The sequence below is a fragment of the Talpa europaea genome, assembly GCF_964194135.1.
Source record: "Talpa europaea genome assembly, chromosome: 7".
NCBI classification, from domain to species: domain Eukaryota; kingdom Metazoa; phylum Chordata; class Mammalia; order Eulipotyphla; family Talpidae; genus Talpa; species Talpa europaea.
In genome coordinates this window covers 33425011-33491061 of record NC_140074.1, presented here as the reverse complement: position 1 = coordinate 33491061, position 66051 = coordinate 33425011, and the positions used below count along the sequence as shown (strand labels likewise).

General features: G+C 38.2%; 2 protein-coding genes and 1 pseudogene across 5 annotated transcripts; 2 read left to right on the top strand and 1 right to left on the bottom strand.

The window, feature by feature from the left end:
• Positions 1 to 7416: 7416 nt before the first annotated feature.
• CDC37L1 (cell division cycle 37 like 1, HSP90 cochaperone) lies at positions 7417 to 29266 on the top strand (the record flags this gene model as incomplete). The annotated part of the gene is made up of 7 exons (XM_084238284.1): positions 7417 to 7548; positions 11199 to 11480; positions 14016 to 14109; positions 22712 to 22827; positions 23170 to 23292; positions 24663 to 24827; positions 28694 to 29266. 7 exons carry the CDS (start codon positions 7417 to 7419, stop codon positions 28793 to 28795), a joined length of 1014 nt encoding a protein of 337 aa, XP_084094410.1. The 3' UTR covers positions 28796 to 29266.
• On the top strand, positions 20110 to 20402 carry LOC311173151 (mitochondrial import inner membrane translocase subunit Tim8 A-like; annotated as a pseudogene). Its single transcript has one exon. The product of its transcript is annotated as a mitochondrial import inner membrane translocase subunit Tim8 A-like (transcript).
• A 5769-nt stretch (positions 29267 to 35035) lies between the features above and the next one.
• AK3 (adenylate kinase 3) lies at positions 35036 to 55755 on the bottom strand (the record flags this gene model as incomplete). 3 transcript variants are annotated; one of them, XM_084237624.1, is made up of 5 exons in its annotated part: positions 35036 to 35156; positions 39190 to 39308; positions 39561 to 39733; positions 40609 to 40728; positions 55605 to 55755. In XM_084237624.1, 5 exons carry the CDS (start codon positions 55753 to 55755, stop codon positions 35036 to 35038), a joined length of 684 nt encoding a protein of 227 aa, XP_084093750.1. The 3 variants fall into 3 exon arrangements, with proteins under 3 accessions (XP_084093750.1, XP_084093751.1, XP_084093752.1); XM_084237625.1 differs by having other exon boundaries at positions 39564 to 39733; XM_084237626.1 differs by lacking the exon at positions 40609 to 40728.
• Positions 55756 to 66051: the final 10296 nt, after the last annotated feature.

The window sequence follows — 66051 nt, the reverse complement described above, 5'->3', positions numbered from 1 at the left end:
GTGGCCAGATAGGTAATAGAAGGGAAAAAATCTTTGTTGAGCACCTGCAAAGTGCTAGGCACATTGCATGGCTAATTCATTTCATCCCAAAATAACCCTTCAAGGGAGATATTATTATTCCTATTTTACAGATGCAGAATCTGAGGCTAGAATGCCTTTTGCCCAAGGTCATTCAACTAAAGGGTAGCAACCACATTTGCATCAAGGTGTGCCCTACCCCATTACTGCCCTTTCAGCATAGACATTGAATTGATCCCCAAAGACACCATGTCCCATCCTGTGTTCTTTTGGCCTTAACTGGACTGTCTCTGCTGAACTAAATTCTCATTGATTAAAATGGATTCTCAGGCCTCCCCAGTGGCGCAGAGGGTTGAGTGCCATGCTGTGAAGCTGTCTACAGCCTCTGCAGTATAGGTTCGATTCCCGGCCGGCCAGGGAGACCCACATGGCGCAGCAGAAATTCTCCTACCTCGCCCGCTGCTCCTCTCAGCAGTGTCTTTGGTCCATCTGCCTGTTCTGCTCCCCGCTCTGTCTCTGGTGAATTCTCTCACCCTCCCGTGCCTCTGACCTGTACCCCAGTTTTTGTATAAATAAATAAATCTCTAAAAAATATATCAAAAAAAGAAAAAGAAAATGGATTCTCCTTGCTTGGTTCCTAGGGTACCCTGGAACAAACCTTTTCCTGTTTCCCTCCTACTCTCTGGTCATTCTTTCTCTGTAGATGTTTATCCTTTACCAGGCTAAGTATAATGTTTCTAGGCCCTTTCCTTTCCTTACTCTATACCCTTTATCTAGGGTGCCATCCAATGTAAGTGTGGATTAACACATGTACACAGATTTACATATTCCACCATGGTGTCTTTTCTGCTCTAACATAGTGGAATATATTACAAATATATTTATCTCTTCTTTGTAGCAACTGCCACAGTAACAGTTTTACTTTCCTTCCTGTGACTGTTGATTACTATGTTTCTCCAAAGTTGTAAACTCTGCATAGCTAAGAGTTTATCCTAAATACCTAGCATAGCAGATGCTCAATAAATATCTTTGAATAGATGTTAAATGCAGACATGGTCAAGCCACTTCTAGAGGATTTACTGTGCATAGGTAAGGGGAGTCCTACACATAATGACAGACTAAATAAGCAGAGTGAGAAAGGACCAGGCACAGCTATTTCTGCTAGTCTGCCATGGAGGTATTGAATGAGTTGACAGGAAATATTTACACTCTGTTAATTTCCCCCACCAGGGTCACCTGAGGTTCTCTGATGCCTTGAAGATGTGAAAGTTGCTACACAAAACCTCTGCCCCACTTTGCAAAGTAGTTCATCACTGAGGTGGCTGTCTCCTTGGTAGGCCAGTCAAAGTCATTCAAGGATTTGATGGATTGTCATTACTTCCGAAAATTGGCTCTATTGGCTGTGTAGGTGGCAGAAAAAAACATCCCGCTGAGCTACTTCTGATTCCAAAGTGTTCCTGCAGTGCAGCAGGCTCAGTAGTGATATTAGCATTGCAGAAATAACACATCAGCACATCCTGTTCAAATCTTGGCCACTGTTAAGAAAATGGCACATGCCCCAAATGGGAATTTTCCAAAAAGTTAATGAGCAAAGAACCAAAGTATGACAGATAATTATGACTGAGATTTTTCCCTTTAACTAAAAAAATTAATTATAGGACCTTAAGTTGCAAACTTTTCAAATGATGTAGGGAGAAATAACCATGTGAGGGAAGGAAACTATAAGAAAAAGGAGGAAGGGTTGTGGGAAAGCACAATCACACATTGTTGGTAGGAGTGTAAATATACCTAATGTATTGATTTTCTGTGGCTACTTAGCAAATTGCTACAAACTTAATGACTTAAGACAAATTTATTATGTTATAGAGTTTTATGGATCAGTTCTCACTGGGCTAAAAGCAAAGTATCAGCAGAGTTACTTTCCTTGCCTTTCCTTTTCTTTGTTTTTCCAGTTTCTGGGCACCGCCTGCATTGCTTGGTACATTGCTCCCTTCCTCCATCTTCAAAACCAGCAACAGTGAAGTAAGCCTTATGCAGCCATCTCTCTGATTCTCATTTCAATTTTCAAGGACGTTTGTGATTACATTGAACCCACACAGATAATCCAGGATAATTGTCCCTACTCTAATGTCAGCTGGCTAATAACTTTAATTCCATCTGCAATGTTACCTCCCCTTTGCCACAGAAGATAACATCTTCATAGGTTCCAGAGATTATGATGTAGGTAACTTGGAGGCCATTATTCTGCCCAACACAGGTAACTTCTCTGAGGAGCAATTTGTTAATGTCTTAAAAATTTTCATTTGACTCGGCAATTCCACTGCTAGAAATAGATGTATATATGGGTATACTTTAAGATGTACATCAAAACACACATTGCAGCACAACTTGTACTTAAAATAAATACTGGAAACCACCCCTAATTAATTAATTAGAGTCAGACTAAGTCAATTATAGTTAAACCTCAAGGTGGAATACTATGTGGCATGGAAAAGGAAAAAACTGGAGCTTTAAGTACTACCAGTAAATACTCTGTAAAATATAAGACTAAAGGGTGGGGAGAGGATGAAAGGGAGGAAGTAAGTATGGAACAAAAACAATGTAAAATATGCTGCCATTCACAAGAGATAGGAATATAAGTACATATGTGCTTAAAATACTCCTGAAAGGATACACTGATAACTGTGTAGTTGATGGCCCTGGGAAGGAAACCTGGGATAAAGAGATAGAAAAGAAACTTACTTTTCATTGATTATCCTTAGGTACTTTTGAATATTTTTGCCAAGTATTTGCAATATCTAGTCCAAAAGGAAAACAAGACAAGTAGAAATCATAAAACAATAGAAAGGAATCATCTGGAAAGATAGGAAGGATCAGGAGCTGGCTTTTTGATCTTTTGTGACTGCATCCTAGATACTGCATGCCAGGAAAATATCCATGCCAGTATGTTTGCTACTTATGTCTCCAGTGCAGGGTTTCTTTTCTTATGGTCTCCAGTTGTCCCAGAAGTCCTGAAGTCCCTGAAATGACAAGCAACCTTTCCTGTACATGCACATATGCACTTCTCTGAAAAGAGTGAGCCTCTAGCTTTCATTAGTCTGGAAGGAGTAGAGTTAGTCAAACCAGGTTTTCATGTATTTAAAATATAAAAATAATTTAAAAATATTTAACATATAGTTAAATAAGAAAAGTAATCATATCAGATGGAACTCCTTCTGTACTAAAATAGCCCATAAAGAAGATTCTTAGCGGCATCACTATAAAATTTCCTTCAGTAGAAGTCATACATACACTGAAAGAGAAAATATGATGGGTGTGTTCGCCTCGAATACAGATAGGAAAATTATTGTGTGTTGTGATATGTAATATTTTACAAGTAATTCAGTGGGAAACCCACTTAAGGAAAAAAGAAAACCATATTTTACAAATAGTGGCCTCTGCATAAATGTACATAACAGGAGCTGACAATTTGAGTATTTCTTTAAGAATACATACTTCTGGAGTGATTTCTCCAAATATCAGAATGCTTTCAGGGAAAGAATTAAATTGCAATTGAACAGTTTTTAACAATCTTAAAGTCATCCGTGATCTGGAGACACATATGGAAGCTATTTCACAGACTTTATTAGAATTCATGAGTCAGGGGGCCTCCCTGGTGGCGCAAGGGGTTAACTTGCAGCCTATGAAGCTATCCTCAGCCACTGCAGCAAGAGTTCGATATCTAGCCAGGGAGCTACCCACATAGTGCAGCAGATCTCTCCTGACTCGCCTGCTGCTTCCCTCAGCAGTGTATTTCAGTCAGTCTGCCTGTTCTGCTCCCCACTCTGTCTCTGGTGAATCCTTTCACCCTCCATACCTCTGGCCTTTACCCCAGTTCTTATATACATAAATAAATAAATTTTAAAAAATTCATGAGTCAGGCTCACATAAAACTTTTTGGCTTCACTTCATTGACACTTGTAGACTCAATGCTTACTTTATGATACCACACAAACCCTTCCATAAGGAGTGGCCTTGGGTATTCTGGACTATACAGTCCATATCCTTCCATTTTAAAGTAATTTCTACTCAGGGAAAACTAATTTGCTCCTTTCTTTGCTTTTCAGCTGGCCAATTCTATGAACATGACAGTAGTAAATTATGACCATAGAATAATTATTACCAAAGCAATTTCTAAGAAATTATGTTTATTACCCAGTATAAGTAGAAAAGAGTATGATTTAGTTCCAAGACTTATTTTAAAAAAAAGTACCCACTGTACCTGGGCAGCAGTATTTAGGCTCCAGAGTCAGCAATAGCTAAAATGAGGCTACTTCAGATATCATTATGTCCACCCTCCTACCAAAATAAACCGCCTTCCATTTCCTTTCACCCTCTCTCCTATCTTTATTTAATCCAACACTATTCTTTTTCTCTCTACTAAACCATTCAATACATATTTACTGAGTACTTACTATGTGCTATTCTGTACCCATGAGGTATAAAAGATGTACCTTATGAACCTTACATTCTAGTGAAGGAAGAAATACTATAAGTATGTGAATAAATTAGATAATATGAAAAGTGTTAGGAAGGAAATGCCCAGGAAATTGAGATCGAAGATTATAGGTTGGACAGGGAAATAAGAATCTAATTTAGACCTAGTAAACAACAGATCAGCCTGTCTAAGGGTATGTACATTTGAGCTAAGATCTAAAAGGAAATGCATGACTGCTATCAAGACATTTAAAGATTGCCTACCTATTGGCCATAAACTCTTTTTCCTTACTATTGAAAACCCAGTTTTACTGGGGTGGCAATGCATATAGCTCCCGTGAATGAATCATAATTTATTTAAGCCAGTTCTGATTCATGAAATATAAGGGAAGTCACTAAGGATCATATTTATGTCTGATATGAGACCTAAAAGTGAACAAAGCTGTCTTTAATTCCTCTCCCTTTTGCTTCAGCTATTGTCATGTTTTGATATGATACCCAGATCTAAGGTAGTCACCATGCAACTATGAAAAGCCTGAAAAGCAAAGTCAGCAAACTTAGGATGATGGAAAGGATAGAAATAACTTGATGACATTGCCAAACTGCTAAACCAAACTTGGGACCATCTAGCTTCATCTTTTTGTTAAATAGTAAATAACTCTCCTTATGGCTTCAGTCTTTGTTAGCTGGAGTTTTGGTTATTTGTCTTGAAAGCATATGATTGACTTAACAGGGATGTTACATGAGCATATATAGGTGTACATACATATGTATATATATGTGTGTATATGTATATATATTTGGCAACTGTGTGAAAAGATTCTAAGGAGCAAAAATGGAACAGAGATGTGAAGACTACTGCAGTAGTCCCAGAGAAGGATTATGGTGTTTGGGGAGAGAGGAAGCAGTAAAGCAGGAAAGAAACAGACATATTTAAGACATATTTGCAGGTAAAAAATAAGACTTATTGGTTCAGATACAGGAGGTGAAAGACAGAGATGAGTGAAGGCTGACCTTTTTTGGACTTGATAATGGTGCCATTTATTGACATGGAAAGATATGAGTAAGTTTAATGGAGGGATGAAATCAAGAGTTCCTTTGTGTGCATTTAAAATTTATAATATGTGTGAGTCACTCAAAGAGAGATGTCAAGTCAACAGGTAGACATATGAGTCTGACGTTCTGGAGTTAGGTCAGAGCTTGGATTTCATTTTGGGAGTTATCAATACACAGATGTTATTTAGAGTCAGGGGAACAGACAAGATAAGGTCCTCCCCACTGGCCAAAATTTGTGGAACTCTAAAATTATAGAGTCTGTTAGAAGGGGAGGAGTCTGCGAAAGAGACTAAGGGGAAGAGTGAGAGAGGTAGGAAAACCATTAACAGCAACAATACTTAACATTTATGTAGAGCTTACTTTATGCCAAGCACTGTTCAAAGCCCTTTGTACCATTTTCTCCTGTGGTTTTCATCCCTAAACTCAAAATGTTTAGGCACAGTGCTTCTCTAGTTCTATTAGTTATTGAGGCATTATATACACGTGTGTGCACATGCACACAGACTTGTTTTCACACAAATTGGATCATTCTTTCTCCAGATACAGATGATAGACAAACAGATATATCCAATTCTGGAACTGGCTTTTTTTTTTTACTCCACACATTTTGGAGATATTTCTATGTCTGCACATTTATATCTACTTTTTTGGTAAGATTTAAATAATATTCCATTGTATTAAAATGTAATTTAAGTACCTCTATGTATGTGCAATTAGATTTTTTTTGTTATCACACACAAGTCTGGAATAAACATCATTATAGGTAAATCATTTGCAATTGGTGCAAAAAAAAAACCCTGTGGGATAATTTCCTAAAAGTGAAATTGCTGAATCAAAACCCTAAACCTTTGGAATTGTCAAATCCCCCCCCCATCCCCCAAAGGTTGCTCAAATGACATTCTATCAGCATTTAACAGCATCTTGTCAGCACACGGCATTGGCAAATTCAAAAGTTTGCCAATCTACTAAACTGAACAAATAGCGTCTGCTTATATGAATATCTTTAATGATAAATAGGGCAATGAGACATGATGTTAAATATGCACATTTTGAAGTCAGGCTCCGTGAGCTGATCTCATATCTTCCCCTCTAAATGTATGACAGGGGTTATTACGGGTATATTTTTTCTTCTAAGAGGGGGATAAATGAGAGTACAAATCTTCAGGATTAAAGAAACGTAAGAAATACAGAAAAACCTCCCTGTATGTTAGCTACTAGCGCTACTCATCTCATTTTTTTTTTTTTTTAAGTCATACTCGTTCCAGTACTTCATCTGGGGCGTACTCTTCCCGGTTAAGTTTCGCAGAACTCTCGCTGCTTGTAACTCTAAACGAGAGGAAAATCAGCTCTCCTCTTCGAAATTCTCCCTGTTCTCCCCTCACCCCCACTTCAGAACTATTGGCTCACATATCCAGGTGCGAGAATGAGTTGCAGTTTTTGAGCAATGTACAAAGTGGACGACACTTAGTCGGCGCAACTTGGGTGTCTAGAGACTTCAGAAAACAAGTATTTAACGCTGCATAATCAGCGGCGCCACTACGGGTAAGCACCGAGCGCTGAAGGGATCCGATGACAGAGCTTTTAGAACCAGCAAGAACCCTAGGGCCACCCACTACCCGCCAGCCCCGGCGCGCCTGTCCCACGTCCCCGCCCCATGGCGGAAGTGACGTCATAAGCAGGGTCCGTCTCCCTCCGCCGTCTGCGGGTGGCGCGGCCCAGGCTAGCGGGGCGTACGTCGACGTCGCGGCCAGTAGAGGGATTCTGGGTAACGGCCCCGGCCGGCTGGGACGGCTGGCTTCGCGCTGCAGGTTCCACTCACGCCTGGTCGGTTGGCGGTGGCGGTTGTGGGGCGGGGGGCAGCTGGACATGGAGCAGCCGTGGCCGCCGCCTGGACCTTGGAGCCTCCCTCGGGCCGAGGGTGAGGCTGAGGAAGAGAATGACTTGGATGTGTCCCCGGGTTCTCCCCGCTGCCCGCAGCTGCCGGATGGCGGCACCCAGGTGAGGGGGGACGGGGTTCTGCTGGGGGAATGGGAAGGAGCCGTCGCCGGGCCCCTTGAGTCCCCAGTCTCTGTGAATTTCCGCTGTGTTCTATTATGAGCTCCCTCCTCCCTCTTGGGGACGGGTGCCTGATGCCATCGTACGGCTTTTGTAGCATCTTCTGAGGGCTCGAAGAGGAAATGATCATTTATTCCCACCCCCTACCTCCACGCACACTTTTTTTTTTTTTTCACCTTGTCTGCATACCTCCTCACCCTTGGAAGACGGTCCTACCCGTCTCCTGACAACACCCAGGTTTTGGGGCGACTCATGCTCTAACATTGACCCTTTGTCCTCCTTGTGCATGCTTTCCTCCGAGCACTTTATTCTGTTGAAGGTTCTAATACTTGTGCACTCTTCGTAGGAACAGTGAATGGCTGTGTTTCAATAATTCACTGAGCTCCTGACAGAGAATTTTCAGATCCAATTTCACTGGCTTCACATCTGAGTAAATTCAGTAAACCTCGCTTTTGATGCTGGCCTAAATCTCCCTTTCGCGTGACCATTCCCCCTTATGATTTTTGATAAGAACATATAGACACACCTTCTCTTTTCCTTCTGACTTTCCCTCAGATTCTTGATGCTGCTTGTGGTTTTCAACCCAGTATACCTTCCTCTGAAACTTATCCAAATGTGATGTATCACTTATTTTTCTGGGTCCTTTTCTTAGGGAGCAGTTACATACTCATATTGTGCCCTCGTTGTTTTTCTCCCAACCTGAGTGTGTTTTGGAAGTGTATTTCAGGATCATAGACCAAAACCTGAAATGTTCAATGAAATGGATTATAGGTGTCTGCGTTTTAGGCTTCTTGAAAAACGGGGTCCCTAAGAGCTTAACTAAATAATATAGTTTTTTTTTTAGACTCTTCTACCAGCTGTTAATGAAGATGAGTGATTTAAATCATTTGGCGATAAGTGTAGGATCATCCATACTATTCCAAACTCCTGGATTAGTTGACTTCACACAGAGAAAAGTGCTGTTTCATAACCACAGACTGTACTTCGGCCAGCCAGTCACTGGGAAATTTTTAGGAGGACAGAATGAGAGTTGATAGGTCAGTAGTCACTCACTAATTATGGATCACTAGTGTCATCTTTATATAAAAAATGCTATATAAGCACATAATGAATGTGTTACAGAGCTGAAGACAAAAGAATGAACACCACCTGCCATTGTCAATTTTGAAGGCATATAGGGGGAATAGAAAGGTTTCATGAATTTCAGTGCATTCTTGTTGACTCACAAAGGAAACATAAGGGGAAATGCTGGATTTAAAATATATCTGTAGATTAACTTTTCACTTGTGCATTTGGAATTATTAGCTTTTTTAACTGAAAGGGATTTTAGAAGTGAATAGACTTTTCTCCTTCGTGAAAAGTGAGTTCCTAGACCATATAGCTTAGTTAGTATCAGAATTAAAGATAAAACCCTTTTCTACTATGGTGTTTTTCCCCCACCAACTGCACTGCCCATCCTATGATATAATAAAAATTTTATTGGGCTGAAATTATCCTTGAATGGTATTAAAATTTGCAAATGGTTACTAATCTTAAATTAGTTCATGTGTTGTTTATAACAAATCTGCTTATTTGTCTTGCTGACTTTAAGACTTGGGAGTTTTGGGATTGAAATATTTTTGGAAAGAATAAAATTTAATTCAATTTATAAGTTCTTTATAATCTTAAAAATAATCTTTAGTTTAATATACCTGATATGGTAAATCTAAACATCTTAATGGCATATGTGAGGTATAGGTCCAAGATCCATTTAAAGAAAAGGCAGGCTTGGAATTTAGAGATCATGTTTAAGAATTTTTTAATGTAAAGTTATATTAGTCAATCTTAATGCTAAAAGTTCCATTTTCAAATTTATGTTCATTGAAATACAATTATGTTTAATATCTCACTAAAACTTAAATTTTGTTCACAGATAAAATGACTTTTTATCGAATCATCTCTGTGTTAGTTTGCTCAAATGTTATCTCTGTCATCTGTGAAGAATTTCAGCATAAATCATTTTATGTTTGACTTGAGAAATGAGTATTTCCTCATTATAATATGAAAATGGAAGGCATTTCTGCCTTCTTGAGTATATCTTTTTTTCTTACAAAATAAATTTTACAGCTTTTTTTTTTAAGTTTAGTTAGTCTACAGTAATTCATGATCCTAAGATAGCAAAAAATAAGGATAAATATTTTACTTGTTTGATTCAACTGCATGGCTCATGTGCTCCAAACTTGCTGAATGAGTAATAAAACATCTGAATAGCAACACTGTCTACATTTGCCTCAATAGAAATCCAGGTTTTCCTGAAAACTCAACTAGGAGGTAGGAGCCTTGCCTGGTACTTCTTTCAGAGTTCTTTGTCACCACTAGTTTATTCTAAGAAGTAGTCATTTATTCATCTAAGATTTACTTAATTGTAGCTCCCAAAGAAACTGATAGTTGAGTAAATAATTAACCACAATATTGTATGAAAACACCACTGTTGAAATATGGGTAACATGGAAGGAGGGTAGGTATAAGAGAAAGGTTGGGGACATGGTGTCAGAATCTGAAATGGAAAGAGAAGGGTGGGTGTTTTGTTGTTTTTTTTTTCCTGGGTGGGGGATTGCTACATTGAAGGGAGCATAGGCAGTGGGAAAATCACAACTGAGCCTAAAGAGGTAATAGAAAGATTATGAAGGATTATTCCATGCACAGAGTTTGTTCTTTATCCCAAGATTTTAAGGAGAGTAAAGTTATCAGATTTGTTTTTTGGAAAGATCAGTTTAATAAGTTGAAGAATAACTTTATATAATTAAGGTGTGAAATTATAAGGCCCTGAATAGTGATGCAGATAAGGGAACAGTTTCTAATAGTTATTCTGGACACATAGTTTGAAATTGTTCTTTATTTTGATGAAGAAATCATAAAGACTGCCTTCAGCTTTTGTTTTATAGAGCTGAGGAATATAAGGAATTAAGCATCTACCACAGTGCCTTAGTGGTTCAGTAAATATTAAAACTAATTTTTATTGCTTCTGAATGAAACAGAGTTTCAAGGTGGACCAGGTGACTTTTTTCTAAGTAACTTTGTTTATTTTATTAGGACTGAGTTACAGAATGTCAGATAATAGTTGATTGGAAATTTTCAAGAAAAACTCAGATCCTAAAAGATTGTGATAATACAGAAGACAAAAATGAAAAATGATTAGTTCTAATCAAATGTTCTTTGTGGTGAAGAATTTACAAAACAAAATTTAAAGGTCTAGTTTCCAACATCTTGAGTGGTAAAATGAACTAAATTTACACCGTCATACTCATTATTCTGCTGTTTCAGGTTTATGAAAACAATTAAGTGTTAGTTGGAACAACAGCAACATACAAAACACTATGCTAGTTGCCAGGCTTTTTGTTGCTGTTGTTGGGGAGGAGCACCGACTAACAAAGCAGCTTAGGAACTAGTTGATGAAACAAGGACGATAATAAAAAACTGTAGCTAATACTTAGAAAGCAGGATGCCTGTGTAGCAGAAACATTGTACGGAAATCCTTGACTAAAAATTGAACTGTATTGTGCAAACATAACCATTGCCTTCTTCATTTCTTACAAATACTGTTTTTCATCTAGATATATAGCCATGGAATTGAACTGGCTTGCCAAAAGCAAAAAGAGTTTGTGAAGAGTTCTGTGGCGTGCAAATGGAATCTCGCTGAAGCTCAGCAGAAACTTGGTAGCTTAGCACTGCATAACTCTGAGTCCTTGGATCAGGAACATGCCAAAGCACAAATAGCAGTATCAGAACTGAGGCAACGGGAAGAAGAATGGCGGCAGAAAGAAGAAGCTCTAGTACAGAGAGAGAGAATGTGTCTGTGGAACATGGATGCCATTAGCAAGGATGTTTTTAATAAGGTATTACCTTTTATTGGACCATACTGAGAGAAGAAATAACAGAAGTGTTTGTACAAAACAGTTGTGCATATTTAGTAACAAAGCAATAGAATCCTGTAAATAGTATTCAGTTTTGACAGTTCATTAAACTCTGCTCTATCCTCAGTAGTGTCTAATGCAGATAGTCTTTAATACAACTGTATGGTGGCAGCATAGCACAGTGGATGTATGTGTGGGCTCTGGAATCAGACTGCCTCATATCTTGGCTTTATTGCATGCTGACTTTGTGAACTTGAGCAAATCACTTCACATCTCTTAAGTCTCAGCTTCCTCAACAATATAGAGTAGGTCTGAGGACTTTAAATAAGATAATGTCTTAAAAAGTATGTAGCGCTTTGGGCTATGTTAGGCTGATGTTAGGCTGATATTATGCTGTTAGCTGCCTATTAGTTTTGTAACACTGATGTATAGTTACTGCATTTGTCTTTAAGTCTTTTACTATTATTTACCAGTATATGTTTATTACACTTCAGGTAGTAATCTGAAAGGTCTGATATCTAGCATAGTACTTAAGCCTTGTTAGTAGTTTATTAAGAGCAGTGGTGTGTTTCTCACTGGATAATAGAAACCTTGTTCTCTGACTTTTGTATCTTAAGAAGAAATGGGCAGTGAAATAGTCATATTCTACTAATACATAAAGTTGTACCTTTTGCTGTTTGTACTATGATTAATTTTCAAGCTTCAGAAATAGACTGCTTGCTCTATTCTAAGTCCACATTTACTTTAGCTTTAACCATCATTATTTTCTAGACCTCTTAGTCTATAACACTACTTGTTTCTGTTCTTTAGCCACTTTTAATTCACCCTCTTGAGCACTCTTAATTTCCTTCCCCTAGACCAACTCTTGTTTTACTACAGCCATAAGTAATATACATAGGTAAATGTACACCACCACTAGATTTATCAGAGTTTTATTCTTCAATCATGAAAAACAATGAATATAATATGCTTATTGTGAAAAAATGCTTAAATATATAAAATAGAATTGAAAGACTTGCTTCACTTCCTGTTCCTTTTCCCAGAGATAATCACTGTTATCAGTCCTCTTTCTAGGCTTTTTTTATGCTTGTACCTATTTGTTTTTCCTCCCCTAAAACAGTAGCATTCTTTATCTGAATGATTTGTTATTATCTGTACATATTCTAAAGTGTGTGTCTTATTTATTTCACTCCAGAGTTATTTAAAATAATTTCTTATGTCAGAGAGAATGGTTGGAGCAGTGTTTCTTTATTTTATAAAGTTAATGTCTCAGCTGGTCACAAAAATTTTTTTCATTATTTCTGCTTTTAATTGTTTGTTTTTTTAAAATTAGGTTCTAACATAGCCTACATTTATACCACAAATTAATTAGGACTATCTTTATGTTCCAGTCATTTGCTCAAAATCGTACATTGATTTTGTCTGGGAGCTTGAGACTTGAGAGGACTGTTCTAGATCTGCGCTGTCCAACTCGATAGCCACTAGCCACATGTGCTATTGAGCGCTTGAAATGTGGCTAGTCCGAATTGAGATGTGCTGTAAGTGTAAAATACACACCAGATTCCAATAATTTAGTACCAAGAAAGTAAAATATTTCATTAATAATCCTTTATATTGCTTATATGTTGAAATGATAATAATATGTTGGATATGTTGGGTTACTATGTTCTTAATTTCATCTCTCTTTTTGTTTTATAATGTGGCTAATAGAAAACTTTAAATTACATTTGTGACTTGGATTATATTTCTATTGGACAGTGCTGGTCTAGATAACAGAACATACAAAGTAAAACATGCTTCTATTTTGAAATATATAAACTTTTGTGTACTTCTGGATTGTAAACTGGCAGAGAGCTAGTTTGTGATTTTCATTTTTGGCAGTGATGACCTCAAATGTGATCACAGAATATTTTGAAAAACTGCCAATTTTTCTGGCTAGATGAAAACTTAATCTTGATCTGTTTTATGACTTATTTAACTGAAAATAAGCACTTCCTTAATAGAAATTTGCACTTGATTTCAGAATCAAATTCTTTGGGCTCTCAAAGAAAAGTTTGGGTTTATGTCTTATCAAAGAATTTATAGTAAATATACTTCATTCTTTCTATGCTTTGAATTTCTGAGTTTATTTTCAGCAAGACCTTCAAAGATTAGGCTAAATAAAGTTCAAATGTTTCATGGAAATGAATAATGAAAAATATGCATTTAAGGATATTTCTGTATCTACCTTTGAAAGGGAAGGGTTAACAGAAAAGATTAATTCATTTGTTTCTCTGTGTAATTTCTAAAGTAATTCTGTGATTTTTCACACCTGTATTACTTTAAACAAAACCAGTCAAAACTCCAGTATAAGAAAACTTAATTTTTTAAATAGTTTGACATATAAATTTAATAAAATCATATCAATACTACTATACCACTTTTTTATTGTGTCTATTGGAAGGATTGCTAGACATTCAGTATCTGAAGATTTCATTAGCATATGAAATCTGATCTTAACTTAAATTTTTTTCTTAGAGTTTTATTAATCAAGATAAAAGAAAAGATACAGAAGATGAAGATAAATCAAAATCATTCATGCAGAAATATGAGCAAAAAATCAGACATTTTGGTAAGTCTAATAGTTGAGTTTCCTTTCTTTGTAATATTTGGTATCATACACATGTGTACAAAAAGTTGGTTTATAAAATGGGGACCAAAAAGAAGGTAAGTGGCGAGTTCTGGTTGTGTATAGTAAGTTCTGGCACAGTTGTATGGTTCTTTTTTTAGATGTTTTTGGTTTTGCTTTTTTTTTGGTCATAGAGTGACAAGAGTAAATCAAGAATGAAAAGAAGCAAAATCTAATCTGTTATACTACTACTCTTTAAGACTCAGTTTTTATTTATTCTGTAGCCTCTTTCTATTTGTTTTTCTTTTTTCCTCTTTGCTGATTATCTAATTATCTTATGGGAGTAAGATTAGCAATCATTTTTTTTCAGGTTTCAGATATATTGCCATACAAGTCCATAACAGATCATTGATCTATTTTACAGAAAAGTCTGGTAATAGAAATATGTCTATAAAAGAACTAAAAAATAGTTTTCTCATTGGCGAAAAAGCAGTGGAATTGGAGTTAATGTGGTGAAAGGTTCCCAAAATTGGTAACATTTGAACTAGATTGTGAGGAACACTTAAAAGAGTTTTCCATGTTGACAAGGGAAGCAAGGCAACAGAAGGTAGAGTTGGGCAACAGCATGTTATGTTCTAAGGATTTTTAAAAGCATTGTAATACTGCTGGGGTGCAAATGCTACTGAGACTTATTGGGAGATAAGGTTCAAGGCATATGTATTTTTTAATCCCAAGTAGTATGTTAATTTAGTAAACTTTGTGTTACATTAATAGGCTTTTTAAATGGAATTTTTAAAATCTTTTTCCAATAGTTTTTCCTCTCCAGAGTATTTGTAATTTCATTCATTTTCAGTTATTTCAAGATAGTGGATACTAACTTTAGATTTTTTCACCTTTTATGCAACTGATTCATAAAATACTCATTTTTCCTCATACTTGTTATTTTAAAATAAGAAAATAAGCTGTCTTCTATTTTATTCAAAAATGGCTGAAGAAAAAAATAAGCAGTTATTTTTCACTTATTCAGTATTGCTTATAATAGGAAAAAAATGGATAAGCTGTCTTCCCTTGGATAGACTTAAAAATCTTTAAACAAACACACTCCTGAGTCATAAGGATAAAAAATGAAAATTTTGTAAATGAGTCTTTGGGATGATAATGTGAGTTGTTACTTCCACCTCGGCCTGTATTCTGCTGCTATAGGGAAAAGAGTCCCATAATACTGGTTGCTCTTTTAAAACCTGATTCTGTCTGATATAGTAGTATTCTTAAGGTGTTGTCACCCAGCTGGCATTTCTGTGTGCTGGTCGCTTTGGAGCCATGGAGAAAATACTGGGTTTAAAACAGTTCCCTCACTTTTGCTGTGAGCTGAATGCCCTGGTCAGAAGTGATTTTGTGTGGGAAAGTATCCCAGCTTCACAAGGTTTTACAACCTACCTGAGTCTATGTATATGAGTCTTCAACAAAACATTTCACTGTTTTATAAAACCTACTTTTTGGTTAGTGATACTCATAAGACTCACAAAACCATTGTGTTCATTTTTGCTGTAAAATGAGTTTCTGGGTTAAGAAATAAGGGGTCTAGCTTAATAAGACCACAGATGTGTACTACTGGTGGAATCTTTCAAGGAAGGAGGTCAATACCAGACCTAAAATGGGCTAGTATGAGTAAGGAACTGCTGAATTGGGACCAAGATAATCAACTTGTTACTTGATTGATAGCTGGTCTTCAATATATGGTACCAAATTGAAGTTTGTGCTGGAGTTTCTGCCAATGATAAATTACATATTCAATGTCTATACTGGAAAATCCTTGATGGGGAAATCTCATTTATTGAATCTCTGCATAAAGCCATGCTGTTGAATCTCTGCATAATCTCAAGTTTCTACCATTACCCCTTGTTTTATAAGTTAAGGATTGTGCAAGCAATGAGAGAGCTGAGGAAAAAAGACTGGCTTTACTTCCACAAATGATAAGTGATTGTTTTGCCATTGTATGTTGAGGACTTCCAGTGTCTCATCCTATAATACTAACCAGAGCCTTACTGTCTTCAAAGCCAACCAGACCTGATAGCCACTCCCAGATTCACATTGTACCTGTTTCTTAGTGGAAATGCACAATGACTTTTCACTTTGGAGGAGATATCCTACTTGCTGCAACCCATTGGATCCCCAGAAATGTTACTAAGGTAGTAGGTTCCCAAATTTTTCGTATTTTATTCCCACTTTCTGACATACGTGTATCTTATCAGGACATCTGAGATAACTGCTATTTCCTGCTCACAAAGTTCCATTAGTGTGAAATCAGTCAACTTGCAGTAATGTGGGATGATGAGATCAGGTCCGTGTGGACTAAAATATGGTCCAGTGAGTTGATAGAGATCTTAGGCAACACAGTGAAAGTTTAGCACTGTCCCTGCTAAGTGGAGCAGACATTTCTGGTGTTATATGCTTATTATAGTAAAGGGGGAAAAGCATGTGCCAGAATAATGACTACATCGATACACTTCTTTGAAGTTAACACATTTAGTATATCACCTGTAATTAAATCATCCATCAAGAGGCATTCCAAAATTGGATTGCTTTCCACACTCTTGGGAAACATGGGCTTGGTATAGGGGAGTAATTTGGAGGGCTTCATATTAGTACTTCTCTGTGATCTCCTGTACTTAATATTCTTCATAGTTCTTTCTAACTTTCCCTTATGGTATTTGTTAACTTTCTTATATTGCTCTAACTTTATAATTAAGTGGAATTTACCATCTAATGATAAATGGTACATATGGATTATTATGAAGCATTGAAATCTCAGTTTTTTCCCTAATTTGTATGTATTAATTTAGCTAATTTGTGTTTTATAAATATAAAATACTAATTTAGGAAAAAGTTTTAAATGTCACAAAAGTTTTATTCAATCATGCATAATTATTTTATTAAATTTTTTATTTTTTACATCATTGTTCATTTTTTTAAAAGATTTATTTATTTATTTATACACACATTGGGTACAGTCAGAAGCATGGAAGGGTGAGAGAATTCACCAGAGCCAGAGCGGGGAGCAGAACAGGCAGACCGATGAAGTACACTGCTGAGGGGAGCAGCGGGTGTGGCAGGAGAGGTCTGCACGCCATGTGGAACCCTCGCCGGTGGCCACAGCCCAGCGCTCAACTGTTGCACCACCGGGGAGGTGGTGGTTCATTTTTAAACAATATTTGTTTCCCCACACCCCCTCTGGTGTAGTCCCAATAGTTTCCTTCACCAATACACCCTACACCCGTGCACCATTACCTCAGTCCCCTGTGTTCCTCTCCCTTCTCCTCCCCTGCAGTATGTCTCTGATTTATAATTGTCCGTTTTTGCTTTGTTGTGTTTTGCACTATTATGTTTTTACACTGATCTCTTAGTTGGTTCCCCTATAGTCCTGTTATAAGTGAAACCATCCGATATTTTTCTTTTTCCTTCTGCCTTATTTCACTGAGCATAATTCCTTCTAGTTCCATCCACATTGCTGCGAATGGCATGAGTTTATCTTTTTTGATTACTGACTAATATTCCATTGTGTATATATACCACATCTTCTTGATCCAGTCATCTATTTTTGGGCATTTAGGTTGTTTCCAGTTTTTACCTATTGTAAATAGTGCTGCAGTAAACATGGACATACAGGTATTCTTTGGAATCAATGTTTTTGTGTCTTTTGGATAGATCCCTAGTAGTGGAATTGCCGGGTCATATCAATCATATGCATCTTTGACATAACTGTCTCTTAAACATCAGAACTACCTTTTTGATGGTCTTACATTATACATCATCTGTTCTGTTCCAGCCAAAGTTAGCCATGATTTAGCATTTTTTGAATCTATATAGGATGTTGTTATTAGATTTTATGAAAAAATGTGAAGATCTGCATAAATGCTAAGATAGAATCTTTTTCGATTGTAGTGAATGAATATGGATTTTCATTTGCCTCAGTATAATCTCTTATTTATTGCTTTTCAAATACTTCAGTATCCTATTTTTGAAAAGCATTTAATATAAATACTTTAGAATATGAAGTGAAATGGATAGAAATTAATATGTGATATAACTCGTTTTGTACTTTAAAAATTGTTTAAAAATAAGCCCAGAAAGAGTCAAAATGCTAACTTTAATTATCTCTTATAGAATTGCAGCTGATTTTTATTTTCTGGATTTTTTGAGTTTTTCTCAGTGAATATATTTTTAATAATCTATAAAAGAAATGTTTTAAAGGGTTTATCCTTAGAACTGAAGGATGCCTTTTAGAAAAGTCATTGATGTGATTCGCCGTATTAGCAGTTGGTTGTAGCATAGCCACAGGACTTTATTATCAGTTTTATGTGGGAGGAATGAAAATGTCAGGAATTTTTGGAATGCTTGATTCGGTTACATGTCGTCTAGAAAGCACCATAATCCATAGGGAGAAAAGAATGGATTTGGTTTCAAATAAGATGAGTTTATGTGCAGGGAGGAATAGTTTTTTGGTGGTAGGTGATTGGGAATGCAGAGGGGGAGGGAGTTTAGGAAATACAGAAAAAAGAGGTTTCATGTCTTTCGTTAAGAAATTTGCAGCCTAGTTGGGAGACTTTTAGCACATAGAGAAACTAAAATCACTATATATATTTAAAGGATTAAATTATTATTTGGAAAAGGAAATAATAAGGATGTGTATATTTGGGAACATTTTAGGAACCAGGTGGAATATTGAAGGCTGATAGATACATAATCAAAATATTTTAATTTTCTGAAGTATGGTTTTCAAGCATTCAGAGAAATTGGTTGCATAGTTTAAATGACTAGATTATTCTTAACCAAATAATTGACTTAATATTTGATGAATGAATAACTTGTTTACTAGTATGTTAGTAATACCTAACATTTAGCAGGTGTTTACTTTCTGTCAGACACTATTCTAAGTGCTTTATTTGCATTAACTCATTTAATCCTCAAGAAATCTTGTGAGTTAGCTGATGTTTTAGCTGTATTTTATAGATGAGTAAATGGAAGCATAAAGGTATAAAGGAACTTGTCCAAGGTTTAGTAAGTGGTAAGAACAATATTGAACCTAGACAGTTTCTCTCTGGTCTCTTTCCTTAGCCATCATGCTAGATTATGCTGCTACTCTTTTCTTTTGTTTTTAAGATTATATTTATTTATTTATACAAGCGCTGGGTATAGTCAGAAGTGCTGGAGGGTGAGAGAATTCACCAGAGCCAGAGTAGGGAACAGAACAGGCAGACTGATGAAATAAACTGCTGAGGGGAGCAGCGGGCGCAGGAGAGGTCTGTGCACCATGCGGGACCCTCGCTGGGTGGTCAGGGATCGAACCGGCACTGCAGAGGCTGCGGGCAACTTCGCAGCCCAGCACTCAACTGTTGCACCACCAGGGGAGGCCTTGCTACTCTTTTATTTAGAAATTCCAGAATAACAATCATTTCAGGTATGTTCTATACCACTAAACTATTGTCTTTAAGTATTTTGTTCAGAAAATTCCACTCAGTAAAAAGTTTGTGTGAACTATTTGTAACCTTATTTCTCAATTTCATAAAAATTCAACGTAGTTTTTAAAATCAAGTAATGACAGCTATTTCTCAGATCAGGAAATGTTTAACCTTAAGTGTTAATTTTGTCTCAGGTATTAGATAGTTTAAAAAGTATAACATTTCGGGGCCTCTCTGGTGGCGCAAGGAGTTAAGCGTCAGCGCTATGAAGCATTCTGCAGCCACTGCAGCATGAGTTCAATCCCCAGCCAGGGAGCTGACCCACAGGCGCAGCAGACCTCTTCTGACTCACCCGCTGTATTTGAGTAGATCTGCCTGTTCCGCTCCCCACTCTGTCTCTGGTGAATCCCCATACACACACTTCTGGCCCGTGCCCCAGTTCTTGCATGCATAAATAAATAAATCTTTAAAAAAATATATAACATTTCATGAAGGTCAGTGAGTTGGTGCAGAGTGTACCTCTGTGGGTGTGGTCGTACTGGGGATGGATTCCTTCTCAGCTTCCTCCGCCACAGGTTTGGACTAACTGGACCCGCAGCTGCAGCCTTTCATCGAGATGGATACACAGAAGCAGCGCTTCCAGCAGCAGGTGCACCAGATAACTGAACTTTGTTGGGAGGAGTGCATGGACAAGCCTGGCCCAAAATTGGACAGTCAGGCTGAGGCCTGTTGGTGAATTGTATTGAGCACTTCAGTGATACCAGCTAATTCATCCTGAATTGACTGGAACAGACCCAAAAATCCAAACCAGTCTTCTCAGACAGCCTTTCTGACTGATCTCAGCATTACTTCTTTGGAAAAGGAAGGTAGTTCAAAAAAAGAAGAGCTGTGGATGGGGCAGCTGAAGAAAAGGATATGGGAGGATTGGCTCCCACCTTTGTTACTCTTGGGACATTCGTTCATCTAAGAATGAACAAGGACCAGTTTTGGGGGGTTGGGGACAGATGTGTATTTGGTTATATTTTTTATTGTTAATCTTTTGAAAAAATTGACAGATAAATGGAAAATTTTTGGATATGTATTATTGTATGTGGGACTCTGCTTTTCTCAAAGTCGCACTACTTTCTGTAATTGTGATAGTGGAACTGCTTTCTATAATTTAATAGTGGGACCACATAGGTAAAAATTTGTCATTTATGTGTATTCATTTCATATTTCTGGGGCGATTGATCAACACCTTTGTTTCTCTCAGAAATGATGGCAGTGAGGAAAAAGTAATTTACTACTTAACTGTAGACCTTCATCTACTAATAGTTTTTGACTGTCTCTGCTGGGGGGAAAAATCTGAAATGTTCGTATAGTACACATCAACTTTCTGTTTATCTCCCTTATTCTGTGAATTATTTCAAATTCTATAGAAAGTATGCTCTTAAAGCAGTACAGACAGCCTGAGAATCTAGAAACCTTTAGTTATAAAGGACTCTAGCCAGTGAACATGATTCTCATTACTAAATTGCCATAGGAAGACGCCAGCTTACAACCTTGTATATCAGGGTCCAAAAAATTCAAAAATGCCTATAGCAGTTGTAAAGATTTACACCAATCAAAAACTGGCAGCAATTTCAGGAAGAAATGTATGCCTGATGTTAATCAGCCTAATGTTAAGCAGTAACTGCTTACTGCATTCTTTTGATCACTGAAATAAAGGCTTCTACAAAATTAAAAAAAAAAACTTCAACATTTAATGACACCTATCTCATTGCCCCTACAAGTGTCAGTAACCCTTTCATATTATCTTTCCTGCAAAAGAAACCAAAATACATAGGATTTTGGTGCCTCAGAGAGAAACAGTGCTGCCATGAAAAAGTAAACAGATGCAGCAATGGTCTCTATAATTGGTAGATAGAATTAAAAATGTTACACTTCTGAAGTGTAACAAAGCTAATGCAGAACTGTTTCATAGGATATATGTCTTTAAATATCAGAAATAAGATTTATCCTTTTTTAAATCTGACCCCCAGAATGTACTCGATTCTTTAGCTATAGTTTGAGAAGTAGTTTTAAGTAACTTCCGTAACGTTTCTGTTCTCAGAATTTAAAATGACTTAATTACTGTATCCAAAGTATTGAGGAAATAACTATAAAATTAGTGTAACTCTTCATGAGACAATGTTAAAATGCTTCCTCCTACCCTCTCTTTTTTAAAAGGAAAAAGTAATTTATTAATGTGGAACTTTAATATATAAAGGAAAGATTTGCTGCCAAAGTATTGAGACAGCCTCATAAGATTTTTATGATGACCCAGACTTCCCTGAATGAGTCTTTTTTTTTTTTTTTTCCCTGAATGAGTCTTAAACTTCTAAAGTTAAAAGCTGAACTCTACTGGTTTCATGATTTTTTGGGTGGTAGTCACTTTTTTGATCAAATTTTTTACTAATTTGGATAAAAATGAAGATAAACTAAGTAGTCTTTGCATTAGTTTGATATTTCAGAGCAAAAATGGCAGCCATTTTCAAATACGCTTAACTGATTTTTAAGGTTTTTGTTTACTAAATTGTATAAACATGAGAAAATGGTTAACATGATTAAAATTGTTAAAGCATATTTACTATTACAACACTGAATTGATTTCTCATGCCGTCGACATTTTACCATATATTAAGACATATATTAAGACATTTTACTATATATTAAGTTTTTAATAAATTAGAGATAATAAACTTTTTATGAATATTGTCTTTGCTTAGTATAGTTTCTCAAGGTTTTGCTTTCTTTTCTAATAGAAAAATTTGTATTCTGTGAATAAATTATACTGAGTTTCTTGAAATCATCTCTACTCATTTTAACCTAGGATGTCCAACCATCTCAATTTACCTAGAGCTTTGAGCATTCCCCAAATGAAGGGGTTTTGGCTTTTAACTAGTCACCCTACTTCAGTCTGACGGATTATCTGAAATAAAAGTTCCCATGACTTTTGGAAGCTATTCCCAATATACTGGGTATTACTTTAAAAGAGAAAGCCTCTTCATTTGCTTTTATCTTAGCATGTTGCTGTGATAATATGAATTCTCTAAAACATTTTAAAATGCCATTTCTTCACTTACAAGAAGAAAGTACTTGACATTCACTGTTTATTTTTTTTACAGGTATGTTGAGTCGATGGGATGATAGTCAGAGATTTCTGTCTGACCACCCCTACCTTGTATGTGAAGAAACTGCTAAATATCTTATTTTATGGTGTTTTCATCTAGAAGCGGAACAGGTATCATGTGAACCTTGAATTTCTAGGAACCTGAGTGAGATTTTGATGTACTCTTTTGTTCTGTTTTTCACATTACTTTAAATGAAAGCAATAAGAAATGTAAATGGAATTTCAATTTTTTTTCTTTTCAGATTTTTTCAGTTTATTGTGGGAATTTTTTTAGTGGTTTCAAGTAGCATTTTTTCCATATGCTTTCCCTTCACCTCCCTTCTTTTGTCCCCATATACTATAAGTCATTTTTTTTTTACCTATTAGGAATCATGTTTTAAAAATCTAAATAGTGACTGTAATTTTAAATACATTTCCAGATGTGTTTCTTATAATTTTAATGTTTCTTTTCAGAAAGGGGCTCTAATGGAACAAATAGCACATCAAGCTGTTGTAATGCAGTTTATTATGGAAATGGCCAAAAACTGTAATGTGGATCCAAGAGGGTGTTTTCGTTTATTTTTCCAGAAAGCCAAAGTAAGTAACATTTTGGTATTGTTAATGGTAATCTTAGGGGCCTCCCTGGTGGCGCAGTGGTTGAGCGCTGGGTTGCGAAGCTGCCCGTGACCTCTGCGGCGCCGGTTCGATCCCCGGCTGCTCCCAGGCCACCGGAGGAGGGTCCCACATGGCGCGCAGACCTCTCCTGCCGCCCGCTGCTCCCCTCAGCAGTATACTTCGGTCCTTCTGCCTGCTCTGCTCCCCGCTGTGGCTCTGGTGAATTCTCTCACCCTCCCGCGCTTCTGACTGTACCCAGTGCATGTATAAAAAAAACAAATGAACAAGTAAATAAATAAAAAAATAAAATAAAAACATGCCTCTAAAAAAAAAAATTAAAAAAAAAAAATGGTAATCTTAGCTGAGATCTCTTTGGTCCATACACATTGAAATAAGCCATGCAGCCAAATTCTAAATTCTATAGCTTTTATAATGGAAAGAAAAATTATGTGTCTGATTTCACGCTAATTTAAACTTAAGGGAGCTATATAAGATGCTATACCATAGTATGTATGTGAAATTGAGACCCTTTCAAGTGAATGAATGTATGTATTCAGGAAAATTGGGGGATTCAGTCCTTCAATATATATTAAGTTTGAATGCAAACGCACAGCTATTTAAGATACTGAGAATACAATGTTGAACAATATAGTCCTCTATTTATAGAACTCATAGTTTAATGAGAAATCAAACTTTTGTAATTAAAAAAATTTTAAATTCTGTGTTATATTAGTATTGGACATGCACTGTGTCATTATTAATCTGCAAAGGAAACATTTATAAATGGATCTTCTGCCAATAAGTCTTTTGTATCATTGGAGGGAGTTCAGAACTTTTTTCTTTCCATATTAAAGGGAGTACTTGCTTAAACTAAGATATTTCCATAATCAGGCTGAATGTTGTTTCATTCAGTTTTCATGTTTTTACAAATAGAAAGTATAGACTCAGAGTCCTGGAAACAGGTAACAGTTTCACCTCATTACGAATATCCCTTGGTTGTTGCTTTGTAATGAAAGAGGATTGCGTGAATGTGAGTGGTTAAATAAGGAATATTTTTAATCTTGTCAAGAATCCAGATAAATCAAGAAAGAAAGAAAAAGGTGTGTAAATGTATGGAAAGGTTGTTTCTTGTGTTTTATTTTGCTGAAGCAGAGGAAATGGAACAAACTAACCATTAATATTTATAGAAAATGGGCAGTTTTTGTAAATTTAACAGGCATCTTGGTGGTATCTACATTTAAACTGTTCACCTCGTCATTACTTCTTCCTCTTCAAACATAATGTATTTTTTATAATTTATTGTGTGGTGTGGAAGTCTGGAAAAAGAGTCTTTGTTTTTTTATGTTTTCTAGGCAGAGGAAGAAGGTTATTTTGAAGCATTCAAAAATGAACTCGAAGCTTTCAAGTCAAGAGTCAGACTTTATTCTCAGTCACCTAGTTTTCACCCGTTGGCAGTTCAGAATCATGTTCCCCATTCAGCTGTTGGATCTATAGGTTTATTAGAATCCTTGCCACAGGTAAGTTATAAAAGTAAATACTTATAAGTGAATAGTTAATATAATTTTGGTCCTTTTTACTATGATATGTAATTATGTGAGGCCCTTTTAAATATTCTTGCCTTAGAAGATTACTCTTGAGTTTTATTTCACACTGTGTTTTGGCACTGAATCCCTCCCATCTTTTAGGTAGAGACACAACAAATTTTGCTCCTTTAAAGACAAAAGAGATGGGGCCTCCCCGGTGGCGCAGCGGTTGAGCGCTGGGTTGCGAAGCTGCCCGCGGCCTCTGCGGCGCCGGTTCGATCCCCGGCTGCTCCCAGGCCACTGGAGGAGGGTCCCACATGGCACGCAGACCTCTCCTGCCGCCCGCTGCTCCCCTCAGCAGTGTACTTCGGTCCTTCTGTCTGCTCTGCTCCCCGCTCTGGCTCTGGTGAATTCTCTCACCTTCCCGCCCTTCTGACTGTACCCAGTGCATGTGTAAACAAAACAAACAAACCAGCAAACAAATAAAAGAAAGCATGCCTCTATTAAAAAAAAAAAAAAAAAAAAAATTAAAAAAAAAAAAAAGACAAAAGAGATGAATTACACTTTAGCATTCTTAATGACAAGTGTTATTATAGGTCATCGTTCATAAACTTCTCGAGATGGCTCCTGAGAAACATCTCTCTTTCTGAATAGAACTATACTCTTAGGAAGTTACTCGGATGATTAGCTCCAGAGCATGCATCTAAGTGGCAATCAAGATGATCTGCTGAATGAGTTTATTTGATAGTATTTTGTTAAATGTTGGTGTTGTCAACTAGATTTTAAAACATTAATGTTGAATACTAAGCTGTTCTTTTGGTAATATGGACCAATTGTTTGAACTTTCTTTGGAGTCTATTAGATCAAGAAAAAACATATCGCTAGCATTAAAGAGTTTATGTCAAACAGAGGACCAGGTTAGACTACTCCACTAGTCTACCTGATACTACTTAGGATTACAATTTTAAGTTTTTATTAGAAAGTTGCTGCCCGTTTTGATTTTAGAAGCATTTTAATAGAACCCAGTAATTTCTCCTTTTCAAACCCCACAATTTTAAAATTAGCCTGTTCAGTCTGTTGCCTACACAGTGAAAAGGGAAGTCATATTCAGAAGACAATATGAGAAACATCAGAATATTTACTTTTAAATCATATTAAGTGGTAGGAATTGACATTTTTAACATCTTTACCTTATGTCTATAATATTGCCATTCTAGTTACACCTGTGATAAGCTAAAGGGACAGTTTAAGGGAAGTAATTGATCATATTCAACACAACCAAAAATATTATTCTAAAAGGCAGAAATAATCAAGACTGATTTATTAAAATAATTAGTATTGATATCCATTAGACATGTAAGCAATATTTCCCTTAATTGTGTCCTACAGATTATCTCTTAATGTTGTGTAAATACTGATCATTTTTTTTTTCTTCAGTTCCTTGAGAAACAGCCCATAGTGAGATATTCTTTCCAATATGTAAACTTCCTAAAATTAAGCTGTCACATAGTAAATACAAAGAAAAAAGAGACATTTGAAGGATGCTATTGACACTACACACAAGAGGGAAAAGGTATTAAAGTAGCATAAGAGGCATGTATTATTAAAAAATTCCTAGTTTGGGGGTCTCCCCGGTGGCGCAGCGGTTGAGCGCTGGGTTGCGAAGCTGCCCGCAGCCTCCGCAGCACCGGTTCAATCCCCGGCTGCTCCCCGGCCACCGGAGGAGGGTCCCACATGGCGCGCAGACCTCTCCTGCCGCCCACTGCTCCCCTCAGCAGTGTACTTCGGTCCTTCTGCCTGCTCTGCTCCCCGCTCTGGCTCTGGTGAATTCTCTCACCCTCCCGCGCTTCTGACTGTACCCAGTGCATGTATAAACAAAACAAACAAATAAATAAAACATGCCTCTAAAAAAAAAAAAATTCCTAGTTTGGGCCTCCCTGGTGGCGCAGCGGTTGAGGGCTGGGTTGTGAAGCTGCCTGCAGCCTCTGCTGCGCCGGTTCCATCCCCGGCCACCTGCGAGGGTCCCACATGGTGCTCAGACCTCTCCTGCCACGCCCACTGCTCCCCTCAGCAGTGTATGTCGTCAGTCTGCCTGTTCTATTCCCTGCTCTGGCTCTGGTGAATTCTCTCACCCTCTCGCGCTTCTGACTGTACCCAGTGCTTGTATAAATAAATAAATCTTAAAAAAAAAAAAATTCCTGGTTTAAGAAAAGTAAATTCTTGTTAACTACGTAATAGATATCAACTAAGATCTGCTGCTAAGACACCCCTGTGCCTGGGAATTATACAACTTTGATACTTATGAACTGCTGGTATTACCAGGCTTTTGTTCAAACTTAATTCATCTAGTCTTGATAGATCGGTTTATTGTGGTAGGAGAAGGTGAAGATCCTTGTCTAGCCACCTGGGATCTGGGAGAGATTTTCTAGTTGAGGGAAACTGAAGGGATTCATTTGTCAATTGAGAGGAGATTTGGGGGAAAGCAGCTTACCGTACTATCTTATTTTTATTAGTTTATGGATTGCAAAACATTTTCACATGTTGATAATCTTCTCAAAACCCCTTTGGTTCATTTTCATTCATTTTATGGATGAAAAACTAAAAATCATGGAGGTTAAATAATTTGACTAACATCAGTATGTAATGGAGCTATTTTACCCTGGATTTCTATCCTACTTCACTGTTCATCAAGCTATACTAGACTATTATTGAATCATACATTAGAAATAGAACAAGACATTAGTCATGTGCTCTGGAAAAGAACTGGTCATAGACAAGAAATGTGTTTAGAATTTAACTAAATTTGAATATGGGGTAATAAGTGAAATTTATAAGTTAGGTTGGTATATTGATTACTTTTTGTTTAAGTCTCTTCATGATATCTTACAATTCCTAGGATAAATAAGTTCTGAAGAATCTCCTTACCCAACTTTAATACTGAGAACTTTCGAGGAAAACTGGAGCTCAGTCTTAGTAAAGTAATTATAAATTTTGTCCTGAAGGTCTTTGGAATTGGGCCTGAATTGTCAGAAAAGTTCTTCAAGTTGTATTTTTGGGGAATGGGGTAACAGAACACAAGCATTATTAATAATGTTTTAAAACTAAATTTGGATTAATGCTTTAGCTTTAACTTTTTTTTAATTAACAGCAATCTTGTGAAGTACCATTATCCCTAATTTTGAAAGAACTAACCCAAGTCCTCTTGGATGGAGATCTAAGTAACAGTTACCCACATTTATCCTATTGGCTAACTTTAAATTTTATTAAATTATGAATTATCTTCTTTTTGAAGACTGCACTATACTTTGTGGTAGAGGCAGGATTAAAGTATCAGAAATAGGGACTTAAGACCCAGGGCTTTAGGAAATCCTTCCCCAAGAATTCAGTTTTGGTAGAGGCAGGATTAAAGTATCAGAAATAGGGACTTAAGACTCAGGGCTTTAGGAAATCCTTCCCCAAGAATTCAGTTTTGTCTGTTTATCTGTTCTGAGTATCTTTAGTTATTAGAAATTACTGCTGCAGTACCACCTAGTTTTATTTCCTTATTTTATTTAATAAAACATCAATGAGGAAAATAGTGGTAGGGGATAGATGTCTTAAACCTCCCCATCCCCTAAGGAAAAGGGTTTTCGAAAGATGCTCTTCATAAAGCCCAATATTTTGTGATTCCTTTATTGTAAAAATCAGAGCTAGGTAGAAATCAAATTATTTACATTCAGTTCTTTATGAAGGAAATGGCACAAATAATGGGCTGAGGTTTGGAAAAGTAAAATGACACTTAAATGTAGTTGCCTATACTGGCATAAACTGGTTATTGTACATGGTTTCTTCTCAATACTTTTTTTTTTTTTCATTTCCAGAATCCAGATTATCTTCAGTATTCTATTAATACAGCTCTCTGCAGTTTAAACTCAGTGGTACATAAAGAAGATGATGAACCCAAAATGATGGACACTGTATAATTTGGTTAAGACTGCTGAAGCCAAGTGCTATTTTGTTACAAGAAAGGAAGAACTTGGCTATTTTCTCGACACTTTTATGGGTGCTGCACTTTATTTTTTGTTTGGTTTTTGATGGGAGGGGAAAAAAAGAGTACTGAAACGTTTTATAAACTTTTTTTTATGTGCTGCTAGGTTTTTTTTGTTGTTTTTTTTTTTTTTCCCTGAAGAAAAGAGTGGTACCATATGTTGTGGGGAAGTGAAACTGGACTCTTTTTTTTTTTTCTTTTTTTTTTTTTGGCTACTAAATTTGCCTTTAATCTTAACTGTTCTCAATTTTGGAATCAAAGTATGAAAATCTGCACAAATGCAATGTTTACAAGAACTGGTTGATTCTAGGAGGCATCTGCTACAGTCTCTTTTTATATGGATATGTACATGTCCTACTCTACGAAAATGATTAAAGATAAAAATGTACTTGTATCCTACTGCTAATTTAGCTGTCACATCTGGTGTTTCATCATATTAAAAGCAATAAATCGGTAGTTGATAATCTACTAAATAAGCTGGGTGTTACAAATTAAAACAAAGTCTTTTCCCTTAAATAATACTACATTCGTATTTTCGACACCATCAGTTAAATCATTGACTCTAATATCAAATTGTATAGATGCCAAGTTTACCCCCTAATATTCTCAAAACTCTATTCCTTAGAAAGTGATTTTACCCTGTTGACGTTAATATTAAGGGTTATAGTGATAGAAAAAGTGATAAGGCTAATATAGATTTAAAAAAAAAAATGAAAACACAAGATCAACTTCAAGCTCACGCTTAATTTCTTTGCTTGACATAGTCTGGGATTTCTCAGGGAGTAAGTTTTAAAAGAATACTAGTGATTTACAAGAATAAACAGGAATAATCTGATTTTTAAAATTATGTTTATTTGTTTTAATATAGCCCAAGGACTTCTTTTAAAAGGTGAAGAATCTGTAGAGCTAATTGCCTCAAACTGCCAGCTACCTATTTCTAAGAATTTCATGATCCTTATTGGTAATGATGACTTTTACTACATTTCTCATTTTTCTCTAGCTCAGTTATCTTATGAATACTCTGAGCTTTTATTACTTCCTATATAATTCACTTCAGATATACCAGGATTTTTGATGACTCTTTATTTGGAATTAGATGACATTGCTAACTGTTATCCTTATTATTTGAGGATTAATCTAACTTACAGGAACACAAACTTTGCTTTGTACTGGGTGTAGTCTGTGACTCAGTCCCATTAACACTAGTAGCAAACATTTGGAAAATGGCTAACTAGGACTGGGAATACCTGTCTCAACTTGAGAAACCATATAATGTTAAGGTACCTATATGGTGATCAGATCTGTGGCCTTGGCCTTATTTGCACCTTTTTAAAACTGAGGTGATAAAGCACTTAGTACCCAAATCTCAATTGACATCTGGAATTACTGAATCAAACTTCTGTAACACCACAGTCCTCCTGATTGCCAGAATAAAGTTTTTTTGTGCTTTTGATATAAATATATACTCTATAATAAAATGTTTGATGAATTTATATGGTAGTATTCATCAGCCTGTAATTTTTTTTAATCCAGTGACCGAATTATAGAAGTGTTTTTTTGGTGGTCGTTTTTTTTTTTCTATTCTGAAGCAATCTCTTGCTTTTCCTTTTCTATGAATTAGAGAATGGACACAGAAGAAAAATCCTCAGTTTCACAGAAATTGAACCATCACAGTTACTTGAACCATTGCTCAACTTTTCCCCAGGACTTACCTGTAAGCACCCAAATTGTTTTTATTTCATTTTGCCTACTTTAGAGGTATTAATGACTAAAGATAGGGAGGAAAGAAATTACCAGCAAACTGAGTGAATAATTCTGAAGGGTTTCTTTTGGTTTTGTGTCTTAAAATAGGAATTATTGAAGAACAGTTTAAAATTTGGCTATATATATGTCTTCACTTAACAAAGGGAAGTGTTCCATATATTGAACGTGAAAGTATGGCTAGATTTATTTTGGGATCCACTGACGCCATAATTTGCACTATATTTTTAGCAGTACTTCAGTATTGAACAGTAAATTGACATTCTTATTTTTCTTTATCTTGCTTCAGCAATAAGAACTCTTACAAGAATTATCTCTTAAATAAGAAGGGTATACTAAGCAAGTGCATAATTCATAGTTCAGATTGGATGATTTAATCTAAATAAACTATGCAAACTGGAGAGTCGAAACAAGTTATCTTTGACATCAAATAGCTATACCTCCATTTAATCCCTGTTAATTCAATGTTACTTATCTATGGTAGTGGAGATTAATACTGATTGTAAATTTTTCTTTAGGATAAATGGTAACATTCTCATCCAGTTATATTATTAGTGTACTCTGAAATTTTGTCTAATCAGTCCGTCATCTTAAAACTTTTTTTAGGAAAATGGGTCTCCTTTCAGCCTTTCTGTTACCTTTCTAAAATGAGTTGACATGCTGCCCAAGGATCATAAATCTAGTTAACTATATTTTCTTATAGGGTGAAGAAACTGCTTGTGGGTTTAGACAAAACAAACGTGAAGTTAACCTTGGTATATTTTCAGAGAAAAATAAAAAAATGTCAATTTACTGTTTTCAAAGTCAGCCTTGTATTTGATGTGAAACAAATGTACTTGTCTGGATTGAGGTCAGGCTTTTTATTTCAACTTTGCCACTATATTATTTATAATGCATCTTTTGCATCCATTTCCCATCTTTATTGGACATGTATGTACTATTTCACAGGTCTTTTGAGAAGCTGATTCATCTAATATTTGCTTGCTTACCGTGTAAGCTAATGCACAGGAGAGGGTACAAAGAATAAAATTTGATAATGAATTGCTTACCATCAATAGTAAAGTCAAAACCATTCTCAAAGCCTTGAAGAATTAGACTTGAAGTTTGATCCTTTCTAAATTTGAAAATGATAAAAATTCCCTTAATCTTTCACTTGGTTTCTCTAAATAGCATGATGACTCATGCTATTTACTCTTCAAACACTTAGAGTCCTTTGGTAAAATATGGCACATTGCCAGATTAATTTATACTATGGTAAAATCCTTCTACAATGTAATTAGATATAATTTAACTTTACTCATATATATACATATATGTTCATTAGTGAGCTAAAAATAAAAAGGCAGAAGGAGGTGTGAATGGTACAAACTATATTGACTGTTACTATTGATAGAGACTAAGTACAGGTAGGCTATGTTTAGCATTTTAACATTTTTACACTCTTAATTTCCAAAATCAAAATCTTGAATTGCAAACATAGAAGAAAGCTGTTTCTGCAGTTTACCAGTATCTGGGAATACTTTCTGTCAATGAGAAGTCACAACTTATTAAACATGTTAGAAAATACAAATTTATTCTTGCTGTTGGTTGTAAATATTACAGTAACTTACTATAACCTGAGGTCTGTAATTGCCATGATTGTTCTTAACATAGGTAAGTTCTGCCACAAATTCTTGAGTGTCCAAGATATTTTATTTTGCTATAATTGATTGTTAAAAGCTGAGGAAGGTAGGCTGTGAGCTAGGGTTTAAAATTTTGAGTCAGTATTTAACCTATTTCAAATGGGATAGAAAATTTCTTGATGGTACTGCCAATTTGCATTTCCCACAGCATACTCTGCTTATGAAAGGTGTTCCAAAATAACTGTAATACTCTAGAAAATAGGGCAGTGGGTTGAGGTGCTGTTCTCATTAGCCTTTCAAATATGGTAGCCTCTCCTAGCCATAACAGTTAGTTCCAGAAATAATCCCATGTGGCATGTAAATCATGGCAGCATTTTTTATATTTTTGTTTTTTTAAGCAGGATGCCTTCAGCAATGACATTCTTAACTCATTAAGCACGAAACACGTTCTATTTTTGTTTGTTTTAATAAAGTATTGTATCTGTAAAACTTGGGTTAAGTGTTTTGGGGGTGGGAAGGTGTAATGGCAGGAAGACCACAGGGCAGGATCTCTATGATCCGAGCAGAACAGGAAAGGAAGGAGTCCTGGAGCCCTCGCTGGCTTTTTCACGCTTTTATTGGCATTTACCAGGTACACAGCAGGTCGGAGTGCTGGGGGGCCAGGAGGTTGGCAGGCCTCTTCGCCCCCCGTGAATCTTCACTCTTTCTGGGCTCTCCAGCATTCTCTCGTGGTTCATTCTCTCTCTTCCGCCAGTACTCTCCTTGTCATGGTTCTGTTCTTCTGGTGTCCCCGTGAAGCTGCCCTTTTTTTTAAGCCCATTCTCAGCCCAGGTGTACCCACCTTCTTATGCCCACACCCTACTCCAGGTATCCGCCATCAGGCACAGACTCAGGACCGCAGGGATCCATCATCAATCCTAATGGTGGGAGGGCAGAAAAGCCTGATACTTTACTTACCCTACAGAAGAGAATAGTCACATGAAAAAGGAATCTTAATTTTCATAGCTATGTGCGTAATTTCCAAATCCCCTAAGAATGTCAAGAAGGCCAGTAGTGCTACAATACTACAGCAGGAGATAAAAGATAAAAAGCATAAAATGAAACCAGCTTGTATACTATTTTAAGGTAATTATTAGAAAGCAGTCACTAATTCAGAAGCCAGTGAGACATCAGGGCTGCAGAACAGAATGTGGGGTGGAGTGAGCCCTGTGAAATACCAAAAACCCAGTAATATCCACAGTTCTGAAATTTAGTTTTATTTTAATATACTAAATATAGTGATAATATTTTTAGAAAGTATATACTATTAACATACAAATAAGGCATCATAGAAAGTTTTGTAATGAATGAAATGTTTTAATTCTCTTTTAAAGAAAACCTTGGTCCATTTGGAAAAGGTCAACATTGTATTTTTAAAAATCAAAAGAAAAGAAAAGGTACCCCCTTCCCCCCAACACACACACACACATACATAAGAACCACTCACTGGCATTTGTATTTTAAGTGCCTGGATTAAAATGTAGCTGTACAAGAATTTGCTTGATTTAGCACCAAGTAAGTATAAGTATATGCCTTTGTCAATACAGTGGGGTTTCTCTAGTTCTCACATTGTCCCACTCTGTCAGGTCTCAGCACAGAAGCATGCTACTTTGTTGTCCCACTAAAGAATCAAGGCATTTTAATTTTAAAATGGCTGCTCTAATTACACTCAGCAGCAAAGTTCCCTCTTAAAATAGAATGGCATCAAATGCTAGCAAGTGTCAACTTTTTGATTAGGAATAAAAAAACTCCTTCAAAACAAACTCAATCTGGTCCTGTTTGACCTATCATGTTCTTTTAACTGCTACATCTTGTGAACACTGTTTAAATCAATGGCATCTTCCCCAGGCACTTCTATTTTTAATGACAAAGTATGCTTGCTTTGTAGTGCTATGGATTTTCTTTAATTCTTTTTTTTTTTCCTTACACTTCAATTTGTTACTCATCAAATTAGATCACACATCTTGGTCAGAAAGAACTGGCAAGTCAATTCTAAAGTACACATTTCTTAACCTGAGTAAACATGGCAAAATAATGAATTTTAAATAACATTTTCCATTGAAGATTCACTTTGGTGTTTTTGCAAGAATTTAAAATGACAGTTTCTAACATGTCACCCCTCAAGTTATAGAATACTTTCCTATATGCTAAATGATAAGTTGTTATAGCAAACTGAAAATTCTGAGTAAAAGTATGTTTAGTAACAAAATAAGTACAGGATATATGACTAGCTTATATGTTTCTTTATGTAAAGGCAGCAGTGAATTTGCATCTTGCAACATCTGTAGATCCAGTAGCCTCTTCTTTTTTGGAATTTTATAGACAGTATCTCACAAGATTATGTACCACAGTGCTAAAAATACCTTTATTGGCATCAGTCCATGTAAAAGCCTCTTATGTTACACTTTCCACAAATGGAACTTTTTTCTTTACTTTTCTAGAAAAGTAAGGAAGCCTATCAACCACTCTTCTTACTTAACAAAGTTAGAGTACTCCTAATTGCTCTTTTAATTATACTCCAAAAGACTTTTCAAAGTTTAGACATCTCTGACGTTTTTGAACTGTATACCCACAGAAGATAACTGTATATAAAACACACTAGACAGTTTTAAAAGATAAATCTCAGGATCTGAATCATTTGGCACATCCTTAATTTCCATAATAAAATCAGTTGAAATAAAACTAATATAATTTTCATAGAATTCATACATGTATGAGGAGCTTCTCATCTTAATAATTACATACACTTTTCTTCATGGAGTAACTGATGCTTTCTGGTTTATTTGTGGAACTTTCGTTTGTAGGAAAGCATATACATGAGGCCAGATCTTGTTGGTTTCTGTTCCGGAGAATGTTTCCAACACCCCTTTTTTCCTAAAGATGACAAAACAAACAACAAACACTGAGTCTTCCTAATGAGTTTTTTTCAGTCATTCTTAAAGGATGATAAATGTGGATTTAAGAATCTCAGTAGGGCCTCCCCTGGTGGCACAGCGGTGGAGCACTGCAAGGCTGCCCGCAGCCTCTGCAGCACCGGTTCGTTCCCGGGCCACCGACAAGGGTCCCACCAAAAAAAAAAAAAAAAGAATCTCAGTAGTTATAGGTCTATATGATGAAGAGAGAGCCACCTGACTGGGCACTGGAAAAACCAGAGTTCAGTTGCAGTGGGATCCTCTGGCTTACAGAAGTGGTCACTTAAAAAATAACACCTACCATTTATTGGACATGTATTCTGTTCTAAGTGTTTTACATATAATAGTTCATTGAATGATTTCCAAAGTTCAGATTTCCTTATTTTACTGATAAAACTGTATCAGAGATGTAAATGTGCCCAAATCACAAAGCTGGTAATAGGTTTCCAAACTTAGAGCCTGCCAGACACTAGAACACAACATTGGCTTTGTCAGCTTACCCACTTGCAAAACAGCTTTCTAATACTTGATTATACTTCCTTCTTTTTGCCTAGATTTATTTTTCCCTAGGCTATCCTGAATTTCAGAGGTAAGGGGAATAAAAAGGGCTGTCTTTATTGTTCCCTATTATTTTTCTTCATTTCTGTCCCCAAGCAGATTTGTCTTGTCACCAAATCAGGAACCAAAGTCTATTTTCTTCAGTTTCTTAGGGGCAGTATGGTGAGGAGAATCAGAATGTCGGGGGTGCCTTTCAAAACACACATATTCCTTCCAGATAGTCTGGCATTCCTTTTGCTTATCATCCTCCAACCCACTCACTAATATTCCGGCTTAAGGCTACATGTGAGCAACTCAAGAACTCTTATTACCTTCTAAAAAGAATCCGTTGGCAGAGATTTCACTGGGGACAACAGCCCTCCTTTTTTCCACACCTCATAAATTTGCCACAGTTTAACTTTAATTCCCACTGAGTTCATGCTAAATACAGTATCCTTTAGATGTTAGAAGCCCCCTTCCTTCTAAATATACAGGCATCTCAAAGCTTTCAAGAGAACAAGCTTGTTGTGTAAGCCTCTTGCAGAACCACTTTAAAATGAAGCCAGTGTCACAAGTGGGTTAATTACAGAGGCACCTATTCAATCCTATAGCTATACCTTGGATGAACATTGTCACTTTAAATTATATGTAATGGAATTAATTTCAATTATTGGTCCTCTTAAGGGCATCATGTTGTTTGTAAATACAATTATTCTTTCAGTGTCCCAAAAGTGAGAAGAATTTCTAAAACAACTGTGAGTATTTTTTATTTTTTTTAAAGATTTATTTATTTATGCATACAAAAGCTGGAGTACAGGCCAGAGGTGGGGGGCAGGGGGCGGTGAGAGAATTCACCAGAGACAGAGTGGGGAACAGAACAGGCAGATTGACTGAAGTACACTGCTGAGGGGAGCAGTGGGCGAGACAGGAGAGGTCTTCTGTGCCATGTGGGTTGCTCCCTGGTGGGCTGGGAATAGAACTCGTGCTACTGGGGCTGCAGATTGCTTCATAGTGCGGTGTTTAACCCCTTGCGCCACCAGGGAAGCCCAACTGTGAGTATTTTAAAATAATATTGCCTACCCTAAGATGGTTGTTGCAAATACTACTCTGTAGCCTTCTCCAACTTCCCACATTTTATAAAACTATTCCCCACAGCCACTGTATTTCCACTGCATTTGATTAGCTCTGTTAATAGCCTTACAATGTTATCACCCAGGCAACAATGCATTATTCCTTCAGGTTACTCTTGAACAAATAACAAACTCCTTCTGGGAAACACTGTCTTCCCCAAATGCAATACAAAAGATTCAAGTGGAATTGTCCCCACTTCCCATGAATGGACATGATCGGAGCTTTTCAGTGCCAAATCCAAAACACTTGCCAGGTTAAATGAACTGATAAGAATATTGAGTGGTTCACATAAGGACAGCCCATCTGACATTGAAGCCAACACAGGAAAGTGCAGGTGAGAGTGAACCCAGGCCTGATGACACCATATGAACAATTGGATCTAATCGCCTACTTTTGCACCTTTACATGATCAATAAATTTCCCTTTTACTTAAACTAGTATGTACTAGGTTCCTGACTGATAGACACACATATCACATTGTAGGATAAATATTGTTTACCTAGCTCTCTGCCTTACCCCTATATAGAAAGTGAGTTTCTTGGGGCCCTGGCAAGGACTGCGTCTATTTTTTTTTAAGATTTTATTTATTTTTTGTGTAGAAGAACTGGGGTGCAGGCCAGCGGTGCGGGGGGTGACAGGATTTACCAGAGACAGAGTGGGAAGCAGAACAGGCAGATCTCCTGAAACACACTGCTGAGGGGAGCAGCAGGGCGAGACAGGAAAGGTCTGCTGTGCCATGTGGTTTGCTACCCGTCCAGGGATGGAACTCAGGCTGTCATGGGCCTTTGCAGTAATAGCACTGAGACTTAACCCATAGGCCAGCAGGGAGCCCTGGACTGGGTTGGCTGGACCAAGAGCCTGGCACAGTGTCAACAAGAGTAAATAATATAATAGCTAACAATGGATGATTTAATAGTGCCAGGACTATTTTAAGTCTTTACATGAACTCTCTCCCTTAATTCCCTTAACACCTCTAACAATAAAAATCATTGTTCTGATTTTACAAATGAAGAATAGGTGGCACAAAGGTTAAATACCTTGCTTGGGGCTTCACAGCTGATAATCTGCAGAGCCTGGCTCATACAAATCAAAATTACAGTAACACCTACTGTAGAAAGTAAATAGCCAATTCCCTTGTAATTTCACCCTCCAGAAATAACTATTAAAACAGTTTGAAGACTACTGCTTCAGATCTTGCTTCATATTTACCCTAGTGCCAGAGTAACAACAATAGTAGCTAATAATTACACTGTGTTTACTATGTGTCAGACACTATTCTAAGAATCACACATATTAATTTATCTTTCAATCCTTTATTCTCACCCCCATTTTACAGAGGGGAAAACAGAAGTTAAGCAAGAAGTTAGCACTGTATTAATAAATGGTGAGTTAGGATTTAAATTTAGTCTTGCTCCAGAGTCTGCTCTAACCACAACATGGTATGATCTTGACATTAAATCATTATTCAGTACATGAATAAATAAAAGGAAAGGGGATATAATCAATTCCCTGCAGGAGAGGGAAAGGCTGACTAAGGAAATGGAATTCTTTGCCTGAATCAAATACTAGTTCAGTATAGGTTTTATATTTGTTGTAGAGTATGAATTCCCTGAAAAGCAGAGAATATTACATTGGAATATAAGTTTTTAAAGATGTAATTATTTTATAAATAATTTTTCATATAAATACTATTTTTATAATTAATAATATTAAGACTAATTGCCATTGGAGAGTCTTCTGTGTCATTGTGTCCTTTATTATCATAGGTAGTAGGCATTATTAGGTTTGCCTACCACACATTACTCCAGCCCTCCCTCTAACCAGTCACTAGAGTTTGAATGAAATTGATCCACTCCCAAGCTCCAGGTATAGACCAATGCATGTAACCCCTCCCATTCCAGTGACTGGTTCAGGAATGGGCTAAAAAAAGTCATTCCCTCGTCATAGTAACTGTTCAAATTGGCTCAATTTGTGTGGTGTTCAGGGTATTTGTCCACTAGGAGAAGGTGATCTCTTAGCCCTGCATGAAAGAGTATGCCCAGACTGTTCCCAACAAGTGTCTGCAACTAAATAGGAAGACTGAGGAGAAAGCCAATACACAAAGTAAGGCAAAGCTGAAATGGCAAAACTCTGATCAGACCATGGGGTAACAGAGCCCAACCCACCTTCTGAACTTCTGTAATACAAACTAATAAATTTCCTTCATTATTTAAACCAAATTGAATTGGATCTTCTGGCATTTTAGCATTTTGGTTTTGCACAGACAAGCAAAACCTGAACTAGTGCTTCCCCTGGTAACAGAAGTTTCTAAAAAGCGACAAACTTACTGGTAGTATTCCAGGACCGGCTTTGTTTCGGCTTCATAGGTCTTCAGTCTCTTGTTAACTGTCTCTGGTCTGTCATCCTCACGTTGAATGAGAGGTTCTCCAGTCAAGTCATCAATGCCCTAAACAGAAGTTAGTGGAGGCTAGAATCAATTTATTTCTAAGTACTTCTGAAGGAATAACAAACCTCCATTGCTCCTGGGAATACCCTTACTACCAAGCTCAGTGGACTTCATCAAGTAGCCTGGGAATATGCCCTCAAGAGTTTTGGTCAGGCATAGGATTTCCACAGTAAAAAAAATGTGTATGAAGGCAAGAACACTAGGGACAGTCTGCTCTTTAGAAGGCCATGTCATTCCACAACAACTACTCACCAGAGTTTTGGGAGGGTTGAATTCCATGTTGTAGACTCGCCCACTGGCTGGATGAATCCAACGAGCAGTGAGACGCTGCTTAATGACCTCAAAGGGCACATTCAAATTAATCACTGTGTCTATCTTATAAGTTTTGTCCAGGACTTCTGCCTGTGGAAGTGTCCTTGGAAAACCTTTACAAATTAAAAAAGAAAGAAGGGGAGAGAGGGGAAATAATTAACATTGCACTACCGGAACAAAAGAAATAATACTAAGTAGCTGATCACAACTATAGGGTAACTTTGAGAATTGGTTTAATGTGTAAACCTGACTGGGCCAATGTTGCCCAGGTATTTAGTCAAAGGTTATTTTGGGTGGGTCTTTGAGGGTGTTTTTAGAAAAGATTAACACCAAGTAGACTGTTCTCCCTAGAGTGGGGAAAACAGGCTTTATGCGAACCACTGAAGCTCTGAATAGAACAAAGCTGAGCTTCTCTTGAATAAGGAGAACAACTCTATCTGGACTGCCAGGGAGCTGCAACATCAGCTTTTCCTTCAGTCAGACTCATATTGAAACTAGCTCATCCTGGGTCTGAAGCCTATTGGTCCTTAGCCTCCCATCTTGCTGACTCTCCATGCAAATCTTGGCATTTGTAAGCCTCCATAATCACCTGAGCCAATGCCTAACAATAAGCAACTCTCTTGAGAAGCTAAAGATCAACTTAGATCTTTAGCTAAAGATTGTGCCACATCTCTGGCTGGGGGAAGGTTACAGCCTACTATAACTCACTTTCTAGTCTTCTTCCTTTCCTGATGACCCTCTAATGAAGTGTTTTCAAAGGAGGGGGAGAAGAACAAAGTCATCTGAAGGGAGCTTAAAATTAATGCAGTGTGCAAGTCTCTTCCATTCAAATAAAGAACCAGCTCAAGAGAAGACTACTAACCCAACTTGTCAAGGTGGTTAGCTGAACAACTCAGGCTCCCTGTCCAACATCCATGGTGTCTGTCTGTAAACCATGAAATGCTCATTCTCCTACCTGCACTTTAGCATGCTTACAACATTCACTTACCATCCAATAGCCAGCTATGTTGGGTGAGATTTTTCAGCTCATGAAGAGCCAGCCGAGTCATGACATCATCTGGGATGAGCTTCCCTTGGTCAATGAAAGTCTTGGCCAGCACACCAATTTCTACAGCAGAGGAGGGAATCTGTAAGTGCATTTTATCCCATTCCAGGTCTTAGGAACTGGATGCCTAAAAAAGGATCTCTGGATAGCACATTCAAATAAAAATATGCATCATCAACTTTTATGATAAAAACAGATGTTATACCATAAAATAATTTATTCAACAAAAAAATGGGGATAATCTCAATGTCTATTTCTAATTCTCCATTATGTGGAAATATGTAAATGTAAACATAAATGTACGTGGAGAAAAATGGAAAGCTACAGACACGTGTTAACAGTAACCATCTTAGTGTGACAGAAATTATGAATTTTTAATTTTATTTTTGCATATCAGAAGTTGAAAGTTCAGAAATGATCCCCCATATTTACAGTCAATTCACTTTTGACAAGCACGCCAAAACAATCCAATAGGAGAAAGATTAATTCAACAAATGGTGCTGAGACAACTGAATATTCAGATATAAAAAAAAATGTTGGACCTCTACCTAACATCATCAACCTATCATCAACCTAAAAGTAAGAGCTAAACTACAAAACCCTTAAAAGAAAATGGGTGTAAATCCTCAAACCTTTGCTTAAGGTAATGGTTTCTTAGATATGAACCAAAAAGCATGAGCAACAAAGAAAAAAATAAATTGGACTTCATTAAAATTAAAAGCCATCACAAAAGTGAACAGATAATCCACTGAATGAATGGGAGGAAATTTTTAAGCCATATATCTGAAAAGGAACTTGTATATAGACTGTCTAAAGAATTCTTTCAATTCAACAACAAAAAGACAATCCATTTTTTAAAATGGGCAAAGCATCTGAATACAAAATAAAAACTACAACTGGAAACCACAATGAGATACCACTTCATATTCACTAGGGTGACTATAAAACCAGTGTTGGCAAGAATACTGAGAAATTGAAAGCCTCATGTATTGCTAATGGGATTATAAATAGAGTAGTCAACTTGGAAAACAGTATGGGAATTTTCCAGGTTAAACAGTTATCATGTGATTGAACACTTCCAATCCTAATATAAAACCAAAAGAAATAAAAGCACAGTCTACATGAAACCTTTATGTGAATATTCACAGCAACATTATTCACAGTAACCAAAAACTGGGAACACAAATGTCCATTGAGTGATGAATAAATAAATTAAATGTGGCATATTCATACAAAATTTATTACTCAGCCATAAAAAGAAACATACTATTGCATTTTAGAAAGTGAATTTGAAAAAATTATACCAAGTAAAATAAGCCAGACACAAAAGACCGTATATTGTCTCATTCCATTTATATGAAATGTCCAGAACAGGAAAAGCTATAGAGTGAAAATGAAGATTAGTGGTTACCTAGGCTGGGAGTGTTGGATGAAAATGGAAAGTGATTGACAAAAGGAATACAACTTCTTTTTAAAGAAATAAAATATACTAAAATTGATTGTAACGATGGTTGTACAATTCTATTATACTAAAAAACACTGAATCATAAACTTAAGAGGGTTAATTTTATGGTATATGAAATATATCTCAATGAACATTTTTTAAAAATGCCAAGTAAAGCAAAAGAAAAAAAACTCATAATTACATCACTACTCAGGCAATTACTGTTTAAACTTATAATATAAAACATCTTGATTTTTAATATATGAATGCAGTTACATGCATAGTTAATAATCTTTTTCTTTTATCACTATCAACTTTCTATATCAATAAATATTAATCCACAATACTTATTAAAATCTGAGGCCTGCAATGCTTCTATTGAAGCATCATCAAAGTCTAAGCAGTTTGTTTTGTACATTTCATATTTTTTACCCTCTCCCCAAATTATATGCAGACTCTTGGCTATCACATTCTTTGCACATTTGGTAAATTTTCATTCCCTTGATTGCCAATACTTTAATATTTCATCTAAATAAACTCATAGGGCTTCCCTGGTGACGCAAGGGGTTAAGACGCAACCTATGAAGCTATCCGCGGCCACTGCAGCCAACCCACATGGCGCAGCAGACCTCTCCTAACTCGCCCACTGCTTCCCCTCCGCAGTGTATTTCAGTAGATCTGCCTATTCTGCTCCCCACTCTGTCTCTGGTGAATCCTCTCACCCCTGACACTTCTGGCCTGTACTCAGAAATAAATAAATAAATCTTAAATAAATAAATCTTATCTGTACGCATAAATAAATCTTTTTAAAAATAAACTCATAAAAATACTTTTACCCATTTGATTCAAAAATTAAGCTATTGGGAGCTTCCAAACCTATAAAGCTTATTTTTCTAAAGTTACAAATGAATAAAAATAGGAAACGAAGGTTAGAAGAAAATAGGAAAACTTAAAACCAGCTTTTAACTTTAAGGATACTAGTCAGAAATTCCAAAACGTGAAGCTATTAATCAGAGATAACTGTATTAAACAGCCATTTTTCAGTCTATACCTCCTTTTAAGTCGGTCATTCTTTTTTTTTTTCATGTTTATTTTTTTATTTTTTTTTAAATAATAAATTTTATTTTTATATTCCCCCATACAATTGCAAACGCCCCATTCTGACCCCAATCCTTCCCCTCCCACCCCCCACCCCCCAAAAAGTGTCTCTGGTTCATAGTTTTCTGTTGATTTTGATTTTCACTTTCTTATATTCATTTTCCTGGTCCCTTATTTAAGTTCTCTAGATTCCTGCTATGAGTGAGACCATCCGGTATTTTTCTTTTTCTTTTTGGCTTATTTCGCTGAGCATGATCCCTTCCAGCGCCATCCATGTTGCTGCACATTGCATGTGTTTATCTTTTTTGAATGCTGAGTAATATTCCATGGTATATATGTACCACATCTTCTTGATCCAGTCATCTATTTTTGGGCATTTGGGTTGTTTCCAAAGCTTAGCTATTGTAAACAGTGCTGCTATAAACATAGGGGTGCAGGTGCTCTTTGAAATTGATGTTTCTGTGTCCTTTGGGTAAATACCTAGGAGTGGAATTGCTGGATCATATGGAAGCTCTATGTTTAGTAGGTCCAGAAATCTCCACACAGCTCTCCATAGTGGTTGGACCAGTTTGCACTCCCACCAACAGTGCACAAGAGTTCCTTTTTCTCCACATCCTCGCCAACATTTGTTGTTGCTAGTTTTTTTAATATGTGCCATTCTCACTGGTGTGAGATGGTATCTCATGGTAGCTTTGATTTGCATTTCCCTGATTACCAGTGATGTTGAACATTTTTTCATATGTCTGTTGGCCATTTGCATTTCCTCTTCAGAGAAGTTTCTTTTTAGCTCTTCTGCCCATTTTTTGACTGGATTATTTTCTTTGTTGTTGCTGAGTCTCATCAGCTCTTTGCAGATTTTTGTGATCAATCCTTTATCATTAGTGTTGGGTGCAAAAATGTTCTCCCAGTTGGTGGGGTTTCTCTTTGTTTTTGTTATTGTCTCTTTTGCTGTGCAGAAGCTCTTTAATTTGATGTAGTCCCAGCTGTTTATCTTTGTCTTCACTATCACTGTTTTGGGTGATGTGTCTGTAAAGATGTCTTTGATGTGCAAATCCCGTAGTGTTTCGCCTATATTTCCTTCTATGTATTTTATGGTTTCAGGTCTTATGTCTAGTTCTTTAATCCATTTTGAGTTGATTTTTGTGTATGGTGTGAGGTAGTGGTCAAGCTTCATTCTTTTGCATGTAGCGACCCAGTTTTCCCAGCACCATTTATTGAACAAACTTTCTTTGCTCCAATGCATAGTCTTTGCTCCTTTGTCAAAGATTAGTTGACCATAAATCTGTGGGTATATTTCTGGATTTTCTATTCGATTCCATTGGTCTGTATGTCTGTTCTTGTTCCAATACCATGCAGTTTTGATGATTATGGCTTTGTAGTATAGTTCGAAGTCTGGGAGTGTGATGCCTCCATTTCCTTCTTTTTTTTTCAGGAGAGCTTTGGCTATTCGGGGTTTTTGGTGATTCCATATAAATTTCATCAATAATTGTTCTATTTCTTTGAAGAATGCCATTGAGATTTTGATTGGAATAGCATTGAATCTGTATATTGCTTTTGGTAGGATGGCCATTTTAATAATGTTTATTCTTCCAATCCATGAGCAGGGGATGTCTTTCCATTTCTTTGTGTCTTCTTCTATTTCTTTTAACAGTGTTTTATAGTTTTCTTTGTATAGGTCCTTTACCTCTTTTGTTAGATTTATTCCCAAATATTTGATTTTTTTTGTTTCGATAATAAAAGGGATGGTTTTTTTGATTTCTTCTTCTTCAGATTTATTGTTTGTGTATAGGAAGGCTACTGACTTTTGCGTGTTGATTTTGTATCCTGCCACTTTACTGAATTGATTGATGAGTTGAATTAGTTTTTCTGTGGAGATTTTGGGGTTCTCTATGTATATTATCATATCATCTGCAAATAGTGATAGTTTGACTTCTTCTTTTCCTATTTGGATTCCTTGGATGTCTTTCTCTTGTCTTATTGCTCTGGCTAGGACTTCCAGTATTATATTGAAAAGCAGTGGTGAGAGTGGACATCCTTGTCTTGTTCCAGATCTTAATGGAATTGCTTTCAGCTTTTCACCATTGAGAATGATACTGGCTGCTGGCTTGTCATAGATGGCCTTTATGATGTTGAGGTATGTTCCTTGTATCCCAAGAATTTCAAGGGCTTTTATCATGAATGGGTGTTGCACTTTGTCGAAAGCTTTCTCAGCATCTATTGATATTATCATATGGTTTTTATATTTCTTTTTGTTGATGTGTTGGATAACGTTGATTGATTTTCGGATGTTAAACCATCCTTGTGTCCCTGGAATGAATCCTGCTTGGTCGTGGTGAATTATCTTATGGATACATTGTTGGATTCTGATAGCTAAAATTTTATTGAGGATTTTTGCATCAGTGTTCATTAGGGAGACTGGCCTATAGTTTTCCTTTTTTGTGTTGTCCTTATTCGGTTTTGGTATTAGTGTAATATTGGCTTCATAGAACGTGTTTGGTATTGTCCCTTCCTTCTCAATTTTTTGGAAGAGTTTGTGAAGGATAGGCACTAATTCGTCTCTGAATGTTTGGTAGAATTCATTTGTAAATCCATCAGGTCCTGGGCTTTTGTTTTTGGGGAGGTTTTTGATTACCATTTCAATTTCGCTGCTTGTAATTGGTCTGTTTAGGTGTTCTATTTCTTCTTTATCTAGCTTTGGGTGATTGTAGAGTTGCAGGAATTTGTCCATCTCCTCTAGATTGTTGAACTTGTTTCCATATAACTGTTCATAGTAGTTACTGATTATTCTTTTGATTTCTGCTGTGTCCGTTGTGATTTCTCCTCTTTCATTTATGATCCTGTGTATTTGTGCTTTCTCCCTTTTTTCCTTTGTGAGCCTGGCTAGGGGTTTGTCTATTTTATTTATTTTTTCAAAGAACCAGCTCTTGGTTTCATTGATCTTTTGGATTGTTTTTTTAGTTTCAATTTCATTTATTTCTGCTTTGGTTTTTATTATTTCTTTTCTTCTACTGGTTTTGGGGTTTTTTTGTTGTTCTTTTTCTAGATCTTTGAGCTTCGAGATTAGGTTGTTTCTTTGAGTTCTTTCTTGTTTTTTGATGTGAGCTTCTATTGCTATATATTTTCCGCTTATTACTTCTTTTGCTGCATCCCATACATTTAGGATATTGGTGTCCTCCTTGTCATTCAATTCAAAGAATTTTTTAATTTCTTCTTTGATCTCCTCGTTAGTCCAGTGGTCTTCCAGTAGTGTGGCTTTTAATCTCCATGAGGTAGGATAGTTCCTTGCCTTCTTTTTATGATTTATTTCTAGTTTGATGCCTTCGTGGTCAGAAAAGATGGTTGGTATGATTTCAATCTTGGTGTATCTGTTGATGTTTGTCTTGTGCCCCAGTATGTGATCGATCCTGGAGAATGATCCGTGTGCGCTTGAGAAAAATGTGTACTCCGTTTTTTTTGGGTTTAGTGTTCTATAGATGTCTGTTAAGCCCAAATGCTCTAGGTCCTTATTTAGAGCTTTAGTTTCTTTACTTATTTTTTGTCTTGTTGATCTATCCATTGTTGATAGTGGTGTGTTGAAGTCTCCCACTACGTATGTGTTTTCTCTGATGTCTGTTTTCAGAGAGGACAACAGTTGTCTGATATATTTTGGTGCTCTTTCGTTTGGTGAGTATATGTTAATGAGTGTTATTTCTTCTTGAAGTATTGTCCCCTTAATCATAATGTAGTGACCATTGGGGTCTCTTTTTATTTTTTTGAGTTTGAAGTCTGTTTTATCTGATATAAGTATAGCTGTTCCTGCTTTCTTTTTTGGCCCATTTGCTTGTAGGATTGTTTTCCATCCTTTGACTTTGAGCCTATTTTTATCTTTTGTAGCTAAATGTGTTTCCTGGAGACAGCAAAAGGTTGGGTTTTGTTTCTTAATCCAGGCTGCAACTCTGTGTCTTTTTATTGAAGAGTTTAGTCCATTTACATTTAGAGTTAATATTGATATGTTAGCATCTGTATTTGCCATTATGTTTGTCTTTCCTTTGATTTTATTTATTTATTCTTTTAATAACTTTTTTTTTTTTTTTTTTTTTTTTTTGGTCTTCTTTCGTTGTTATTCGTCCCTCTGAGGTTCTGGCTTTAGCATTCCTTGTAGTATTTTTTGGAGTGGGGGTTTAGTCGTAATGAAATTCCGGAGTTTCTCTTTGTCTGGGAAGGTCCATATTCTTTCTTCATGGAGGAAAGAGAGCTTTGCGGGATAGAGTATTCTTGGTTGGCATCTGTTTTCTTGGAGTCTGTTGACTATGTCCCTCCACTCTCTCCTTGCCCCTAGTGTTTCTTCGGAGAAGTCTGATGTCAGCCTGATTAGTTTTCCTTTGAATGTTATCTGTTTCTTCCCTCTTGTCAGCTTCATTATTTTTTCCTTGTCCTGGATTCTTGGGAGCTTTACTATTATGTGTCTTGCTGTGTTTTTCCTTTCGTCGTGGAAGTTTGGTGTTCTTCTTGCTTCTTGTATATCAATTTTCAGCTCCTTCTTCTCTGTTCCTACATCTCTCTCCTCTCCTTCTGGAATTCCTATAACTCTTATATTTCCTTTCCTCATGGAGTCAGATAGTTCCCGAAGTCTTTCTTCATTCTTTTTCCTTCGTACTTCTCTTTCCTTTTCTGTTTTGGTTCTTTTTATTTCTGTGTCTTCAAGATTACTTATTCGTTCTTCCATTTCATCTATTCTGCTTTCATTGCTTTTCCCAGAGTTCTTTAGTTCCTCCATTAATTCTTTGATCTCCTGCATTTCTTTTACTTCCTTCTTTAGGGACTCAATTTCCTTCTTCTGATCTATCACTTTTTTAATCATGGCAATTTTAAATTCTCTTTCTGGAAGGCTCAGAAGTTCTTCCAAGTTGCTGTCGTTGCAATCTGGGGAGTGGTTTTCTTTTTGTGGTGTGCTTCTTTCCTGAGGAGTTGTTAGGTTGTGTGTGGTTCTTCTACTCCCTACTGTCTGTTTTCTTTTTTTTTTTTTTTTAAATAGAGGCATGTTTTTTTTATTTATTTGTTTGTTTGTTTGTTTTGTTTATACATGCACTGGGTACAGTCAGAAGCACGGGAGGGTGAGAGAATTCACCAGAGCCAGAGTGGGGAGCAGAGCAGGCAGAAGGACCAAAGTACACTGCTGAGGGGAGCAGCGGGCGGCAGGAGAGGTCTGCGCGCCATGTGGGACCCTCCTCCGGTGGGCGGGGAGCAGCCGGGGATGGAACTGGCGCCGCAGAGGCCGCAGGCAGCTTCGCAACCCAGCGCTCAACCGCTGCGCCACCGGGGAGGCCCCCTACTGTCTGTTTTCTAATTTGTCGTATGCGTTGGGACACTGTGTTGCTCGGACTGACTGGCATCTTGGGTGAACTTCTCCGCTCCCCTCTGGCTCTTCCAGGAGCCATCTCTGTCTTCTGGGGGAGCTTTCTGCTGGTTTTAGGCAGGTTTTACTGAAGAAATGTCCCTGTTCTAAAATGGCGAAGCGGGATGCAGTCCCTGCGCCTCCGGTTTCAGGCACACTCTTCTGCGCACCCGGTCTGCCCCGGACGTGGGTGCCTGCTCCCTCTGTGGGCTCAGACTGCTGGTCGGAAGGGGCCTGGCGTGGGCTAACTTCCCGGCTGGCCACTGGGTCCTCCAGAAGCCTTCTGCCCTTTTCAAGCAGTCTTAAGAAATTTCCTGTTCTATGGGGTGTTAGTGACTTTTTTTTCCTGGTCGCTAGGTGGCGCCAGAGATCTCTCCTATTGTCCTTGGGGGGCTGTTTTTCGCCTCCCCCCACCCCGTGGGACAGGGAACAGAGCGGGAATGGTAGGGTACACCTCAACAGCTCTGGGGTGCTGTGTCTGCCTTGTGCCCCACCGTCGTGGAGAACCCACGCCCCGAATTTTCGTGCCCCTGGTCTCAGTTCAAAGCCCTCAGTTCCAGGACGCGGGCTGTAGCCCAGTTCAGTGGCGCGGGAATGGCGCCTTTTGCACCGCTACCGTGCCTGGGCGCCTGGTTCCTGCTTACTCAGGGAGGGACCTTCACCTCAGTGAGGACCTCCGCGCTTCTCCCCGCAAGCCTAGGTCGCAGGCGCGGGGACCTGGGCAGCCGCGATCCCGGTCTGCACTTGCTTTTCAAGCGCGCCACTTTTCCGCGCCATCTTACCAGCAGCCCAGGCTGTGTGCGCGTCTCCCGGGGTCTTTGTTCTTCTCTAATGGCGCCCGGAGCCGTTCGCTCACCGCCGCGGCGAATCCTGCAGGGTTCGCCTCAGCTCCCGTTCACAGGGTGTGGTGGCTGCAATAGTTCCTTTCCACTCACAGTCCCGCTTGCTGCGTCGTTTGTTCTTGTTGGCCGTTTTGGTTTGTTGTTTCCCTCCTCTCTGCCGGTCGGAGAGTGCCGCCTCTGTGGGCGGGGGAGGGGAGCAGGGTTCTGCGCTTCCCTCCCTTCTGGTCCTCTTTTATGGCCACTTTCTTCTTCGGGTAGTTTGCTGGAGTCACCCGTTTATCTTCCGTGTCCCAGTTCTCACTGGGACCTGCCGCTTTTCCTCCCTATTAACTTTTTTTAATGAGTGATCTTACTCCCAGCGTCTCCTCGCCGCCATGTTGCTCCGCCCCCCAGTCTGGTCATTCTTACAACATTACTGATGATAGCATTTTATTTTTCAAATAACTATACTATTCAATAAGCTATGAATGTCGTGACTTTTTTTTTTTTTTTTGCATAAAAGAACTGGGTGTAGGCCAGAGGTGCAGGGGGTGAGAAAATTCACTGGAGACAGTGGGGAGAACAGGCAGATTTACTGAAATACACTGCTAAAGGGAGCAGTGGGGAGACAGGAGAGGTTTGTTGCGTCATATGTGGATTAGCTTCCTGGCTGTGGATCAAACTCAGGCTGCAGTGGTAATAGCACTGATACTTAGCCCCTAAGCCACCAGAAAGACCCCTGAATGATGTAACTTATATCAAATATAAAATGGAGTCACCAATGTCAAAGCACAAACCCACCTTGGGGATGTAAATTAGACAGCACCCTAACGGATTTATGAACACAATGATGAGGGCAGCACCCCAGAGGAATGCCCTAAGTGGACTTCTGAGAACCTTATTTGAACATCCAGACACAATTGACCCTGGGTAGATTCTAAAATAAAGTACAAAAATGGCAACTGAGACATGAAGCAGAGCACACACTTTTCTCTAGACAAACTCATTTGTTGAGATGCTGCCACTCAATCCAGGCACTGGCTGCTCCTCTTACTGCTGGACACAGTCCACAAAGCTTGAACATAGTAAGCTACCACAGAGCGCGCACCTGAACATTAGAGGTTTGAGCCAAAAACACCTCTGCCTGGACCAGACCAGCACCTTTGTCTGCGTGGACTTTGGTTCCTTAACAACTGACTGTGTTCCAGAATGTTTGACTTAGAAATGCATTAAGATCGTTATTTAGGGCCTCCCCGGTGGCGCAGTGGTTGAGCGCTGGGTTGCGAAGCTGCCCACGGCCTCTGCGGCACCTGTTCAATCCCCAGCTGCTCCCCGGCCACCGGAGGAGGGTCCCACATGGCTTGCAGACCTCTCCTGCTGCCCACTGCTCCCCTCAGCAGTGTACTTCGGTCCTTCTGCCTGCTCTGCTCCCTGCTCTGGCTCTGGTGAATTCTCTCACCCTCCCGTGCTTCTGACTGTACCCAGTGCATGTATAAACAAAAAACAAACAAACAAAACAAATAAATAAATAAAATAAAATTTAAAAAAACATGCCTCTATAAAAAAAGATCGTTATTTACTAATAGATTGCTTGCCATGTGGATCTGTGTACTCCCAGTTCACTAGTTCTGATAATCAAGTTAGCTAGTTTTTACTTGAAACAAGATTATCATCAACCATTTGTTTAAACTGACACTGTGAACAAACACACTCGTGTGTATATAGAATATCAGCACACAATTTACCCAAACCAGTCACCTCCTAACAAGCGAAAACAACTTGTTGGAGCAGCTATGAAGTACAAAAAGGGGTCTGACCAACCTATAAAAAATAGTTCTCTTGTGTATATGCTAAGAGAAAGGGCTGCCGAGAGTTAACCTGGTTCCTGCCAACACTAGCATGTTATATAATAAACAACATAAAACATTACTTTTAAAACATGTTGAAACAAAACAAAACTAGGAGAAAGACAGGGAGTGAGTTAAATGATAGCTTTATACCTAATCAGGTAGTTTTTAAGAAAACCTTTCTCAAATAATAAAGACTTCAGTCAACACAGTGGTTATGTCTGGGGGGCAGGGAGGAGACGTGATTGGTAGGGAACATATAGGGGAGCCCCAAAGTACTGTTTTTTGGCCTAGTGATGGGTAAATGGGTGTTCATTTTATTCTTCTAACTATACATAGAAATTATAATACCTCCATGCATGGACTATTTCACAATAATTATATTGAAAATAAAAACCTCCCTCAACTATTAGTCTTTCCATCAACCACCGCCCAAACTCTCACCTCAGTGAAGCACCAAGAGAGTTCCTTCCCATTCCAGGTTTATACTAGTCAACTTCCCATTCACTCTGTTTCAAGATACTCTCAGGGTCACATGATGAAAGTTGTGTTAGACATACAGTCTTGGGAGCTGGCAAAACTTTGCAGAGAATCTACTGAGTTCACCCCCCAAATTTATAGATAACAAATGAGATTCAAAAGGGTTTGGGCCTCCCTGGTGGCGCAGGCGGCTGAGCACTGCACTGTGAAGCTGTCCGCAGCCTCTGCAGCACAGGTTCGATCCCAGCCGGCCGGCAAGAATCCCACGTGGCGAAACAGACCTCTGCTGTCTCGCCCACTGCTCCCCTCAGCAGTGTATTTCGTCAGTCTGCCTGTTCTGTTCCCCACTCTGTCTCCAGTGAATCCTCTCACCCTCACACACATCTGGCCTGTACCCCGGTTCTTGTATAAAAAATAAATAAATCTTTAAAAAAAAACAAAACCAGGGCCTCCCCGGTGGCGCAGCGGCTGAGCACTGGGTTGCGAAGCTGCCCACAGCCTCTGCAGTGCCAGTTCGAACCCCAGCTGCTCTCCAGCCACCAGAGGGTCCCACATGGCGCGCAGACCTCTCCTGCCGCCCGCTGCTCCCCTCAGCAGTGTACTTTGTCAGTCTGCCTACTCTGCTCCCTGCTCTGGCTCTGGTGAATTCTCTCACCCTCCCGTGCTTCTGACTGTACCCAGTGCTTGTATAAATAAATAAATAAATCTTTAAAAAAAAGGATTAGCCATCTAGTCCAGAGGTGCATCTTTGAGAAGCACTAAGCTACAGAGCAGTTTCTCAAATGTTGGGCAATCACATGGCAACCTTACAACATGTCATAGCTAAACAATCACTTGCTATATGTCTTACTTTAAAGTGATTCAGCTTTTTAAATGAATAAGCAATAATGATCATGAAATTAAAGGTTTGGTGTGCTGGTTGTATTTGAAATACACATTAAAAAAAAAACTGATAAGAAATTGTTTACCTAAAATTATCTTAGGAATCTCAATATAGGAAATACTGCATTATACAAAGAGTAATTGAACTGTCCTAGGAGTCCCTGTCTTTCACCCTGTCTTTTAGTTACTGCAGTTTATTATCGAGCAAGTTCTTTAACCACTCCTGAACTCAGATTCCTTATCCTTAAATAAGAGAGCTGGACTGATGTCTAAGGGTCACATTCAAGTTTCCTGACTCCAGAATGCAGTCGTCATCTGTGGACACTACTATCAACCAGTTGTGTCCAGTGTCCTTACCACATCTGCTGTGATGATTTTAAACTTTAGCTATAAAATATAGCAATGGATTATGTAACACAGCACCCTCACAAAATGATAGTTGGAAAGTAAGTTGGCACAATCCTTCTGTAGATGTATCACATTTACAGAAATCCCACACTAGGGATTTATTTGAGGGAATTAAGCAGATACTGCCAAATGTTCATGTACAAAGATAGTAATAAATTATAGCAAAGAATGATTAACAACATAAATATGCAATAATTAAAAATTGTGTAATCTTGATGAAATATGCTTAATGGTGCGTGAACATGCTCAACAATAAGTGAGAGAAAAGGTCTCTAAGCAAATTTAGAATATAACAATTTTGCAAATACATACAAATGCAACAGAGAAAAAAGAGAAGGGGGGGAAGCATACCAAAAAAAGCACCAAAAAGTTTGTTATAGTTGTCTCTGGGTGGTGGAATTACAGAGGATTTTCATTTTCTTTTCTATATTCTCAAGATAAATTTTTCTTCCTTTATACTTACTTTTGATATCAAAAGCACTAAGCAGTCTTTTAAAATAGAATACGACATCTTCCTTTTGGCTCTAATCCAGTGGGAAATATCCAATCCATTCACAAATATTTATGGAGAATATAGTGTTAGTACTAAAACACAGAACAGCTGTAATAACAATCTCATGACACCTCCCTAAATTCCATTTTCTATTTTTTGTTGTTGCTTTTAAAAAATTGCCTGCAGAGACCCAAGAATGAGCAGACTCCAAGCCAAACATCTTTCCCCATGATCCTCCCCGTGGAGCCTCCCTTTTCATGTGGAGTCAGAAAAAGGGTAGCAGATATGCCATGAGATGTTAAGGATAAACAATTGTTTTTTTGCTTTTAAAAAGTTTACTTAGGTGGCTTTAAATTTATTTTTAAAATGTTTCATGTTTTCACAAGTTAATATATCTACCCTCAAAATTATGCTTAACAGCTCAGTTGATTTTCAGGAACTAAAATTCCCATAGAAGTTACTCCTTTCACTATGGACAAGTTCACCCCAACTAATTACAGTACTAGAGACTTTTTATTGTTACCTAACTACTTCAGTATGTTGCATTCAGAATATTTAGCTAGCAAATGAAACAATTGAACCTTTTCAAGAAGTTTAATAAAGTACAAGTACTTTATGATTTTTTTTTTTTTTAAACACTAAGCTTGGTATTGCTTTATTTATTTATTTAATTTATACAAGCACCAGAGCGAGAGCGGGGAGCAGAGCAGGCAGGCAGAAGGACCGAAGAACACTGCTGAGGGGAGCAGCGGGCGGCAGGAGAGGTCTGCGCGCCATGTGGGACCCTCCTCTGGTGGCCGGGGAGCAGCCGGGGATCGAACCAGCACTGCAGAGGCTGCGGACAGCTTCGCAACCCAGCGCTCAACCGCTGCGCCACCGGGGAGGCCCACTTCATGATTTTTTTAAAGATAAATATTAGAAGAGAAAAATAAAAGTAACTTTCCAGATAAGATGCTGAATCAAAGAACTCCAAGAGACAAAGTCACTAGGGTGTTCCTTTTTTTTTTTAATGTCAGTATTTTGAAACAAACTAACAAGAAGCGCCCACTTAGACATATTCTACACTCCCATAAAGGGGACTGGTTAAATAAGTCATAGTGTAGATTCTGCAAATAGAGATCTAAAAAAACATTAAGAGAATGAACTGAGTTCCTTCGTTTTAGTGTGGAAAGATGTAAAGTGAAAACAGGTGTAAAGTGAAAACAAACTGGTGCAGAATACATATACTATGAATATACATTTCTAAAAGAAATAACAAAACACTGTTTTCCTCTGAAGAATGGGACTGAGATAAGAAATGAGAGAGGCCTTGACTTTTCATTGTATGTAATTTCGTCCTGCCTCTAATCCTGTTTTACCTTGTGCAAGTATTACTTTTATAGTTTAAAAAGCAACTTCAAAATGGGGTCTGCTTTGGTTAAAAAAAAAAAAAAATGAAAACAATCCTCACCCTGTTGACTTTAAAAAAAATCTTTCTTAAGATATAATTTATGTAACACAAAATTCACCACCGTAAAGGTAGTTTGTTGACTGGATTTTGTGCTGAGTATAAGAATTTATTTGGCATGAGAAACAAAACAGTCTTTCACATAGCCAAGCACAAGAATAGCTTTCATGTCTAAGAACCCTCTGGGGTATCAAAGATCTAAGCCAATTCTGTGAGTGCATACTGGACCTTCAGAGAATGGGGGAAAGGTCAAACCAGAAAATCCTGGAGTTTAACACCAAAAAAAATTAAAAACAAAAAACCCAGCAGGTCAAACACTAGATTTCCAGGTGAAAGGGCATGTGGTGAATAAACCACAGCTCCATGGACCCTGGGGACAAGTGAGTTCTTTTAATCTTTGAACTTCTAACATGCCCTGACTGCCTAGACCTTCCCTCATTAACTCGCCCCGAAGCTGCCCAAAGAAACCACAGGTTTCGGGGCGCAGTCGCTCAGCAGTCAGAGTCTGGGCGGCGGGAGAGAAATGCTGCGCCCACATCCCAGGACTCGCAGCCCTGTGACGCGCTTCCTCCTTTCTAGCCCCTTGAGACGCGAATCCCCACCTCGGCGTCAGCGCACAGCCGCCCCTCGGGTCCCAGTTCCCACCTGTGCCCCGAAGCATGTTGTCCCGGAGCATATCCCCGCTGGAGAGGTGCTTCAGCGCGAAGTGTTTGGTGATGCGCGATGACACGGTCCCCTTGCCCGAGCCCGGGGCCCCCATGATCACGGCGCGCAGTAGCCGTGCGGACGCCCCCATGGCTGCGGGAGGCGCACGAGCGGCGAGGACCGCGCGCCTTGGGCCTACCGGCGAGCTCGCCCCGCTCCGCAGCCCCGGCCCGCAGGCTGGCAGAGCTGGAGTGGGCGGTGGCCACAGCGCCGGGCGCTCCCGGAAGTGAGGCGACCGCCCCCGGGGTCGCCCCGCCCGCGCCGTAACGGGCTGCAACGCCCGCCCCGCGGCAGCCCGAGGCGCCCCCTACCCTGAGCCGGGCCGGGCGGTGTGGGCGCAAGTCCCTCCTCCTCCGCACGCTCCGCGCCCACCTGCTCTCCGCCGCCGCCTGGAGGACCCCCCCATCCTCCTCGGCTACCCCTACTTGCACCCCCTTCTACTCTCCCCCGGTCCACCCCCTTGCCCTGGCACTGCCCTGCCCTACCCTGGGGCAGCATCCTCTCTCTACCCCTAGCAGCCCCTTGGTTACCGGATGCGATGCCTCTCCCCTCCCACCCCCCAAAATCTCCCACCCCTCCCGCCAAACACACCTTCAAGGTACCCTTTGTCCATATCCAAATCCCGGCCAGACCAGTCGCGCCGCCCCCGCTGCGACTCCTGCACCCTCTCCTCCGCGTTGTCCCCCCTGGCGCCCTCCTCCCCGCCACCGGTGCGCCCCCTCTTGGCTCCCACGCGTCACCAAACCCTAACCTCGGGCCCACGCGCTTCCCATCCCCCCCCCCCCCCCGTTCCCCCTTTCGTCCCTTCCCCCTTCTCAGCGCCGAACCATCTCTTCTCCCCTGCCCTTGCTTTTTGGGCTAGTTTTTGTTGTACTTTTATCTGTGCAGAATCACGTTGAGTAATAATGAGCCCACAAGGCCTGCCATCTCATAGGAGAGGAAATTCAAATGAAATTGAATGAGGTACATCAAGTCACGCATTTACTGAGGGTGGCTCTCCTTCCAGGATCACACTTAAAGATTCAAAAGTACCTGTTACTTCTACCCAGCAGAGCCTAAAAGTGCTCGCAGCTCCTCAGTTTACATTATTTGCTTTGGAAATGCAGTGATTCCATTAACATTTATTCAGTGCCTACTATGTGCCAGGTACTGGTCTAAGGGGCTCCTGGGGAAGTTGTGAACAGGATAAATTTCTGCTTCTTGTAAAGTCTAGTGGTGTGTAGACATCATAACAAGAAAACAAAAGAGCGACAGCCAAAAAAAAAAAAAAAAAGCAAGATAATTTGAGATAATGCTACAAAATTAAATAGAATGTATGAAAGGGTGGATGTATGAAATGTATGAACGAAAGCTAAGGTAAGAGCGCTCAGTAAGGGTCTCCCTGGTGGCACAGGGGATAAAGGTAGCGCTAGCAAGCTATAGCCAGCCTCTGCGGCATGAGTTTGATCCAGGCCAGGGAGCTAACCCACATGGCAAGGCAGTTCTATCCTGGGACCCGCTGCTCCCTCAGCAGCATATTTCGGTAGATCCGCCTGTTCTGCTCCCCAGTCTGTCTCTCCCGCACTTCTGGCCTATACCCCAGTTCTTGTATACATAAATAAAAATAAATATTTAATTAAAAAATTAAAAAGAGTGCTTGGTAAAACTTGAAGAAATGGCATTTGCTCTGAATACCGAATGAGAACATGGAGGGAGACTTGACACAGGCAAGAGGAAGGTCCTAAAACAGAATGTTTCCAATCTTCTGGGAGGAGAAACACCAGCCAAACAGTTAAGTTTCTATTTCATCTGTGAAATGGGCATAGAAGAGAGAATGGATTTAAAGTACAAAACCATTTACAGAGTAAGTGTTCAACAAAGTTTTTTTTTTATTACTATCATTTCTTTGTACTAGAACACTAAGCTAAGGCAAAAAGAAGAATCTGGGAAAATAAACAACGCCATCCTACTTCACAGATTTCCAAAGGAGTCACTCAGAACTGCTTTTGATTTCAAAGACAAATTAATTCAGCGAGAGACAGTCAGGGAAAGCTTCACCCAGGTGAATCTGAGCTGGGTGCATTGAATAAATAGCCCTGTTTTTAGAAAATTAATAGCTTGTACATGTTCATTATTAAAAAAGAGTGAAAATAAATGAATTAAACATTCAGTTCATGTAGTTAGGAAAAGGACATTAAAATAACCCAATGAAAGCAAAGGAAGGGATTAAGTAAAGAAAAATAATATAAATGAAAGGATTCGAAATTTTTTAAGAAACAAAAGCAACAAAGGAATGAAAAGTCTGGGCAAGTAAAAGTTACGAAACACTAGAAAACACAAAGGTGTGTGTGGAGAAAGTATTTCTAATCTGCAAATCGGGGAATGTTTGAGGTTTTGGCTGCAAAAGAGATCTGAAAGGAAAATTTGGCTCAGATGAATTGCTAAGGCCAACAAACAAAACAGCTGAGAAATCATCCTGTCGTTGAGGAGGAAAAGTTAAGTGTTCTGGTCATATCAATCCACCCCACAAAATGTCAGCTAGCTACAGTTTGCTAAAGTTTGTTGATTACTAAGAAGTAACTGCCAAACTGGAAAATTTCCTGGCAACTAGGCCCAGCACAATCATTTCGTCATACACAGGAATTTGTATGGGCTGGTTATTCACTGCTTAATTTGCCCCAGTGTTAAAGACATTGAGTTCAAATGAATACACCAGAAAGTATAACCATATAATTTCACTGATATGTGGAATCTAAAAAATAAAGCAAAAATCTCATCGATACAGGAATAGATTGGTGGTTACCAGAGGAGAGGGGTTTTGGGGTTTGTAAGTGAAGGAGATCAAGAGGTACAAATTTCCAATTACAAAATAAATAAGGCACAGAGATGTAGTGTAAGACTATAATCCATAGGCAATAACGTATTGCAATTTTGAAAAAAATTACTAAGAGTACATGGGAAAGTAGACTTAATGTGATCATTTGACATTGTATACAAATGTCAAATCATTATGTCATACAGCTAAAACTAATATATTGTGTGTCAAATATATTTCTATTAAAAAATGTTTGAGTCGGGCCTCCCCAGTGGCGCAGTGGTTGAGCGCTGGGTTGCAAAGCTGCCCGCAGCCTCTGCAGCACCAGTTCGATCCCCGGCCACCAGGTGAGGGTCCCACATGGCGCTCAGACCTCTCCTGCCGCCCGCTGCTCCCCTCAGCAGTGTACTTCTGTCCTTCTGCCTGTTCTGCTCCCCGCTCTGGCTCTGGTGAATTCTCTCACCCTCCCGTGCTTCTGACTGTACCCAATGCTTGTACAAATAAATAAATAAATCTTTAAAAAAAAAAAAAATGTTTGAGTCAAGAAAAGTGTTTGTATGTTGGAGCTTGCCCTTTACAAATCCTGAAGAAATCGGGATCTAAATGACCCAGATATAGAAGACCTAGCTGGGAAAGGTCCAGTAGTCAAAGAAGATCCAGTCATTCCAGCTGAGTTAATAGGTATAGCCACATGAGTGAACCCAGGGATAGATGGACTAGAGAGTGGAAAAAGAGTTTTTCTTTGAGCTGCTAGAAGAATAGAATTGTCATTTACTGAGATTGTGAAGACTGGACAAAACCGGTTTGGGGACAGTATTTGAGTTGTTTTGGGTAAGTTAAAGATGCCTCTGAGACATTCAGATGGAGTTGATGAGGAAACAGTTATGTGTACACATTTTGTATACATAGCATAGGTCCAGATTAGAGATATAAAATCTGGGTGTTGTTGGTATGCTTAAATTTATGAGATAGTATAACTCTCTAGGTTTAGCATTTATATGAAAGAAGAGTTCTGAAGTCTGAGTTCTGGTGTTCTCCAACATTCAGAGGATGAGGAGAAAATATTGAAAGAACCTGAGAAATGTTAGGAAGAAAACCAGGTGAGTGTGGTTTCATGGAAGCCACCTGAAGAATGTGTTTCAAAACGTAATTAAATATGTCGAATTCTGCAAGAATACTTGGAAAGGCCCCAAAAGAGAAGAAAAAGAGGAAAGGCTAGCCCTACCACATCTTTAAACATTATGAAACTGGTACATTAAGAAGATGGCATTTGCACACTGATATATAGATCAATAAGACAGAAAGACAAATCCAAAAATTAATCTAATTGTATCTGGAAATTTAAAATGTGATTTTCTTCCATGTCTATGGAAGAAAAAGACCTTCTTTATAAATAGTGTGGGGATAAGTGGATAGCCAGTGGATAAAGTTATGACAATATCTGACTTCCCAAGCTAAAATGAATTTCAAAGAGATCGCATAAATCTTTCACCTTAAAATGAATTCAAAGAAATCAAAAATATAATTTTTTTTAAAAAGTCTGAATTAGTATGATCTAGGAATTAGGAAAACATTTATAACTCAAAGTCCAGAGGTGATAAATAAAGGAAAAGACTGAACTGGGAACTATACAAAACAACAATAGCAACAACAAAATTTTTTTCTGCATAGCAAAAGACATAAGCAAAATAAAAAGACATTCATTATAAGCTGGAAAAATATTTTCAACCTAATTTATAGATAACGGATTATATGACAATTTCCATGGTATAAATATTGCCACCAGAGCAGATTTTCAGTTACCAAGATGACAACAATGGTACCAAAATGACATCAACAGGCTCAGAAAATTCCTGAAAATTTATCAATCAACACTTAGAAATTAGCATTGCCCAGCTCCAGCACATCACTGTAAATAGTTCTACTGCATTCTTTATCAAAAGATAAAGAAAACCACTCTGAAAAATAAGCAAAAGATATAAACACACAGATCCATAAAGAAAAAGAAATGAAATGAAAATAAAGAGCCCTTGGGCCTTCCTGGTGGCGCAAGGGGTTAAGCACCGCACCATGAAGCAATCCACAGCCTCTGCAGCCTGAGTTCGATCCCCGGCTGGCCAGGGAGATACCCACATGGCACAGCAGACCTCTCGGTCTCACCCGCTGCTCCCCTCAGCAGTGTATTTCAGTCAGTCTGCCTGTTCTGTTCCCCACTCTGTCTCTGGTGAGTCCTCTCACCCCCGCACTTCTGGCTTGTACCCCAGCTCTTGTATGCATAAATAAATAAATCTTGAAAAAAAAAAAGAAAGTAAAGAGCCCTTAAAAAATCAAAAGATGTTTAATTGCGCTTATTAATATAAGAATCAAATTAAACTAGTTAAATTGTATTACAGATTACATCTTAACTATCAGATTGACATAATTCTAAGGCTTAGACAAAGTAATGTGTTGACAAGGTAGTGACAAAATAAGCACTCATATTTTGCTGTTGGGAATGCAAAAATTGTACAATCCATGGGGAAGTAAATTTGACAATATCAAGCAAAATTTCAAATACATTTACATGTCATTCTAGAAATCTCACTTCTAGGAATCTAGCCTAAAGATACACTGGCAAAATGCAAAAAGACATATATATATATATAAAGGTTATTCAATTAACACTATTTATAATACAATGTTGGAAACAATCCCAGTGTCCATTTGCCACAGAACAGAGTCAGTGGATCCATTCACACACTGGAATATTACACAGCTGTAGAAATAAGTGAGATATAGCTCTACCTACAGCTAAGACATGACCTCCAATATGAAAAGCAAAGTGGCAAAACTGAAGGTAATATACTACCATTTAACTGAAGGGGGTGGCAAGAATATGAATCTATCTTTATATACTTTTAAAATATAAGGATAAAATAAAAGCAAAATAAGAAAATAAATAAAGCACTAATTAAAAGTTTTGTTTTATTTAAACAACCAACAACCTGATTGACTCCACAGGGAGGAAGGAATGGAGCAGAGAGCTTGGGATGAAGATGAGACTTCTCAGACTGTACTTTGACTTATAGATTTGATTTTGTTAATTATGCAACAATGGAAAAAACAAATGTGGCTGCAAATATGGAGGAAAAATGAACCCCCATCCACTGTTGGTGGGCATGTAATTTGTTGCAGCCTCTATGGGAATGAGATGAAGATACCTTAACAGAATAAAAATTGAAATACCGTATGATTCAGCAGTACCACTAGGAGAGATTTACTCAAAAAATACGAAAATTCTAATACAAAAAGATTTACACATGCCCATGTTCATACAAGCATTGTTTAATTTAAGCAAATAGTGGAATCAACCTAAGTACTTGATGACAGATGACTGGAGAAAGAAATTGTGGAATATATACTCAATGAAATACTACTCAGCTATTTAAAAAGATGAAATTGCACCTTTTGGGAGAAAAATGGATGGCTCTTGAGGTGATAATTTTAAGTAAAATAAATCAGAAAGTGAACAAGGTTTCACTTATTTGTGGAATATAAATAAAGAAAACAAACTGACAATTTTGTTGTTGTTAATTACCAGACTGTGTGAAAGATAAACTGGTTACCAGAGGGAAGGTGACAGGTGGGCAGAGGGAGGAGGACAAAGGGGCTGGAAGGGTACAGGACATCTGCATGGGAGTTCTGGTGGAGGGTGGGTGAAATGTGCACAATGTGATGGTGTGAAAATATACCCGCGACATGATATAGTTATATAAATGACGGGCGAAAAAAAAATGTGGGAAAAATTGTACAACAGGGCTTAATTTTAAAAAATATTTTCAAACGTCAAAGTCAAAATGAAACAAATTAACCTGGTTGTGTAATGACCTGGTTCTTTCTGGTTTTGGTTTTGGCTTTAAATGTACTGTTCTTTGAATATCTTGCAAAAATCTGAGTAATTTTCTATTCAGGTAGGAATAGAACACATTTTCTGAAGTTTTATATTGGAATTTTCCATACCATCTCACATATCTAACTTGGGCATTCCTGCCAGGTGACAAATACCATAACCTTGGCCATGGAATATACTTCCCTGCTTATTTTTTCCTAGCCTGAGGCATCATTTGTTCTTTGAGGCAGAACTATTCCCATCATAGCATTGATTTCCTCCAGAAACAAGACAGCATAGTATTCTTCTAATAACGCCCCTTCAATTCTGAAGCTGTGGTTCATTCAAAGTTTTTCTGACCCAGGAGCCAGGAGCTATGAAGGTAATCCTCCTCAAAATCCAAGAGTTCCCTGGATCGCTGGGTTTGGAGTTGCGCATAGCTAAGTTTGACTCTCTCAAGCTTAGTGAAATAATTAACTTCTCTTCACTTCAATTGCCTCGTTTTGAAATAGGGAACGGTGGTATCAACTTACAGGGTCATTGTGAGATTTAATAAGATTATGTATTAAAATGCCAGGTATACACTAGGTACTACTCTTCCCCTTGCCCTGTTTCCCTCTTTTAATCTTCTTTCTTGCACTTTTATTTCATTCAGTCCATCTCTTTGCATTATGAAACAAAAGGAATTAGACTAGAAAACTTTTAAAGTTCTCCTCAAACCCAGAGACCCTTAGAAATATTGATAAAGTGAAATGCTTTTAGATAGGGGCTTCATTGTTAGGATTAGAAATTCAGGGATGGATATACTAGAAATGTGAGTTTAGAGATCAATGGTGATTTTAGATGTAGAGAAGTCTAGAATCTAAAAAACAATGGAGAAAGGGTTCCTTGGTGGAACTAGTGTAGGGTCTCAATAATGTAAATTCTGCAGATTTCTCCAAGAGAAGGGAGGTAGTAGGGAAGAGAGAAGAGAGTGGAGGGAAAGAGAAAAAATTAGAAAGTAAAGAAGTTAAAATTAAGGAGTCAAATAACAATAAGTGTTGGTGAAGATGTCATGAAATCAGAATTCTCATGCACTGCTGCTAGAAGTGTAAAATGGTGCAGTAGCTTTGGAAAATAGTTCCGCAATTTCTTTTTTTTTTTTTAAAGTGACATCTTTATGGTTGTTGTTTCTTTTTTTTAAAGATTTATTTTTTTATGCAAGCACTGGGTACAGTCAGAAGCGCAGGAGTGTGAGAGAACTCACCAGAGCCAGAGCGGGGAACAGAACAGGCAGACCAATGAAATACACTTCTGAGGGGAGCAGCAGGCGTGCCAGTACTGGTCCGCACACCATGTGGGACCCTCCCCGGTGGGCTGGGGAGCAAAGCAGCACCACGGAGGCTGCGGGCAGCCTCACAGCTCAGTGCTCAACCACTGGGCCACCAGGGGAGGCCCTAGTTTTGCAATTTCTAATGATGAAACAGTTACCCACATAACCCAGTTATACTCCTAGGTATATATTCAAAGAAATTGAAAACATATGTTCACACACAAAGATACATGAATGTTTATAATAGCATTGTTCATAATTAACATAAGGAAACAACTCAAATGTTCTTCAACAGATAAATAGGTAAAGAAAATATAATATTGTTATAGGGCAGGGAGAGGGGCACCCCAGACCCCGTAAACCTGCCTTCTCTAAATAGGTTCTGCCATCCACTGCATCAACACAAAACATATGAGACTTTAATGAAAAAGAACTTTAATACAATTAGTAAATAATACAGGAAAGGCAAAGAATATGGTTTCTATATCAAGCACCCAAAGTTACCCATCCCCTCGTGGGTAAAAGTCCACCCAAGCAGGATTGGCCCAGAACAAGGCCCCAAAGCCTGCCATAGTCTAAAGCATCTTCCACTGGGGACCCACAGAAAAGGATCAGAAACAACCAGACAAGTCTGGAAGGAAAAGAGCAAAATCAAAATCAAGACAAAAGCCTCCATTGTCACCTATCCATGGGTCTCTCACCCACATCTGTGTCAACCAGTCCACGACCAAAAGGCAAGTGTAGTTTCTTTATGTGTCTCTAGGCTCCATGTGCCTCCTCCAGGTCTCCTTCTGCCTCTCCATCCTGCTTCCTTCCTGCCTCAGTCTCCTCTTCAGCTACTTCTCTCTCTTCTCAGCTCCACCCTCCTTTGGAGTGGGGCAGGAAACCTGGAACCGCCCCCTTTCCTGGGAACCACCCTGTTATAGTATAGCCACACAGTGGAATTTTACTTGGCCATTAAAAAGGATAAAGTGCTGATGTGCTATAATATGAATGAGTTATGCTAGATGAAAGAAGCCAGTTACAACTGACTACATATTATGATTTAATTCATATGTAAGTCCAGAGTAAAGAAATCTATAGAGTCAGAAAGTAGACTAGTAGTTGTCTGATGCTAGGGTATATGAGGGGAAAGGGGAATAGGCTGGTAATAGCTGTTTCTTTGTGAGATACGAAAATGTTAAAAAATGAGCTGTGTTGACAGTTGCACATACCTGTGAATATACTAAAAACCACTGAATCCTATGGTGTGTATCTCAATGAAGTCATCAAAAAAATCAATCAATGCACCTCACCATATAAGCAGATAAAAGAGGAAAAACCACATGACCTCAATAGACTATAAAATTCAACACCCACTTTTTTATTTTTATTTTTAATTGTCATTTTATTTTATTAAATAAATTTTATTTTTATATTCCCCATACAATTGCAACCCCCTTCTTTTGACCCCAACCCTCCCCTCCCTGCCCCTCACCCCCCATAGAGTGTCTCTGGTTCATAGTTTTTTGTTGATTTTGATTTTCACTTTCTTATAGTTATTCGTTTTCCTGGTCCCTTATTTAAGTTTTCTAGGTTCCTGCTATGAGTGAGACCATCCGGTATTTTTCTTTTTCTTTCTGGCTTATTTCGCTGAGCATGATCCCTTTCAGCGCCATCCATGTTGCTGCAAATTGCATGTAACACCCACTTTTTTAAAAGATTTATTTATTTATATAAGAACTAGGGTGCAGATCAGAGGCATGGGAGGGTGAGAAAATTCACCAGAGACAGAGTGGGGAGCAGAACACAAAGATGGACCGAAAACACTGCTGAGGAGGGCAAGAGGAGAGGTCTCCCATGCCATGTGGGTATCTTCCTGGCCCCTCGGGATCAAACCCGCACTGCAGAGGCTGTGGACAGCTTCACAACGCTGAGCTCAACCTGCTGGGCCACCGGGGAAGCCCTCAATACCCGCTTTTAATTAAAAATTCAAAACTAACAATAGTTTTTGGAGAGTCTTCAAACTGATAAAGATCATCTACAAAAGAAACCTAAAGCTGACATGCATCGTACTTGATGGTGAGTGTATTCATCCAAATGTGAAGAACAAGACAAAGACACCTCTTTTCATCTAGTCTTTTTACCATTGTTACTCTGAGTTTGTTCTAGCAGATAGCAGAACTGTGATGCCTCAGGACATGGTGAGGTTAGGATTTGTATGTATTGGGAAGCACTTGAGAACACCTTGGTTCCTGACTTTTGATGTTTTTTTCTTAAAAGATTTATTTTTATTTATTTATGCATACAACAACTGGGGTGTAGGCCAGAGGCATGGGGGGTGGGGGTGGTGAGAGGATTCACCAGAGACAGAGTGGGGAGCAGAACAGGCAGATCTACTGAGGTACACTGCTGAGGGGAACTGCTGGCCAGA